This window comes from Equus przewalskii, chromosome 20 (assembly GCF_037783145.1).
Source record: "Equus przewalskii isolate Varuska chromosome 20, EquPr2, whole genome shotgun sequence".
Classification (NCBI taxonomy): Eukaryota; Metazoa; Chordata; class Mammalia; order Perissodactyla; family Equidae; genus Equus; species Equus przewalskii.
Window position 1 is genome coordinate 15,314,512 of NC_091850.1, and position 72,089 is coordinate 15,386,600.

Here is a 72,089-nt window from a genome sequence, read left to right on the forward strand (position 1 = left end):
ATTTGATTCTCAGGTGATTAGCAGTTTTGAATTGGATGCTGTTATTCCCTGTTTCCCCCATTTTACAAGGGAGTGGCTAGAGAAGAGGCAAGATGGGTAGGCAGCGTTCAGATCACAGTGAACCTCATAGCACAGATCAGGCAAAAAGACTGAAGGCTGTGCTAACACTTTGTGTCTGCCTCTTGCAGTTCACTCTCCACCCTGCTCTACCCTGCTCAAGGCCCAGTGTCAAGGGCTGTGTGCCTGTCTTCCACGGGGCTTCAGCAGATGGGTATCTGCAGAGCACAGAGGGATGAGCCTCAGTCAGGGTATCGATTCCCCTGGCTCCCTCCCTGTGAGCTGGCCTTGAGCTGGCTGTGCTCCTCACTGAAGGCCCCTGCTCCTCTAAAGGAGGCCAACTCCGTGAGACTGTCCCCTCTCAGCTCCAGTTTATGCTCCATCTCCTCAGATCTCTACACCTGAGGGAGCTAACATCCAGAGTAGCCCTTGTGGGTTTCGCCACATCCACAACTCTGTCAATAAACTCATATACTTTTTAATCCATCTCCATTGCCACTTCCCCAGTCCAGGCTGCCCCTTCATTAGATGATGGGAATAGCATTCTTTTTTTTTAAAGATTGGCACCTGAGCTAACAACTGTTGCCAAGCTTTTTTTTTTTTCTGCTTTTTCTCCCCAAATTCCCCCAGTACATAGTTGTCTATTTTCAGTTGTGGTCCTTATAGTTGTGGCATGTGGGACATCGCCTCAGCGTGGACTGATGAGCGGTGCCAGGTCCGCGCCCAGGATCTGAATCAGTGAAACCCTGGGCCGCCGAAGTGGAACGTGTGAACTTAACCACTCAGCCGGCTCCAGGCCAGCCCCTGTGGGAATAGCATTCTAATTCATTTTACTGCATCCACTCTTTTTGGCGGGGGTTGGGGGAGGAGAGAAGGGTATAAAAATGAAACACTTTTATTCTTCTCCAATCATAGTTTGGTGGTGGTGGTGGTGCTGAGTCTTACCTTTCTCTCCCTCAATGATATTTTGGGTAGATTTCACAGCTTTATAGTTACTTTCAGTTATTAAAATTTAGTCAGTTTTAATCTCAAATTTTATTAATCTAGTTTTGGTTTTAAGAATTTATCTTTAAGAAATCTTTTTTATTATGGCCATTTTCAAATAGACAAAAGTAGAAAGAAAATAACATCATAAAACCTCCCATTACTCCAGATTCAATAATTGCTAACATTTTGCCAGCTATTCTAATTTCCGTTTTTCTTTTCTCTGGATTATTTTAAAGCAAATCACAGGTATCGTATCAATTCATTTGTAACTTTTCAGTATGTATCTCTAACATATAAAGTTAGTTTTTTAAAAGCAAATTCCTGTGCCATTACCACACCTAACAAAACGACTATTTCTTAATAGCCTATAACACTCAACACATACTCAAATTTATCCAGTTGTCCCCAGATGTCTTTTGCAGTTGTTTTGTTTCAATCAAGATCCAAACAATACCCAATCGTTTCCTTTCTTCTCCTCCTTCAGCATCGTCATGGTTATCTCATTTATTTGTTAAAGAAACCAGGTCATTCACCCTATACAGTGTGTCACCATCTGGATTTGGCTGATTATACCCTTATGGCATTATTTAACATGTTCCTCTAGCTCCTATATTTCCCGTAAACTAGATCTAGAGGCTTGTGATAGATTCAAGATACATTTCTTGGCATTTATGGGACTGTGAACTTCATCTTTTATATGCACTCTTGATACCCTTCAATCTATTCTCTATAGAACAAGCAAGTGATTATTTAAACATATATACATCTGATAATATCACCAGCACCCTACCCTCATCATGCTAAAAAAACTCTCGGTTTTATTCTGTGGCTCTAAACCCAAAAATCAAAATCCTTGACGTGGTCTACAGGAAACTGCTTTTCCATTTTTGTCTCATACTACATTCATCGTATTCCACCCACAGTGGACTCCTCTCCATTTCTTTCAATCTTTGTGCTCCTGCTTATTCAAGGATCTAGAACTTGATGTTTCCTCTGATGAGGACATTCTTCCCTCTTCTCATTGCTTAATTAACTCCTATTTCTTTAGATCTCAGATCACCTTCATTCTTCAGGGAAGCCAGCCCTGATTGCCCAGATAGGATTCTTTTTTTGTTCAGTTCCAAGCGACCAAAAACAAAAACAAAAATCAATCCACCAGTCAAACTGCCTTAAGCAGAAAGAGGGGAATTAACTCCTCACATAACTATGGACTCCGTTAGCTTAGATCCCTATTAGAGACACATAGCATGAGGGACTTTTGCCCTCATAAGTACTATTCACAGCCACAGTTTTACATTGATTTGTGTGGTGATGTGATTAATGTTTATTTTTTCCCCTAGGCTGTAAGCTCCATGAGGACAGCCATGATTTTGTGTTACCTTATTAGATTATATCCCCAATGAGTGCCTGCCTCCAGTGGGCACACAATAAATACCTGTTCAATAAACAAAGGAACGTGTTTTGGATATCCTGGGGGTGTTATGTCATGGTGGTTTTGGAGTTAAACAAATTTGGATTTCGGTATTGGCTCTGTCACTAATTTGCTGTTAGACTAATTAATAAATTGGCCTAAGATTTACTTTCCACTTCTGCGAAATAAAAATAATACGTGGTTTGTTGGACTATCTTGAGGATTCAATCAGATAACGAATGCAAAAGGTTGGCATATTGTAAGAATTGATTATTCTTTTATTCCAACTGTTGCCAGAAAGCCTAGCTATCCATATTACCATGAAAGAATTGCCCTATAGTTTACTTCCCCACCCAGACACTCCTTTAACTGAAACTATGACAGATATCCCAGTATTTTCCATTCCACAGAGCTCCACCCTTTAACCTATTCCTGGAGAAAACTCAAGCTTCAAATAAGACTCATGAACCACTTTACAAGCAACTGAGAGAGAGAGAGAGAGACAGAGAGAAGGCTAATCTAATGAGCAACATGCAACAGGTGGGGGCCAGGTGTGCTTCTTGTCTCTACTAGTCACTCATTGTTCTGTACATTCTCAGCAATCAAACTGAATAACACAGTGGCCTTTTACTCCCAGTCTCCCTTCTATTGGCATCCCTACCCTTGTTTATAGCTTCATCTAAGAGAGGGACTCCATCCCACACCCAAAGCATACAATCTGCTATAATAAGCAGGGAAATGGATATGTGTTTCAGACCAACCTGGGTGCTAAGAACCACAGACACCTACAGTACAATAGCCAGTGAACTGAAAGAACCATCAGGCTGAGTGAAGCAGAAGGAAAGTGCATCACTCCAAGGATGCTCCAGGTTACATGCCAGCATTCTACCTGGGGTTATGGAGTTACTCTTACTCCTCCCTCAGTCTAAGTGTATGGAGATCACTAGCTAGTAAAGCACAAGATCTGGATGGGAAGGCAGCAAATTCCATGAAAAGGGTTGGTGTGGGTGTTGGGAGTGGGCAGGCCAAAACACTGGGAAGCTTGTATTGTATAAGGACGAAGCTATGAGGGGTTAAAGGTATCTATAGGAGAGGAATTGAAATGATGGACCACAGGGAAGTGAAACAATGGATATGGCCCAGTTTTGGCCTTGAAGGAGTTATCGAGGAGACAGACATGAAAACCAACAATAATGTAAAATAAAAAATAAAAATTATAATAAAAATCTGTATAAAGTCCTACATGAGGGAGCCACCCTCCACTTAGAGGAATTAGAAAAGATTTCAGTGCAGATTTTTGAGAGCAGAACACATTGGGGATAAACTTGAAGCAACATCAGGTTTCCTGCGTGCCTGGTGACTGAGGGTGATCTGAGTAGAAAAAAACACATGAGCAAAGCTATGGAGGTGTAAAAGGGAATTGGGGGTTAAGGGTTGGGCAGGTAATTTAGATATAGCTGAAAATTAAGCTATATTTGCAGCAATAGCAGGCATAAAGGTTGGATGTGGGACAGAGGTGTAGGACCAGGTTTTTCAGGGCTTGGATTTGGCAGCAGAACATTTAGGCTGAGAACCTGGGTTTTGAAGAAATACCACCCTGGCTTTGAAACTTGGATGCAGTATAAGGGAAATCTATTGTCATTTCCACCTCACACCTTGGGAGGTGACTCCCTGTGCAGGAAGCTGTTGGGGGCCCCCAATTCACAAAACAGGTGCTTTTCTCATGGGCTGAGCCCATTGCCCATTACCTAGTTTCCAGTCACTGGTTCAATGACTCAGGGGTGGTATCATCAACAAGGTCCGGTCTGATCTGGTTTCTTTAAGACATAAAGCCAGTTGAACTCACACTATAGATTTTTGCCTTTCAAGACTTCACTTCTAAATGTCAGAGATGCAAAAAATTCAGAAAGTGAAGGGCCGGATTGCAATAGACAATGGTTGCAACAGGAAGCGGAAGGCTGGTTGCAACAGACAACATCCGGCACTTCTGTCTTTATTAGTATCCCTCCAAGCTTTACTTTAGTAAGCACTTGCTTGGTAAATCCCTTTGTTCTTCCGCAGAACTTTGGCTCTAACCTCCTCATTTAGGCCAAGAAGGGCTTTCTGGAATGCCTTTGACTTTACAACTTATGTTGACCTGACATTAGACCTCAGATCTTCATTGCACTTGCTGTGAATGGGGCCTTTGGACACACTGCCTGATATGGGACATTTGGTCACTAAGTAGTCAGTGATTAATGTTTTACCAATGCTGCCAAGTACACACCTAAGATACATTTTTTGTTTTATTCCTTTCTTACTCTTATTTTTTATTTAAAAAAATTTTGCTGAAAATACAAAAGTTGCTGAGATCATGGCCTATCACCCCTACAGCACGTAAATCTTAAGAACTAAGTCATTAAGATACGTAACTACCGAGTGATGATCTAACTGAAGAAGTTTAATATTAGGGCCAGCCCCGTGGCCAAGACGTTAAGTTTGCCTTCTCTGCTTCAGTAGCCCAGGGTTTCGCTGGTTCGAATCCCGGGTGCGGACATGGCATCGCTAGTCAGGCCACGCTGAGGCGGCCTCCCATGTGCCACAACTAAAAAAGGACCCACAACTAAAAATACACAACTATGTACTGGGGGGCATTGGGGAGTAAAAGGAAAAATAAAATCTTTAAAAAAAAGTTTAATATTGATAAAATATTTTTATCTAATATGCAGTCTATATTCAGTTTTCACTGATTGCCCTAATATCATCCTTTACAGCAACTCTCCCCTCCTCAATATGGGATTCTATCATGTCCTATTACGCTGGAACACTTCCTCAGCCTTTTGTTGAAACTAGGAGATATTAATAATTTTTGTTAACGGATAAATACAAATACAGAGCACAAATAATACAAGTCATAAGACATATGCTAGGGGTGAATATTTTAAATATCACTTCTTTTTATGACAGGAGGCCTTTGCAGTAGTCCAAGCAAGAGATGATGAAGAAGTTAAACCAACTAAAGAGACATAGTTTTCAAAAGGGGCATCCAGAGGACTCAGTTAATTTGGTGTGGGAGGTAAATGAGAAAGAAAGATCTGTAATGACTCTAAGGTTTCTAACATGTAGTCAGCGTGGACAGAGGTGTTGTCCATTGCTACAGCAAATGCTGGGAGGAACCATGTGGAAGGGGAAGACAGTGAATGAATTTTGGATATGTTGAGTATAAGATCCCTCAGGAGTGACCAGGTAGAGTTATTTAGAAGGAAGGTAAACAACTGTCCCAGTTTGCTTGGATCTTGCTCACTTTTAGCACTGAAAGTCTGTGTCCTGGAAATCCTTTCATTCCTGGGCAAAATGGGACCATTGGTCCCCTATAATCAGTAGGCAATTAGTACATGAATCTGGAGCTTAGAGAGAGGATGAAGTTAGTGATAGAAGGGCACACAGGTGATAATTTGAAACCATGGGAGGGATTGAGACAACTTGAAGAGAAAAGCCAGGTGAGAAGGCTTCAAATCCCAGACTGGAAGCTGAGACACATGGTGTCTCTCTTTCTGGGCAAGCAATTTCCCTAGCCCGGCAGTCATAAAGCAAGCATTGATTTACTTACTGTGTACTCCAAATTACATTTCTTTTTTTTTTTTTTTTTTTTTGAAGATTTTTTATTTTTTCCTTTTTCTCCCCAAAGCCCCCCGGTACATAGTTGTGCATTCTTCGTTGTGGGTCCCTCTAGTTGTGGCATGTGGGACGCTGCCTCAGCGTGGTCTGACGAGCAGTGCCATGTCCGCACCCAGGATTCGAACCGACGAAACACTGGGCCGCCTGCAGCGGAGCGCGCGAACTTAACCACTCGGCCACAGGGCCAGCCCCTCCAAATTACATTTCATACCACTGTGAGCTATTCATAAACTTGCTGTCTTAGGAACAGAAATGAAATCAAATTTATTATCCAACAAGGTAGTTATCACCCCTTCCATCTGTGACTTCTTTACTAGACTCATTATTAATTGGGGAGATTTAACTCCTTTTTTAGTGTTACTCATTTTTCATTCAATTCTTTACAACCACTTCCCACAGCAGCTTGTGATCATTACTTTTCAATTTTGAGTTTCCCAGTATAGCCTTTTCTACAATATGGTCCATTTTCTGCATCATGAAGTTCAGCAGAGTGGAACTTGAGTTAAATAAAATGAGAATAAATTTAGAAGTTTGTCAAGCTCTGGATCTCATAAAAATCATAGGAACTATGCTGCTTCTCTGCTATTTCCCAAAAGGAATGAGTATACTTGGACCTCAGTTATCTCCAAAGTCATTGTATTAATACATTAAACACAGTTTTGTCATCTAATTGTTAATTGGTCCTAATTTTGTCAAAAATGTTGTAATTCAGTAAGTCAGGCATAAGTAATTAGTTTGGCTCAAGGTCTTAACTATAGATCTGACAGGGCCTCAAAGGTCATCTGTACTGCGTTCCCATCCAAGGCTGTGCCTGCCTTTGCTTCTATACTTAGCCTTCCTAAAGACAGCAGATGCTAAATTTGACACTTTCATATACTATTGTGAAGTCTTATGTTTCCACAGCAGTTTCTCATACTTATCATGTTTGATTCCTACAGCTGTCAAGTGAATAGGTAAAGAACTGCTATCACTCTCTTTTAAAAAGTGAGGCGCCTGAGACACAAAAGTGACTTGACCAATGTCACAAGATGAGTTAATGGAGATGCCAGCAGGAGACAGGATTTTTGACTCCTAAGCTGATAGTCTTCTTATCACATCAGGTGGCCAGTCCTCACTCTGCAGTCATATAACGTCACCTGAAGTTATAAAGTACACCTGAAGTGTGAATAGATGACCTTGCCAGCCACATTGCCCTCACTTTTTGCCATCTTTTTTTTTTTTTTTGAGGAAGATTAGCCCTGAGCTAACTACTGCCAATCCTCCTCTTTTTCCTGAGGAAGACTGGCCCTGAGCTAACATCCATGCCCATTTTCCTCTACTTTATATGTGGGACGCCTGTCACAGCATGGCTTTTGCTAAGTGGTGCCATGTCTGCACCCGGGATTCGAACCGGCAAACCCCGAGCCGCTGAGAAGTGGAACATGCGCACTTAACCTCTGCGCCACTGGGCCGGCCCCTTTTGCCATCATTTTATGGAATTCCAGCCCATATTTAAAAACCTGGAACCCACAGGACAGAAATTGACTTAGTAGACGTGGGAGATAGTGAGAGGATCTGAAAGCATGACTTTCTCTTGCTCCCCTACTACTGCCCATCAACCACCTGTATGCTCAAGTCCTTGGGATATCTCAGTGGGCTCTGTATGCAACTATGGTGGATTGTGTTTTTCCAAAGATGGCCACAACACTGCCTCCCATCCTACCTGCTCTTCTTACAATGTGCTTTGCACTTCTCCCATGGAGAGGTGGTATCTACGTTTCCTCCCCTTGAATCTGGGTGACTGGGTGATACAAGGTGGCTTTTGAGGCCATACGGTAAAAGGTGACACAACTTTGCCTTGTTCTCTTGGGACACTTGTTCTTAGAACCCAGCTGTCATGCTGTGAGGATGCCCCAGTCACCACATGGCGATTTCATGTAAGGGTTCCAGTTGATACCTCCAGCTAAGTTCCCAGCAAACCATCAGACATGTAATAAGTCAGTGTCAACCATCAGACACGTAAGAAGTAAGATTTCCGATGATTCCAGTCCCCAGTCTGGAGGGAATATCCTGACACCTCCTCTGTCCCAGGCAAGCCGAGACAGTTGGTCACCCTACCCTAGCGGATGAGTCACATCCCCTCCCTCCTTAGAACAACTTCTGAGGATTTAGGATCCTCCACTGTTACACAGGCCAAAGCTCCAGGTGAAATATTTCATTCAAAGTGAAACAACTCAGGCACAGCCTAAACCCAGAGGTAAGACTTCAGGGGACTAAAATTTCCTCCCCAGCCTAGCAATCTGACTCTTAACTTCCATGGTAGGAGATTGACTCCATGGTCCAGTTGAAAGGCCTAGGAATGCTGGTAGTTAAACTGTTGTCAGTCTTTTCATGCACTGGTTGAGGAATTGGAACACATGACCCCTAATGGTACATCCAACCCTAGAATGATAGCATTTACATGTTAATGTAAATGAGTTGATCATATCATCTACGGGGGATAGTTTCTTATATAGGAGCTGGGAGGGAGAAAATGAGCACAATGTGTTCCTGAAGAGAAGTGATTATCTTGCCCACTCATCACTCTTTCTCTCCCGTATCTTCACTCTGTGTCTGCAGTTTCCTTTTCAGCAGCACTTATGAGACTGAGGTACTGCCCATCGCACAGAGAGGGCTGCCTCCTGCAGCTTTTCCACATGCTCAAGTCTCTCCTACCACCCTTAGCTCTCTATGCCTTTTCAAAACCACACTACCTTATTTTTTTATTATTTTTAACTTTTAAAAACTAAAATATATCTAGGAGAAATCAAAATATATGTGCACACAAAGATTTGCATAAAAATGTTCATAGAATCTTTATTTATAATAGTCCTAAAACTGGAAATAACTCAAATGTCTGTCAATAAGTCAAAAGATCAACAGATTGTGGTACATCCATACAATGGAACACTACCCAGCAACAAAAACAACAAACTACTGAAAAATGCTATCATATAGGATTATCTCAAAAAACATTATACTAAATGAAAGAAACCAGACAAAAAATATATGACATATTGTTGGAATTCCAGAAAATTAAAAACTAATCTATAATGATCGGAAGCATATAGGTTGTTGCCTGGAGCTGGGAGGAGGCGCAGGTAATTGCAAGAGGCATGTGGAAGCTTTTGAGAGTGGCGGAAACGTTTTACATCTTGATTTTGTGATGGTAGTTATACAGTGTAAATTGCATACCAATTATACTTCAATAAAAAGTAATAAAATGAAATGCAAAAAAAGACAAAACTGAGTCTTAGAATGAGTATATTCTATTGTATGCAAATTATCCTTAATAAAGTAGATTTAAAAAATTAAAAAATAAAGTGAAATGAGTCAAACAAAGAAGGACAAATACTATGTTATCTCTCTTATTTTTAAGAAAGAAAAAGAAAATAAAACAACAAGCTTATAGATTCAGAGAACAGATTGGCAGTTTCCAGAGGCAGAGGTTAAGGGTTGAGAGAAATGAATGAAGGAAGTCAAAAGGTACAAACTTCCAGTTATAAAAGAAATAAGTCATGGGTCTGTATGTAATGTACAGCATGGCAACTATAGTTTAAATAATACCGTATTGCCTATTTGAAAGTTACTAAGAGAGTCAATCTTAAAAGCTCTCATCAAAGGAAAGAAAATTTTGTAACTATGTATGGTGATGGATGTTAACTAGACATATTGTCGTGATCATTTCCCGGTATACACAAATATCAAATAATTATGTTGTACACCTTAAACCAATATAATGTTGTATGTCAATTATGCCTCAATTAGAGAATTTAAAAATTAAAATATAACACAAATACAGAAAAAGGTACAAGCCATAAAAGTACAGCTTACTGAATTATCACAAAATAAACTCCTTGACCACCTCCCAAGTCAAGAAATCAATGAATATCGCTTACACCCTAGAAGACCCTCTCGTACAACATCCCAATCAGTACTGCCCCCTTAGCCCAAAGGTAACCCCTTGACTTTAACACCATAGTTTAGCTATGTCCGTTCAAACTTTATGTAAACAGAATCATACAGTATATAATCAACATCTGGCTTTTCTTCATCATCATTATGTTTGTCGGATTCATCAATATTGTTTCATGTAGCTCTTTCTTTCTGTATAGTATTCCACTGTATGTACATACCACAATTTATTTATATATTCCATTGTTGATGGACATTTTGTTATTTCCAGTTTGAGGATATCATAAATATCTTGCCATAAGCATTCTATTACATGTCTCTTGGTTAATTTCTTTAGATATATATCTAGGAGTGGAATTCCTGGGTCATAGGATATGTGCATGCTCAGCTTCATCAGGGAATGCCAAATAGTTTCCAAATTTATGCACACCAGCAGCAGATGAGAGTTTTCTTTGTTCCACATCCTTGTCAACACTTAGTACTGTCAATTATGTTAAGTCAAGCTATATTTAAATGTGGAGTAGTATTTCATTAAGGCTTTAATTTGGATTTCTTTGATTATTGAGTTTGAGCTTATTTTCATATGTCACTGGCCATTTGTATATCCTTTTTTGTGAAGTTACTGTTTAAGTGCCTTGTTTGTTTTTTCATGAAGATGTATTTTTTTAAAAAATTGATCCTTGGGAGTTTTTTTTTTAACATATCCTGGATATGACTCCTTTGTCCATTGCAAGTGTAGCAGCATCCTCTTCCACCCTGTAGATTGCATTTTCACTCTCTTAATGGTATCTTTCGATAAATAAAAGTTAATTTTAGTCCAATTTATCAATCTGTTCCTTAATGGATAGTGCTTATAAATGTTCTGTTTAAGAAATCTCTCCCTACTCCAAGTTATAAAGCTAATCTCCTAAATTACTATTTACAATTAGGTGTCAAGTTTTGTTTTTTCCCATAAGGATACCAAACATCGAAAATACTATCTTTTCTCCACTTCTCTGCAGTGCCACCATTAACATAAATCAAGTGTCCAAATGCATATAGGTCTGTTTCTGGACTCTGTAAATTACATTCTCTATTCTTGTACTGATACCTTACTGTCTTAGCTACTTGATATCATTAAAGTAAGTTCTCTTATTATTATTCTTCTTCAATGGATTTTGACTTATTGTAGCCATTTGCATTTTCTTTTTTTTTTCAAAGATTGGCACCTTAGCTAACATCTGTTGCCAACCTTTTTTTTTTCCTTCTTCTTCTTCACTTCAAAGCCCCCCAGTACATAGTTGTATATTCTAGTTGTAGGTCCTTCTGGTTGTGGTATGTGGGATGCCGCCTCAGCATGGCCTTATGAGCAGTGCTAGGTCGGTGCCCAGGAACCGAACCTGCAAAACCCCAGGCTGCCAAAGCGGAGCGTGCAAATTTAACCACTCAGCCCCAGGGCTGGCCCTGTGTATTTTCATGTAAATTTTAGTATCACCTTCTCAAGTCACAAAATTCCTGTTCATATTTTCATTGAGATTACATTGAACAGGACATCAATTTAGAAAGAATCAACATCCTTTCAACATTGAGTCCTCCAATCTAACAACACATTATTTCTCTCTCTTTCAGTTTTTAAAAATTTAACTCAATAACATTTTATTTGCTGGATTTATTACCACATATTTGATATTCGTGAAACTATTGAGAATTGTGTCTTCTAAAAAACTTATTTTCTATTTGTTGCTGGGGTATAGAAACAGAATTGAGTTTTGTATATTGACTTTGCATCCATCAATTTTAATGAACTCTTCTTAAATCTATTTATAAGCTAGTACAATATTGAATGAAAGCAGACATCCCTTTCTTATTTTTATCTTCGAGGGAAATCTTTCAACATTTTACTATTAAGTATGTGATTGCTGTGGATTTTTTATAGATACTATTTGTCCTATTATGTAAGTTCTCATCATCTCTAGTTTTCTATGAGTTTTATCATAGATAGATAATGTATGGATCCGAAATCAGAAGCTCTATCCACTATCAATTATTTAGATTATCTTTTAAAAAGTATTATTTATTTTTTATTGAAATTTTACACAGAACTTCAATATGTAGAGGATAAAAATTGAGCTTCTCTGCTTCGAGCTGAGGTGACAGTCTGGAGCTCACTCACACAGCTTCTATTTTTTTTTTTTTTTTTTTTGGTCACCAAGCAGTAGCCTCAGCAGCAGCCCTTCGGAACACAGTTTGAAAACCACTGCCCCAAGCCAACTTGTTTACTTCAAACCATTTCCTTACTCCCTAAAGCTCTTAGGTACATGATTCAATAAAAATGGAATAAATAGCTAATATCTTTTGAACATTTATCCAGCACCAGGTATGTTTGTTGTTAAGGGTTTACATGGATTATCTCGTTTAATCATCACAACCATCCTAGGAAGTAGATTCTATTCATACAGATAATTTCTCATTTTATAGATGAGAAGACTGAGGCTTGGAAAGTTTAAGTAACTTAGCTCAAGATCACGTAGCTGGCAGGTGGTGGATTTTATTCCGTTATCTATTACCTATTATCACCAAATGTCTTAATGGGTAAACATCTGTTTTTCAGTGCAGACACCTTTCATCCCTAACCAAAGTAGCTAGCCGTGTTTGAAAACACCTCGTGCTTTAAGTTCCAGGAACATCTGTTCCATTATTTGCTTTTGCCTACATAACAGTACAGCTGGCTAAATAGATGATGAAAGACACATAATGGAAGGTGACAACAAGAAGCGCTGTTTGCTATCTGAAAATTTGTATCCAGGGTAACACATTCCTTTTGAAAATGTACTATCAAGCCTAAGTATATTAATTATTCAGATATCGTCTCAGATGTGGTACTTGTCAAAAACAGGGAGCTGTTTTCCCAAAACACATCATGCTCAATGCACCTAATATCAGAAACTGTTTACAAAATCACTTCAGTGCTTCAGTTTGGGCCTTTTCTATTAAATATGCATTGCCTTAGGTGAGGTATTCATTGTGTTAAAATATCTGGGGACGAGATACTGACTTATTTTACGTTCCAGTATGTTGCAGTATTGATGACGTTTAACCTGGTCTTTCTTTTCATTAATTTTTTTTTCTGGTGGAATTTCTGAAGGGTTACTCTTTGTCTCTATCACTCTCTCTCTCCTTTCCTCTCCCTCTCCCTCTCACAAGCACCACCTATTGTATTTCCTTTTCAGAAATTTATTCTTTGGTTTAACACATCAGAGGTTGGAGCTGTATGACTGTATAGTTAGATGTTACACATTGACGACATTTTTCTATTTATTTACATTCATGACCAAGATTCCTCACAAGATGAAGCAGACAGCTCTTGCTTCTGAGGTATGTGTATGCTGATGGAAGCCCCCCAAAGGAAGTCCCATATGACCCCATCCAGGGCTCAATCTCTCTGCACTTGTCTGTCATTCTGTTCATTCCATCCCCTCTTGGGCAGACATAGGCATTCCTGGTCTTACTCACCCCTCTTTTCCTGCTCCTTCCTTTTCCCTTTACTCTGGCAAGATTCTCTTAGTTCCTCCTACTCTCTTCATCTCCAGCGCAGGTCAGGCCAAAAGAAATACAGTCTAGAGAAAATATATCCATTTATTCTTCGGTAGGGATAAGCAGGTGAGGAGTATAGATAGAAACATTGCTTTGGGTGCAGATATTTTTAATCTAGGCCTATATCAGTCTTTAAAATTAGCTTCCTCATAGACCATTGGCCATTCAGACCTTCACCCTAACTTTAGAGTTGACTGTATCTTTACTTCTTAGATTCCTAAATGGTGGGGAATCTAATCTTTTCAATGTCTTCTAAGAAAGGAAATTAAATTATTATTTTCATCAACAACGGATGTCAGAGTTTAATGGTTTGTAATGGTTCTTTTGCTTTCATCAGAGATAATTCTTTCCATGAAATACTGGGATCTGCATTCCAACTTCTATGCATTAGAGTAAGAGTCAGTCTCTTTCATAGGTCGTCTGCCCCGGTTACACCTGGGGAGTTTGTAAAAAGTATTGCACAAACTCCTGGGACGCTACCAAATAAGAATTACGGGAAAAACAAGGTAGATAACAAATGTAAAAAGGTTGAGGGAAGTGTTGTTTTAAGTACCACGTGAAAATCAAACATGAAGCGAAGATTCTGGGAATGGGAGGTGGGTTACATATGAAGATAATGAACTACTCAACAAGAGGAAAAAATTGGAAAACAACAGGGCCAGAGAGAGGGGAAGAAAAATTTTTCCTTGTTCTTTTAGAGTCTCCAGCTGGGCCTAAGAATTAAACTGACATAAAGCAGATTAGCAGGAGAAAAGCATACAAGGTTTATTAGAATTTTACATGTATATGGGAGTCTTAAGAAAATAAAGAGCCAAAGAAGTGACCAGAGCAAAAAGCTTATACATGTTTTAGACACAGATACAATAAATTTAGGAAACAATGTTAGGACAAAGGGGTTTGGTCTAGGGGCAGTAAATTATGGGAAATGACTAGGAGATATATGGGGGAACTAATGGAAGATAAGGGTTATTTTAGTAAGTTATTTGTACAGATCCATTTCAGCATCAATTCCTGGTGATGAGGATGTTCTTCTCTTCCTGGTACAGGAAGTGCACCTTTCTCACAGGAGATTGTATGGCCTGTTTTTAGATAGAAAAGGGGAGGTCAGAGAGCCCTTCTTGCATCGGCTGTTTCTCAAGTGCCTTCAGCTCCAAATAACCAATATGCCAAAGCGGCGTACTTTGGCTTAGTATGCCCTGAATTCCTTCACGAGATGCCTGTGTGGAAGTCAGGGAATGTTCTGAATATCTGTTGCTATGTACCAAATCACCCCAAACTTAGTGGCTTTATACAATAGTAGTCATTTGTTATTTCTCACTGTTTCTGTGAGTCAGAAATTTGAAGTGACTTGACTGAAGGGTTCTGGCTTGGGTTTCTCATAAGGTCACAGGCAAATGATGGCTGGCATTTGTGTCGCCTGGAAGATGCTTCACTCACATGCCTGGCACTGGGTTGGGAAGACTCTGAACCTGGAACAGCTGAACCTCTTTGGGTATCTCTCTCTATCTCCATGTGGTCTCTGCCCATTGTCTCTCCAGGCAGCTTCAGGGTATCAGAATTCTTCTGTGGTGGTTCAGGGCTGTAAAGCATGCGTCCTGAGAAAGAACCAGGAGGAAGCTGTATCCTCTCTTCTAACTCAGCCTCAGAAGTCACGCAGCATCACTGCCAGCATATTCTATCCCATGCATTCTACTTGTTATAAGAGAGTCATAAGGCCAGGCCATATTTAAGCCAAGGGAAATTAGACTCCATCTTTGACGGAAGAATTGTCAAAGAATTGACAGACGTGTTTTAAAACTACCAGAGAGGTCTGGGCTAGAAATATAAATTTGGGAGTGATCCACATATAAATCACTGAAGAAGTGTGAATAATGGAAAATAGGGGTATGATGAGATGGGAGGGAGAGAGAGAGAGAGCGAGAAGAATGAAAAGGAAGGGAAACCAAGGCAGAGTCTTAAAAAATTTCCAGCATGTAAAGGTGATTCGGCAAAGGAGAATGAGAAGCCCCGATCAGAGAGACTGGAAAACAACTGGGAAAGTGTGGTATCATAGTAGCAGTGGAAGAGTATGGCTTCAAAGAGGATCTACAACAGATCCTACTGAGAAGTCAATTAAGATGAAGACTGACACACATCCGGTTTAGTAATATGGAACTCAGTGGGAACTATTTTGTTTAAGTGATGGGGAGTAGATTGAAGCAGGAGTGGGAAATAAGGAAATGGAGACAATGCCTGTAGACAACTCTTGAGTAGTTTGACTCTGAAGAGAATGAGGGAAATAAGGCAGTAGGTGGAGTGAGATCTGGGCCTGCTCTTCGCAAAGTTTGGTTCAAGGATTTGCAACATCAGTATCTCCTGTGTCTCCTTGTTAGGAATGCAGGATCTTGGGCCTGTCCCAAACATATTAAATTTGAATTTACTGTTTAACAAGATCCCCAGATGATTCTTATGTATATGGAAGTTTAAGAAGAACTGGTCCAGGGAGGGTTGTTTTTAAGTTGTTAACACATTTAAATGCTGATAAGAAGGATCCAGTAGAGGAAGAGGAATGGAAGACGAGGAGAGAGAATTCTGTCTGGAATTTCAAAGAAAGACAAATTGTCTACATAATTCAATTGTTCTGTCTAGATCTCTGGGCTACTGGTGGAACAAGTAATCCTAAAACCTAAAGTCGGGCAGAGGGTGTTGATGTGAGGTGCCAACTTCAAGGAAAGTGGAGAACGGAAGTCCATCATGGTTCTTGGATGTATTAAAAGAAAACTATAATTTGGGCTCACACTTGGCAAAACAATTCCAAATTATGGAGAATGGGCACATAATCTTTTGATTTGTTTTTTATTATGGAAATTTCCAAAATTATGCAGAAACAGAAAGAATGTTACAATATACACTTTACTCCGTTTCAACCACCTTTTTTCAATACATACTTTATATTTTGGGCTAGAATATTTTAAAGCAAATCTCAGGCATCGTATCATTTCACCCCTAAATAATTCAATATCCACCTTAAAAAATAAGAATTTTTCTTAAACGGCCACCTAATAAAATAAAAACTAATTCCTTAATGTGATGTAATACCCATTCTTTATTCAAGTTTCTCTGAATGTCTACAAAATATCTTTTTACAATTGGTTTGTTCGCAAAGAATGACCACACACTGCATTTGGATGTTACATCTCTCAAGTATTTTTAATCCAGGACAATGCTCCTCCCCGCTCCCCTTCTCTCATTTATGCCATTGATTTATTGAAGAAATTGGTTAGTTGTGCTGTGGGATGTTTGACATTTTGGATTTGGATGGTTGCTTCCTCATGATGTGGTTTAATTTGTTTGTTTGTTTCTTTCATTTTGTTTTTTGCTGAGGAAGATTTGCCCTGAGCTAACATCTGTGCCAATTGTCCTTTATTTTATATGTGGGTTGCCACCACAGCATGACCACCAATGAGTGGTGTAAGTCTGTGCCCAAGAAGCAAACCTTGGCTGCCAAAGCTCAGCGTGCCAAACTTAACCACTAGGCCACGGGGCAGACCACTAATTTGTTTCTTTAGCTTCTAAATTTTCTGTATGCTGGAAATTAGATCTAACCACTTGATGAGGTTTTTTGGCAAGAATCTTTCTTAGGTGGTGCTATGTACTTCGTAATCCATCATACCAGGATGTGCATAATGTTCAATCATCCCTCTCTGATTGACAGCATTGATCAGTGGGTTCCAGCAGTGAAAGCCTGATCCCTTCGTTATAAAGTTCCCCATCAACTATTTACCCAATTCTTTTAACAGCTACTGACCTTCACCTTAATTGTCGAGGTTGAACAATAATGACTTTCTTTTTAAAAAATCTTTTACTTGGAAATTTTCAAGTATTTACAAAATTAGAAAGAATAATATAATGAACTCCCACATACTCATCACCTAGCTTCAATATTTCTCAACTCAAGGCCAATATCTATACGTCCCACTCCCACCACTTCAGATTTCTTTATTATTTTAAAGCAAATCCCAGACGTCATAGAATCTCTTCTGTAAATATTTAACTACTCATCACTAAGGGTGCAGGACTCTTTTAAAAAACGTAACAATATCATTCTACCACCTAAAATGTTTTAAAAAGAATTCATTAACATCATCAAATAACCAGAGTTCACATTTTCCTTGTGCAGTTGTTTTGTTTGTATTAGGATCCAAATAAGATCTATTCAGTGCTATTGGCTAATATGGCTCTTAATTCAAACTTACCCCATCGTGATAGTTAATATTAAATACCAACTTGACTGAGCCACAGGTTCCCAGATACTGGGACAAATAATATTCTGGGTATTTCTGTGAGAGTTTAACATTTAAATCAATCAACTGAGTAAACCAGACTGCCCTCCCTTGTGGAGGTGGACCTCATTCAATCAGTTGAAGGTCTGAACAGAACAAAAGGTTGATTTTCTCTTAAATAAGAGAGAATTCCTCCTGCCTACCTTCAAGCTGGAACATCTTTTCCCCCCCTGCCTTTGGATTCAGACTGAAGCATCAGCTTTTCCTGGGTCTAGAGCCTGCTGGCCTTTGGACTAGAACCACGCTATCAGCTCTCCTGGGTCCCCAGCTTGCTGACTGCCAATCTTAGGACTTGTCAACCACCATAGTCTTGTAAGTCAATTCTTATGATAATTATCTTTCTCGCGCGCGCGTGCGCGCGCGCTCTCTCTCTCTATCCTATGTTCTGTTTCTTTGGAGTACTCTGATTAATACACCCATGAATCTCTTTTTTTTTTCGCCCTTGTAGTCTTTTTGTTGAAGAAACTGGGTTGTATTTCCTACAGTTTCCACTGTTCACTGGATTTTGCATCCCAGTGTTGTCATTTAATATGTTCCTCTGTCCTTTAAATTTTCTGTAAACTGGATCTAGTTACTAACCAGATTTACATTGGATTTCTTTTGCCAAAGCAATTTCATGAGTGGTGGTGTACATACTTCTGTCAGGTAGTACAGAGAGTCTGGTTGTTGTTCTTTGTGACGTTAGCAACCATTGCTGATCATTGACTAGATCTATTAATTCATTAGGGATTGCAAGATGGTGATATTCTAATTCTGTTGTTCCTTCTTTCCATCAGTAATTCTTCTACAAAGAGAAACTTTGCTCATCAAATATTTGCTTACTCTGAGGTACGGTGTGTATAGGAAATACAAGAGTAATGATTAACACTTTGCTCTATTTGCTAGTTTTTAAATTTAACGAATTACTTCACCAACATCCTTCAAGGGTGACCAATTAGTTGGATTTCTTAAAAGTATCATTTCAAACACAGTCTGTTGCAGGCACTATCCTTAGGGATGCTCAAATTGACTCATCCTTGGCCAGTGAGAGCTTATCCTAGCAGGCTCCCGAGTCCTTTTGATATGAACCTGGTGGTCTCTGCAATCAGCCACTCCTCCAAGGAGCCCAAGTTCCTTTCAATGAGGAATGGTCTGTAGAAAACACATGCTAGCCATCAGGGTTCTCCTCGCTCCGCATTGCTTTAAAACAAATTGAGTAAGGGTAGACCTTCCTCCCTGACTCTTGGACTGAAGAGTTCCTATAGAAAGTCACTTTAGCCTACAGACAAAAACAGTTGTCCAATTTTTAAGAGGTTATATGCAAAAAAGATAAGAAGTGGAGAGAGGTGACATAGATTCTGGACAGATAGCTCCAGTTTATGATTGCTGCCAGAAAAAAATCAAGTCTTTCTAGTCTGAAAACAGCTTAGGGACAGAACTTAACTGTGGCATCTCTGGGTAGTGGAAACCAAGTACAGAGAACATCCCATGGTCTACCCAGGCCACTCATGGGGTCTGCATGGCTCCAAATTCTGTCAGGCGATGTCCAATTGGTATGAAAGAAAAAAGCCCACAAACTCAAAATTTAAAAATAAATCTTTGTTATTTCCAACAACTTCTTTGCAGTAAGGGAGAAGGGAAATGCTCACCAGCCAGCAGACAGACGACCACCACACCCTGGTTCCTTAACACGCCAAGGTTCTGTGGTTTCTTTTACACTCAAGAGGACAACCTGAGAGCCTCTGGTCAGCAGGGGAGTCACAGCCTCTGGACTCGCAGGTAAGGGGATTTCCTGATATTTAGGAAGGAGAAATAAACCTTTATGATACTCATTCAGGGAAGGAGAAGGTGGACCTTATTTATAATCATAAGTTAGTAAAGGTAAAAAAATGCTACTTCAAAAGAGGCTAGAACATGCATTTGAATGGGATCACAGCATCAGTCCTGTAAAATATTAAGGATTTATCATTGTGTTCAGACCTCAGCTCTCTTTCTATCACTATCACCATTTGCTCTCTCCAACTGTGGAAGGGCTGGATTTATCTTCAGTGCTCATCAGGCCTCGCATTCAGGAATTTCCCCTTCACTCCTGCTCTCATACATTGATACATTGCTCCCTCCCAAGACTTCTTGATTGGATAGCTTCCCACTCCCTTTAGTTCTTCTCATTCAGCAAGAAAACCAGTTTAGACCCCCTTACAACAGAAAAGGATCCCATTGTCCAGGAGGCAATAGGAAGATTTTTAGTAATCGTGGTCACCTCACTTTCTTAGGTTTGACCCATTCTCAGACTCCCCGAATTTCAGATGCTCCTCCTTATGTGCAGAGCTATCTCATTAGAGGAGAATGTGATCCTCTCAGACCTCCTCCAAGAACCCAGCTTCTGGAATAAGTGAGTGACACCCAGGCACCTGAGCCATTAGGAGGACGAGCTCTGGTGTTACATTGCCTAGGTTCAAATCCTAGCTTTATGACTTGCCAGTTGTGTAACCTCAGTCAAGTATTTATCTCATTTTTTTGTGTTTTAGTGTCCTCACGTGTAAAATGGAGATTATATTAATCCCCTACCTTGTAAACTGCTGCAAGGAATAAACCAATGTACAAAAAATTCTTAGCATGGCATTTTAAGTTCTGATATATAAAAGGATCAATAAATGATACCTATTATTATTATCTTTTGCAGGGCAAAGAAGTCTTCTGAAGCACAAACAGTTCAACCTCTCTGCATTGAGAGAAGTCAAGCCTTAATCATTGTCGCTCGTAAGTATTGTTTCAATACTGTATTGCATCTTTTTGTTTGAAATAATAAACTTCTTTGTTTCTAGAAAAGGAGACTTGGTTGTTGTTTTACTTTTCAGAAATCCTTAAGGGGCCAAACCATCTCGTCCTTTCTAGAGGGGGAATCCATGAGTCAGACACGTGGCTTGGCAGTGTCCTCATGCCTCTTCCTATGATCTTCCCTGTGCACAGCCAGTTCAACAAGACGCTCCCCCAACATCTCCCCACACACCCAAGCCTACTCTTGCTAATGTCAGGAAGTGGCAGCATCACCCCACTAAGTCACCTGTGACTTCTCTCACACTCAGAACTGGAATCCTGCCTTTCCTCTCGGCCCTCATGACATCACCTTGCTTCCAGATGCCATTTTCTCTCACCTGGGCTTGGGGTACTAGCTTCCTAAGTTGCTCACCTGCCAGTAGTCTTGCCTCCTTCAAGTCCACTGGCTTTGGTCCAAGAAGCTCGTTTCAGTGGATGGTGAGGGCCTAGGTCAGGCCAGAGGTTGAAGAGAAGAAAGGAAGTGGGGACAGGGAACGCAGGGAATGCCTACGGAGCTTAGCTGGGGAAAAGAGGCAAGATCAGAGATGAGACAGGTTTTCCAGAGTGATCGGCAGTAAATTTCCTCAAAACAAACGTGATTATGGCCCGGGAGCAGGGGTGAAGGATGAAAAAGAAAGCGGCCTGTGTCCCGGGAGCTGGTACAAGAACAAAGGAAAGAATAGGGTCAGTTAGGGCTTCCATCGTGAAAAATTGGGATGGATTTTTAGACATCATGATAAAAATACTTAAGATCATTTTATGCATTATGGTCTCAGTGTATAAATCAGCAATTTAGATAACATTTAATACAGTACAAGGAAAAATTAGAGAACAGCACGTTATCTTTTTATTCCTTATTGAGGTACAAAATGAGGATTTAAAAAATCAGTGTAACAGATAATTTTAATTTGTTTTCAATTTCTATGCCCTAAATGAATGAGGTTTTTTTCTCAATACAAGGGCACTTTTCTTTCCGTCATTGAGCACCCTGGAGGCAGTGGAATTCACATGTACCCCATCTCTCACAGAGGATGACAAAATGACACTTAGATCCAAGATAATTCTCACTCAGCCCTCCTTTCCTTGGCTTGTCAGGTTCCTGTTTTGTTTTAAGATAGTGGATTGAGGTATTTTTTTTCTCTAACTCTTTCTAGGCACTCCTGAATCCTAATTCTAGATTGAAACGTCTCCCCAGGCAACACCAACACACCTTTAATTTTTGTGTTCTACGTCAAAGACCTCCTTTACTGAACTTTATCTTCATCCTAGCTGATTTTTCTGGTTTATCAAATTTATCTTTAGTCAATGAACTGAAAAGTTTCATCTGCATGATAAACCTCCCCAATGGTTTAATACCCCAGAGTTTACAAAATCGTTCCAGTGGATTGTTCCTCAAAGCTGTGAGGCAGCCTGCAAAGTTCTTTGTGGCTTCATCTTACAGAAGAACCAGCAACAACCGCAGAGACGCTATGAGGCTTGACCAAATTTAAACATCTTAAAAAAAAAGCCAATAAATATTTACAGATAGGCATCTGTTATCTTCTATAACTTTAAATAAATGTTATTTATATTTAATAATTGGATAGAAGATGCAAGGATAAATTATGAGAACATACTATCTCTTAGGAAACATTTTTATTCTAGAATTTATGCAGGATAAACATGACCACTTATTCATTTTAGTTTATGTTTGATGTATTTTATTTCATATCTTTATCCTATGCTCATAGAACAACTGGAATAAAAGAACGTACATAAAAATACATAGAATTTTTAGCATTTTTCATGAATTCTTCATATAATTTTGAACTAAATAGGAGAACTGAAAGTATTAAATATTTTTCTTTCTAGTTTATAAAAGAGCAGAAGCTAAAGCATCTTTTAAGATGACAATGTTGGGGCCAGCCTCATGGTATAGTGGTTGGGTTCATGCAATCTGCTTCGGCACCCCAGAGTCTGTGGGTTCGGATCCTGGGTGCAGACCCATGCACTGTTCATTGAGTGATGCTGTGGCAGCATCCCACATACAAAATGGAGGAGGATGGGCACAGATGATGGCTCAGGGACAATCTTCCTCATCAAAAAAAAAAAAAAAGTGAAGACATACCAAAACATAGCTACAAAAATTGTGAGATATTTAAAAAAATGACATTGTTAATTAAAAAAATAGGAACTCAAATTTTATTTTTGGTATAATTAAAACTGAAAACAGTTTGATTTGTGGTAATATTGGGATTGTGGGTAAAATTTTCTCCCTTTTATGTCAATTTATGTTAAGGTTGTTACAGCTGTCATGTATGATAAATAAATAAAGTTAAACTATTGAAAAAATCACATTATAATACATGTAAGTGAAATTATTTTTAAATTAATTCCATGTTTAAAAACATTGAAAACTACCATAATGTCTCAACATGTTTGTAATTGCATCTGAGGCTAATAATTTTCAAAGGATAGGATTATTATCGTGGATCGGATTAAAGCTGGTAAAGAGTTTGATTGGTGGTCGATAACTGACCAATAGAAAGATATAGCTTTTATCTAAAGGTAAGTAATAAAGTATTTTAATTTAGCTGTGTAACACAAAATACAGTGAATTCTCGATTAGAACAAAATAAATCCACAAATTACCAGAGTTTCCTTTGGTCCATCTTTTAAGGGGAAACAGGAAAAATCAACAACATAGGTATGCTCTGTGTCTAGATCCCCAAACTTTCTGTGTGTGTTTCGCTCTGCTAGAGATTGAGGTCAGTTGCTTTGCCTAGAAAATTTTTTATGAGGTTTGAAATTAAAGGTCAATACTGAGTTAAGCAAACAAACAAAAATCAATTGAAAACACTTGATGTCCCCAAAGGAAATCATAATTTTTCACTCAGTATAAATTAATGAGATGATGCATAGTAAGACAAACAGAATCATAGAACCGCAACAGCATCCTGTCTTGTACATGGAGTAAAGATGAGAATTTTAGATATAGCCTGTGGGCTCTGCATGATATTTATTCTCTCAAACCATGTCACGTTGCCTAGGCAGTTTAGTTCAGCTAACACTTACAGATCTCCTGCTGGGGCTACACATTTTGCCAGGAGCTAGACTGCAAGATCGTCAAAATTGGTCCCTTTCCCTCTTGTCCCTTCTCCTCTCAAATAGAGCAACGGTATTTTCTTTGCTTAGCCATTTAAACAACTGTGAAATAATGTAGTAAAGGATGTAAAACACAGCTGTATGTTTAATGAATAATTCGAAAGCAAATATAGGTCTAATCACCCCACTAGGAAATGAAATAATACAAACAGTAGCGTAACCATCCTCCAAGCGTGGAATAAGACCACGCCAGCACCCCAGAAGCACCGACCAGTCCCTGTGCCCCTTCCCAGGAACATCCCTTTTCGTCTCCCCTAGAGGCAACTTCTCTCCTGATTTTATTTTATCTCTTTTTTGTTTTTCTTTCTAGTTTTTTTTAACCTTCTGTGCATGCAATCCCTAAATAATACAGTTTAGTTTTGCTTGTTTTTTGAACTTATGTAAATGCTCCCATAATCTCCATATTCTTTTTTTTCTTGTTTCTGTCATTCAACGTTATAAGATTCATCCATGTTGCTGCATCAAGCTGAAGTTTATCCATTTTGATTGCTGTATACCACAGTTTATTTATCCACCCTACTGTTGATGGAAATTGAAATTGTTTCCATTTTGAGGCTCTTATGAACTATGCTTTACATGCTCCCTAGATCTCATGTGTATGAGTTTCAGTCTTGGTGAGTTTCACCTGGGGTGGAACTGGGTGGGCCTATCTCCCACTTTAAGTGTCAGACTGTTTTCCAAAGGTGTTGTATTATTTCACATTCCCATTGCGACATACAAGATTGCCCACTAAAGAAGAGTGGTGTGTATGCTACGCTCCACAGAATCCTTCAGCGACTGCAGGATAGGGCAGAGTAGGAGTCGGTCAAGTTCTGTGTCCCCACCCCAATTCACACAGTGCAGCTTTCATGTTTTCCATACGGAGCATCAGCAATCTTTTACTGGAAAAAAGTTTGCAAAGCTTAAGAAAAAGGAATTGAAAATCATTGATCTGGAAGACAAATTATACACCTAGAATATTATAGCCTCGGTAAATGTTTGTTGAATGATGAATGACGAATAAACAGGTGAATGGGGAAAAAAAGCCAAGGAATGAATAGATTTTCAGAAATGAGGGTTATAAGAGAACATCTAGTTCTTTCCAGCTATGGCCTTTGTTCACAGGGCGATAGGCTGTAGGGGGAGGTCACGTGAAGAGCAGGGATTTGTCTTGCTTTTATTTCTGCTTTCCAATAATCCAGAGAGGGACAGAGGGAGTCAGCACATGAGAGACGAGGTGGGAGAAAGAGAGCATAGAGACAGAGATACATAGAGAGATGAGAGGAGGGAGGGAAGCAGCGAAGAAGAGGGGTAGTCTTTTTCTCTACAGGTCATCCTCTTCTATTTTCCTGAGTGAGTTCCCAGAGCACAGTCTGAAGACCAAGTTGCCAGAGAAACTCCACTTCTCAGTCTCGTCATAGCTCAGTCCCTCTAGCTTTGACTTATTTTGTCCTTGATGCTCCTTGGGAGCCCGGGTTTGCGTTAGTCTGGAGAACCTCGCCATACTCCACTGGTCTCCCCAGCTGCCTTTGGCGGGTCCTTACAACTCCCTTAAACACAGGGCATAAGGACTTCCCCATGACTGGGCCACAGGGTTCCTCAGGAGGCCAAGGGCCTCCAGGAACTGTTCTCACCATTGATGTCCTTCTTGTTGATGTCCTCCACCCATATTAGCTTGTAGACTCTTTTATTCCAGGCAACCCAGCTAGCCTACTCATACTTAAATAATCCTTGATGTTATGTTGACCAAAAAGGAAAACATTCAAGAATCCTGGGAGCCTTTTATTTAAAAAAGGATTAACTAAAAGGAATGTGATCTTCCTAATAACATTGCCCTGTCCTCATTTTATTCAAGGTGCCTGTATTATTTAAATTATGTTGGTGATGAGAGTGGTGAGTTATCTGAAGATGATCAATACTATCCACTTTAACTTTTCTCTTTTCTTTAAGGCCCTATTTCTAGTTCTTTCACTTGTGGGGATACACATTTTCCAATTTCAAGAAAGGCTTTTTTCCTCTTCAGAAAAAAAATGACATAATTTTATTTAAAGTTAATATTAATATGGAATTCAAACCCATTCATATGGTAATTCCATCATTCAAATTTATGTCTCTAATTGAGAATATTACATTATCTGATCTAAGGATAATCAAAATGAATAGGGCTCTGGTCAGATCAAAGTGGATTTTCAACACATGCAACACCAAAACTAAATGGGGTAATTTAGTACTGCCTAATATAATATTCAATATTCATGGAATGCGTCCCTCAATTTCCTCAGACGAGGTATGATTCTCTCTAAAGGACAAACTGAATTAAAAAACACCACAAATGCTATTGCAAATAAATTTTCCTGCCTGGAAATTCTTACCATATGTGAACTACTTTTCAAAGACATTCAGTCATTCATTCTATAACCATTTGTAGAGTGCCTATTAGGCACTATGTTAGGCACTGAGAATGCAAAAGCAAATAAAACAAAACAAGAAATGATTGATCCATTACTGATTATTTGGGTGGCAAAGAATTGGGGAAAGGGACTTAGAGAAGAAGTGAGGTGGCAATTAAAATTACTAAATAGTGAGATACTGGCTATGATCAAGGTAAACCTGGGGTGCACTGGGGATCTGGGCTGAGGGCAGCACATGGCAATGACAGGTGGGATTTGGGCAAACTTCCTAGAGTCGCTGAATCTGAAAAATAGTAAGAGCCAGGCAAAGAGAGACTGCAAGCACATTCCAAACAGAGGTGGGCAGGAAAGGCAAACATCGGGAAGTGAGAGAGAACATTTTGTGGTCCCAGAATTGCAAAGGACTTAGTATGACTAGAGATTAGAATGAGAGGTGGAGAGTGGTAAGAGATGAGGCTGGAGAGGTGAGTAGATACCATCTCGTAAAAGGCCTGTAGGCATTGTAGTGGGTTGAGTAATGTCGCCCCAAAATTCGCGTCTACCTGGAACCTCAGAATGTGACCTTATTGGGAAATAGGGTCTTTGCAATGTAATTAGTTAAGGGTCTGAAGATGAAGCCATCCTGGATTTAGGATGGACCCTAAATCCAATGACTGGTGTCCTTGTAAGAAAAAGAGGGGAGGCCGGCCCCATGGCTGAGTGGTTAAGTTCGTGTGCTCCAATTTGGCAGCCCAGGGTTTGCCAGTCTGGATTCTTGGTGCAGACCTACACACTGCTCATCAAGCCATGCTGTGGCAGCATCCCACATAGAGGAACTAGAATGACCTACAACTATGTGTTGGGGCTTTAGGGGGAAAGAAATAAAAAAGGAAGATTGGCAACAGATGTTAGCTCAGGGCCAATCTTCCTCACCAAAAAAAAAAAAAAAAGCAAACATACTTTAAACCAAAAAAAAAAACAAAAAGAGAGAGAGAGAGAAAGAGAAGACTCAGAGAGACACACAGAAAAGAAAGCCATGTGAAGATGGAGGAAGAGTCTGGAGTGATGCAGCTCAAACCAAGGAATGTCAAGGATTTCCAGGAGTCACTAGAACCTAGGAGAAGGTAAGGAAGGATTCTTCTCTAGAGCCTTCAGAGGGAGCATGGCCCTGCCAATGCCTTGATTTTAGACTTCCAGCCTCCAGAACTGTGAAAGAATAAATTTCTGTCATTTTAAGCCACCAAGTTTGTAGTAATTTGTTACAGCAGCCCTGGGAAATGAACACCGTCATATTAAGGAGTTTGAACTGATGTAGAGATACCTACATGACAAGTGTCAGTCTTGACAGGTCCTATGAAAAGATTTAAGCAAAGAAGAGATATTATCAAATTGGTACTTTGAAAAGGTCACTCTGGCTGCAGTGTAGAGGACGGACGGGGAGAAAGATGGAATGTAGGGACACACCAGAAGGATCCAGGAAGGGCAGCTTTAGCTAGAAAAGTGAGCGAGAGGAAGGAAGAGAAGAGGTTCGATTTGTGAGATATTAGATAGGTAGAATTCATAGGACTTGATCATCATTTTTTAGATGTGAGGATTTGTGCAGAGTGAAAAATCAAGGACTGACTCCTGACATACGGTCTACTTTCCCACAACCCCCTTCAAAGAGAATCTATTCTCCTCTACAGGTCCACCTAAGGTAGAGGACATGGGCGGACGTGTCTGCACCACTTGACCCAGCTAAATTGGGGCAATCGGATTCTCTTTTGGTGTGAACTGGGATATTCAGGGAGCTCAGGGAAATGCTCTTGCGGGATTGGCTGAAAGGTCACACTGAGTCAGAGTTATAGTAACCTTAGTGAGGTATATATGAGCAGAAAAATCTAGTGCACAGAGGAAGGAAATAGATAAAATCCAAGGAAAACAATTTGGGAAAAAGAGTTTGAGAAGAGAGATTCCGTTGAGGCCTTGTTATCCTTCTTCAAATTGCCTTCCATGAGATTATCCTTAAGCATATGATAAATCTTTTTACTTGCAAAATTGAGTGGCTTTTCTGTTTTGTAATCACATTATCTCAAACTGTCACACCAGGTCTCTGGTTTGGATAACTGGATGGATAGCAGCACCATTCATCACGAGGGAAGTATGGAAGGAAAAGTAAGTTCTGAGGAAAAATTACAAGTGCAGATTTGGACATTTTGCCTTTGTGATGCCGATAGGACATCTAGGCAAGTCCGTATGGACACAGAAGACCTTAGGAGAATGTTTTGGACCAGAGTTCAGCTCTGGAAGCCAACACCCTATAAAGATGAATTGGTTCCATTTTCTTTCAGGATAAGTGGGCAAAGAGAGCTAAGGATGGTGAGCAGTCTGACATTTGAAGATCTTTTCTATTCCAGAAAGGAAAAGGACACTGCAGAGGAGGATAAGAAGGAATAGTCAGACAAGTAGAAGAAGAATCAGGAGGAGGGTGGGTCAAGAAAGTCAAGAAAGGAAAGCATTTCAGGGAGAGCAAGAGGTGTGGTGAGTCCACTGGGTTTTAACAAGGAAGAAGCCACTGCTGACTTCGGCAAGAGGAGATTTGGAGAAGTTGTGGGAGTAGAGGAGAGACTGTGGGTGGAAACCATAGGTCATGTTTTCAGTGGGCTGGCTGCAATGGGAAGAAAAGAGAGATGGAGGTAACTAGAAGGGAGCCTAGGATAAAGAGAGGCGTCTGTTTGTTTGCCTAAGATGGGAGAGACTCAAGCGTGTTTACAGGCGGAGGGAAGAAAATGAATTGATAGAATTTAAAGATACTTGATAAGGATTCATTGATGAATTGAGGTCTCTAGGAATGTGGGAGAGAGAGATACAGTGCCTAGTTGAATAATTACCCTCTTTCACTGTGGAGAGAGGGATGGGGTAAAAAAAAAAAATAAAGAAAAAAGGCAAGATTGCAAATAAATTTGTAGGTTGAGAAGAGAATTATAAAACAGAGGAATTTTTTCCTGATGACTTCTAATTTGTCTCTGTGTAGTAAAGTGAGGTACCAGAAATTAAATTTGTGTTAAGTGAAGAAATGTACCCCAAGGGTAATTTGGAATTATAAATTACTTAAGACACCCCCCACCCCCCTTCCAGACTAGCTCCAAATGTGAAACAGGTGTGAGCACTTGGAAGCACTTAGGAAGTGACCCAGAGAAGGAAAATCACCTCCGGGGGCACGAAAGGATATATAAAACCTAAACGGGTTCTTTGTAAGATAAATAAAATGCAAACACCTTAGGTAACACACAGACACAGATGTGCACGTGCACTCACACATATATATATATACTGTTTTAAGTGTGGAAAAGGAGATGTGGTAGAGGTCAAAAGAATTATACAAGAGTACTTTGTGCATGCCTTGGTAGTAAATTAAAAATCTAGAGAAGAGGAATTTTTTCTAGCAAAATATAAATGAGTAAAAGTTTTTTAAAACCCCGAATACCAATATCATAGAAAATACTGACTAAGCTAAATCTACTATTTGAAAAAAAGTGCCAACCGGTCTTTCCTTTATGAACTGTCTTTTAGGGTAACTGAAGAGTTGATAAAGGAAGATTCTTCTCTGTTGAAGAATTTCAGCTAATAAAAGCAGAAGGAATGGTGGAATAAGAAAATCACCATTTTTGGAAACTAACGAAACAACGGCTCTAAGGAATGCTCTATTAATGGCTGCTAAAACTACTAGGTGAAAGGTTGATGGGGAACTTTATAATGAGTGGATCAGCTGACAATACCTGAATGCACCCATCAATGTCAATATTGTTATAACTGGGACACCAGACATTAAGGACAATCATGATATGACACCTTATGAAGTATACTACACCACCTATGAAGAATCTTCGACAAAAAAAATAATTGAACTGACAGAAAATCAAGCGTTCATCTAAATTTCAGTCTACAAAAAATAAGAAAAGAGGAACAAGTTGTGCAACACTACAAAAAAGCAATCAACCAATTCCAGAATCTAGAATATTCTATAGGACAGACAACCTGATTTTTCAACAAATAAATGTCATGGGGGGGAGATAAGAGGGAACTTTTATAAATTAAGAGAGAATCAAGAGACAGAGTAAGCAAAATACAACACTGCAGACCTTGTTTGGATTCTGATTCAAACAAACCAACTGTAAAAGGATGTTTTTTAAACAACTGAGAAATTTTTGTTATGGATGATAAGGAAACCACGTTTTAAAAAATAGACTTCATTTGTTAGCAATACATAGTGAACTATTTAAAGATGAAATGATATGAAATCTCAGATTTGCTTTATAATATTCCAGCAAAATAAAAGTGGAAGGATAGATGAAACACGAATGGGAAATTGTGATAATTGTCAAAACTAGGTGGTAGGTACATAGGGTTCACTATACTATTTTCTCTACTTGAACTTATTTGAAATTTGTCATAATAAAATTGTTTTTAAATAATGAAAAAAGCAACGTCTTGACAATGTTACTGAATTCCCTCTAATCCTCAAAGCACAGATAATTCCTATGTTTTCCAAATTATTCCAAAATATAGCAAAATATGAGAATCTTCACAATAGTTTTACAAATCCAGCATAGTCAATATCAAATCTTGAGAAAGAAGACAAAAAAAGAAAGCTATATTTTATATATTTTTTTAAAATACAGGATGTAATGAAACAAATAAAAAATATTACCTCAATGGATATTGTCTCATTAAATGTGATTATTCCTAAAATTAATTTGTAAACTTAATGCAACACCAAAAAAATGTTTTTCTCCTTTTAATTGGATCCTAAAATTTATATGGAAGAATAAATATGTGGAAAATAGCTAAGAAGCATTAAAAAAGAGAGAGAGAGAACAAAATTGTGGGAGAAGTGGCACATTCAATATTGGAATACAATATAAAGCTAATGTAAAATTAAATCCATATGGTACCGGTGAAGGAACAAAATAGAATTTAGAAACAGATATAGTATAAATGAAAACTCAATACTTGGCAAAGGTGATAATTCAATTCAATGAGAAAAGGCTGAATTATTTAATGAACAGTGTTGGTGCAACTGGGGAGAAACTAAAATTAATTCTACATTTTATAATATCAGAAAAATTAATTCTGGGGCCGATCCAGTGGCATAGTGATTAAGTTCACAAGCTCCACTTTGGCTGCCTAGTGTTTGTGGGTTCAGATCCTGGGCACGGACCTACACCCCACTCAACAAACCATGCTATGGTGACATCCCAATACACAGTAAAGGAAGATTGGCACAGTTGTTAGCTCAGGGCCAATCTTCCTCACCAATAAATAAATAAACAAACAAATAAATAAATTCTGGTTGGATCAAAGGCATAACTGCAAACAATAAAATAAGAACAATCTTGCAAGAAAGTGTAAGAGTCTACATGAGCCGTCTAAGGGCATGGGTGATATTAACCAAGCCTGAGAACCCAAAATCAATAACAGGAAAGGTAAATATATAAAAACAAAAAACTTTTTATAGCAAAAGATAGCATAGGTAAATAAATGAAGAAAATAATAAGTATGGAAGCATATTTGTGGAATAATATAAATCCAAATAACCAAGTAATTTTTTTTTTTTGAGGAAGACTGGCCCTGAGCTAACATCCGTGCCCATCTTCCTCTCCTTTATATGTGGGACACCTACCACAGCATGGTTTGTCAAGTGGTGCCATGTCCGCACCCGGAATCCAAACCAGCAAATCCCAGGCTGCCGAAGCGGAACGTCTGAACTTAACCGCTGTGCCACCGGGCTGGCCCCAAGTAAATGTATTTTAAAGTGCTCTGACTTATAGATAGTCAGTGAAATGCAAATTAAAGTACAATGAGATACCACTTTTCACTCATGTGATTGGCAAAACATTAAAAACATCAATATGTCTATTACTTATGGAGATTAATGGAAAATGTTTCACAGACAGTTGGGGAAACATGAATTAATACACTTTGGAAAACAATCTGGTAATTTCCATTTTATCAAGTTGAGTCAGAAAATATTTTTTTTTAAGAGTGGGATTAGGTGAGTAGGAAGCTATTTAACTTATTTTCTGAGAGAATATATAACATTAACACCTAAACTAAATAAGAGCAGTGTATTTGTTTTCCATTGCTGTTGTAACAAATCACCACAAACAGGTTAAAACAACACAGATCTATTATGTTACAGCTCTGGAGGTCACAATTCTGAAACGGGTATCATTGGGTTAAATCGAGGTGCTGGCAGGCGGTGTTCCTTTGGAGGATTAGGGAAGAGTCTATTTTCTTGACTTTCCCAGCTTCAGGAGGCCACCTGAGCTCCTTGGTTCATGATCCCCTCCACCTTCAAAGCCAGCAGTGGCTGCTGGAGTCTTTCTCATGTCACATCATTCTGACGTTGACTCTTCTGCCTCCCTCTTCCACATTTAAGATCCTGTGATTACACTGGGCTCACTCAGATAATCCAGGAAAAATCTCCCTATTTTGAGGACAGCTGACTAGCAAGCTTAATTGCATCCACAGCCTTGATTCTCCCCTGCCGTGTAACATAACAGATGCATCGGTTCCAGGGATGCGGTCGTGGACATGGTTAGGAGACCACTATTCTGCCTGTTACAAACAGTACAAGAAAAAATAATTACAGCTAGGCTCACTAACTGTCCTGGTTTGCCTTGGACTGAAGCGTTTTCTAGGACTTGGAATTTGTGGTTTAAAACAGAACTAGACAGTTCTGGGCAAACCAGGACAACTGGTTACCCCCAAGTGGGTCAGTGTGACTTGTGAACATAGATCCAAAAATCTCAAATAAAATTTTAGCTCACGGACGCAAGGGTGTTTTCACATCACATAATTTTTCCATTTAATTCACCTCATTTATAGATTAAGGAGGAAAATTCCACAAATATCTCAGTAGATCAGAAAACGCTTTCGATAAAATTGATCACTTACATACGATTAAAAACAAACTATTTTTTAAAAATGAATAGAAGAAAACTTAACTGGAAAAAGAGTACTTATCAAATACCTATGGCAAACACAATTGTTAATAAAACATTTCAAAACACACTCCCTGTAAAATTGAGAATCAATAAGCATATCTTCTGTATCACCACTATTGTTGACCATAGTACCTGACCAATAAAATAAGATTGAAAAAAGAAATAACATATGTCTAAGGATTGGGAGGGATGAAATTGTCATTACTTGTAGATGATATTATTGTTTACAGAGAAAACCCAAGAGAATCAACAAGATTGCCAGATACAAGACCAACAGGAAATATAGTAGAAAATAAGATACAATTTGCAGTAGCAACAACAATACAAAGTACCTAGGGGAATTAAACTATCAAAAAATTCAAAGAGTTATATGGGAAAATTCGAAAGAAATTACTATTTAGAATATATAAAGGACTTTGCAAGTCAGTGAGAAAAATAAATCAACAATCAGGAAATCCAGTAGGAAATGGGCAAAGGAGAGAAAATGTGAATTAACAGGTATGAGAAGAGCTGCTTAATTTCACTTCTGAGCCTGTCACATTGGCAAGTAAGAATGTAACATAATCGCCTGTGTAGGAGAGGATTTAGGGAAATGAGAAATCTCAAATATTGCTGTGTGAGGTGGTATAGTCCTTAATTAAGTATGTATACTCTTTATGTAGAGACAGCAATCCTACTTCTGGGAACTTAACTCTGAAACTTTTTCACACACGTCCTCAAGGAAACAGATAAAAGAATGCTCATACGGAAAAAGCACTGAGAAGACATATATACACTAGGATGAGGGCTTCTAGAAAAGAGAAAAGGAAATGGGAATAGCAGTAATTGGGGAAAATATAAAACAAAAGGAGGGCCTTGAATGAACTAATAATAATAGTGTGTCATCAACTGAGGAGTATGACCAATTCACTTCAGTACATGTGATGTCACAAAAACACAAATACCTCATTCTTTGACACAGTAATCCCACTTTCAGTAATTTTTTTCTTTGAGGAAGATTAGCCCTGAGCTAACTACTGCCAATCCTCCTCTTTTTGCTGAGGAAGACTGGCCCTGAGCTCACATCCGTGCCCATCTTCCTCTACTTTATATGTGGGACGCCTACCACAGCATGGCTTTCGCCAAGCGGTGCCATGTCCACACCCGGGATCTGAACCAGCAAACCCCGGGCCACCGAGAAGCAGAATGTGCGCACTTAACCACTGTGCCACTGGGCCAGCCCAGTAATTTTTTAATAGAAACAAATGTATTAGTATAGAAAGATATATGAACAAGGATGTTTATTGTAGCATTTTTTTGTAATAGCAAAAATTAGGACTTGACTTGTGCATCCATCAACAGGAGAATGGTTGAATAAATTACAGTCTGTCCACTTAATGGAATATTATGCAGCTATTGAGAAGAATTAGTTAGAGCTATATATATTGATCTGGAAAGATGTTTATGAAACTTTAAGTGAAAAATGCAAGTTGCAAAGTAATAGGCATGCTATTATCCCATTTATTGTAAATAAATAAATACAGAGAAAAAAATTCCAACATATGTATATTTCTGTGCTGGTCAGTGTCTAATCAGAAAAGAGAAATCATACCAGTTTTATGAAATGGAGAAAATTAAATATAAAATAAGGATAAACTATCGATTTGCTGACTAGATAACCAAAGGAGAACTGGGAGATCTCTAAGTTAGTGGGTGTGATGAATCTGGTTCTGCAATTGTTGGTAAAACTGCAAACCGGATTCAGCTACTGCCTGGGGCCATGGCTGCAGCTGCAGGAGTGAAGAAACATTGCTCAGATGATACTCATGGGATCTGTTAGCAAACCGGAAGTAAACAAGGATCCTGACAGGAAGCCAGAGAGCAAAGGAGAAATGTAGTTTGCAGAGTCACAATCCTAGCATCATAAAACAGGGGGGAGGTTGGAGCTGAGAGACAAGGGTTTAATAACTGACACCATATGTTTGCACGCAACCGTGTGGATATGAAGAAAAGCATTGAATGATACTGATCAAACTGTTCATAGGAACAGCAATTACCTCAGAGGTAAAAGGAGACTGAGAACTTTAAAAAGAGAAAAAAATAACAACTCCCACGTAGTGTTTGATGGATTACAATGTGTATGTACTATTTACGTAACAATCATTTTAAAACCCCCACATAGCCAACGAAGCAGAAAAATAAAGAAAGATTTAAATTAGAAGCAGAAATAGTCACCCTGAGGTGTGCCCTGGGAAGAGAACTGTGTGGTGGGAGACGCCTGAGATGTCAGCGCCCTGGGACCTGAGAGCGAGCTGCTCAGGGGACGGGATTGCACCAAGTATACAGCCAAATTTATGCACTGGATTTTTAAACTGTTTCTACAACTGTGGCAACTCCTTGATGATTGTTGAATCTGAATAATGGGTACATGGGGATTCATTGTATTGTTCACTCTACTTTTGTGTAGGTTGATATTTTTTCATGATAAATACTGAAAAAAGAAGATTCTGATATAATCCACGAATTATTTTATGATCACAGACCATGAAAGGAACAAAATAGATGCATTTTTCCTATCTTGAAGAGAATCTGGCAATTCCTTTATACTTGTTGAATTAATTACAATAGGATGAGTTACAATGTTGATGAGTAAATTCAAATTGAACTTTCTGTAACAAACAATGAGGAAATAAAATTTCTCAAAGCAAACAAGTAAAACAAGCATCATTGCCTCAAAATTAAGGGTAATATAACAATAAAGCACTGTAGTTAAAAATCAAGATGGAACTTGTAAACATCTTACATGCTAGCCAAGAATCAAATTTCATCATGATCAGAAACATAAATCTGTCAAGAAGGGACCTTCAACCCAAGCTGGCTAATGTTTACATTTTTAGTGTCCTCAAAATATCTGATTGGTTAATAGAGTCTATTTTTGATCTTCATCTGTATAACAAGACGCAATTGCCAGTTCAGTGTTTTGTAATCTTAATGTCTGTTTCAACATCTCATCTACCCAAGGTTCCTGTTATTGAAACATATGGCACCTCTGGTACAATCTGGAATTCAATTTAATCAATGCTGAATCAAAAATATTTAGGTTTATATATGTATATTTTATTTCCTTCGCTCTGGGATTAGAACTTTGAGAACTTAAGAGTATGGCAGGCTGGGAAGAGATTAATACTATTTGAGGGAGATTGCCATCTCTTGAAGATCCCAGGCAGCCCCTGCAGGATCATCAAGGGAGTTGGCAGCAGTGGGTCACAATTCAACAAGTTGGATCATGTAGGGTTAAGTATCAATAATACACACACACACTTCTTGTGTGCCCACAAGAAGTCATGGAAGTGGGTCCTAATCAGACTCCAGAGCCATCTTTACTTGGGTGTGGAAAGTAGACTGACCCTCTTTTGGGTGTGAAAACCCCTAGGGCATTTAGACAATTCAGAGAGAATGTGGAGACTTCAAGAAGGAGATAACTGAAGTTCCTGCTAGAAAGGCTTGTTGACTATGGGCTCTGCAGTGTCCTGATACACAGAGGGTGTGGAGCACCTCCAACTGAATACACTGATGAGGCGCAGTCAGTGTCTTCTTCTGAGGTTAAGGAGAGGTCTGTAGAATAGAGGCGTTAAGGAAAAGTGGTAGAAGTTTGAAATAGCTGCCATGAGGAATGGGAGAAAAATCTGATAAAGCATTCACTGAAGGACTCTTGGGCTGTGAGGAAGGATAAGTTGAGGCTGGAGAACCTTATTGAATGATTTTCTCAGCAGCCCTAAGGCAACTTGAGTTTGGGGCTAAGAGGATGGATGGATAAAGACTACAGTATGATGGGACACAAAGCGGCAAAGGTGGTGAGATCATTGATGAGACAATGATTGAACTGATACAATCTGGGGTATCAGCTGTGTAAAGAAAAGAGAGAAGACAGAAGGGTATGAAAGTTAGAGGGAAACACAGGAGGCAGTCCCTGGGGGGCTTGACTTGATCAAAGGCCAAGTGGAGGAGTAAGATGTGGAGAGCTAGAAGGTTGTGCTCAGTGAGCAATTTACTGGAATTCAATATATCAGAGGTGGAGCAAATATATGTGCAAAGGTCCCCAGGTGTGCCTATGGGAGGAGGTAGTTGTTATGGAATAAAGGTCATTACACATACGGATGTTAAAACTGATGGCAAATAGAAAGAGAATGACTCTGGCATGAATTTCAGAGAATACCAGAAGATTGATAGATGACAGACTTTGGGCACATCATGAGAAGGCAGGATCCTTTAGAAAATACAACAATGCTGGGAAAAGTAGCAGGCAGCAGGAACAGAGGAAGACCAAATATGATATGGATTGACTCCATAAAGGAAGCCACAGGCACGAGTCTACAGGAGCTGAAGATGGCTGTTGAGGACAGGACATTGTGGACATCACTCACTCACAGGGTCTCCAGGAGTGAGAGCCAGCTTGACGGCATGTGACAACATCAGTCCCAGCCTCTGATCTCCATTCATTGCATTCTGGAAGCCTGGAGAGGAATTCCAGGACTCTGGTCCCCTATTCTTGAATATTCCCCACCACCTCTACACTCACCCCTTCACACACACACACACAAGCCCACACACCCCAGTGGCCTCTCTCATTCTAAATTAGGAAAGAGCAGTTGAGAGATCCTAAACATAAATCTCTCATTAATTCAAAAAAGAAAAAAGTGAAATTTATAAGGAAGATGAATGGTTTATCATAATATTATGAGTCAAGAAATTAGCACCTTTCTTGCAGGTTTACTTTGTGCTTAGCTTAGAGTTTAAGTGTATAGACTTTGGAGTCCAGCAGTCCAAAGACCAGATCTGTCACTTAACAGCTGCGTGAGCACGGCAAATTACTTTACTCCCAAAACTTCAGATTGGTGTCTTAAAATCATGATAATACTGTCTACTGCATGGAGTTGCCATGAGGATTAAATGAGACGCTCCTTGTGAAGTATAAAGTACTTAGACTAGTAAGCGCTCAATTTCTGTTAGCTGTTATTATCGTTCTTCTCCTTCCTCCATCCTGAGGCATTTTCCTCGCAGTCTCCTCTTTACTCATTCAAGAATGAAGAGAAATTCATCCACATCTAGTGTTTGCCGGAGAATGTGATGAGTCCAGCTCATACCAACTCGGGTTGTGTGCTTCTCTTCCCAGCTTGGGCTTCAGTGGTGTTGATAGCTGAGATCCACGGAGTGGGAGTATTTGCATCATGGACATCGGCAAATAATGACAAAACAGGACTTTTGGGGGGAGTTTGCTGTTTTCCTCAGTGGCATAGGAAGGAAGAGCATTTGATTGAACTTTTCTAGATGATTCCACTTGACTTATACTTAGTGGAATTTTCCCCTTGATTCTGCCCATAGGTTAACTGACAGTTTTTAATTTTGATTTTGGTATTCACCTTCTTTCTTCTTCTTAAGTATTTCAATTGGAAGTTGAAAAAGCTTATATCAGGATATGCTAGCTGAATGCCATTTTATATTAGAAATTGTGCTAAGAGACACTCAGTTTTACTTACAAACTTTATTTTTGTTCCACCCCTTTTCATGCCCTCCCCCAAAAGTTGTTATTAAATAGAATTATTTTGCGTTATATTTCCTTACAGAAAGTACAGATAGAAAGGACAGGATCCAACTCAACCTAGAGTTTCTAGGAATTTACTGGAATGTACAATAGTGCCCCTAATAAAAAGAGTCCTCCAATATGCACAAATTAATAAATAAAATTATGAACTCCGCCTATGAGAGCTGAGAGCCAGGAAATACTCAGATGTGATAAAGTATGTTTTCAAAAATTACCTTTTAACCTGAATAGATAAAGCCTATATTCAAATTGATGTTTTAAAATCTCCCCCAAAACTAATGGATTTAGGTCAAGCAAGAAACAAAGCCCAAAATCAAGTATGTACTGGATACCATCTACCAAATAATTTCTGGCAGAGAAAAAAATCTTATCAAAAGCTATAACAGAAAGACCTGTATTTTAGGAACGTCCTTAGGAATGGATATTATACAATGGATAGTGGATATTTTCTGAGTAAGTTCTGGCGATTAGAAAGTGAACAGAAAAAGTAACGAGGAGGGTATTGGTGGGTTATTTAAAGGCTGGTCTTGTGCTCTGGAGCTCTGTGGACTGTGTGTGGGTGCTGGGAGACAACACGTGAGGCTGTAGCCCTCCTCTGAATTTCTCATCAACAGGCAGCCTAGGAGGATGAATAATGTCAGTTTGATTTACTTTACCTGCTTGCTGCCAGGTAGTGATTAGCTGCCATGAGGAGTAACCTGTCTCGGGTGAGTGAGTCACCAAGTTGTTTTATTTTTGTAGGAGTAACGCCTTCCCTTCAATGTGGAGGGAGCCAGATGAGTGTGAGCTAGGCTTTTTTAAACAAATCGGAATCCTTTAATACGGCAGTAGGCGCCAGCTGGGGTTCATCAGGAGCAAGGCGTGCCAAAGTAACCTCATTTCCTTCCTTACAAGAGATTAGTAGAAGGGAGGAAAGCTATTGGTCGTTATTTCTTGGTTTAGTTAGACACCTGACAAAGAAAATCACGATATCCTTATGGAGGAGTCCAGAAAATGTGATGTGGAAGACAATACAACGGATTATGTGGACTAGATTCTTAGCTAATTTAATAACAGTGCCAAACATCTCTGATTAATAACCCGTGTTGGCTTGCAGGGTTTTTTTTTTTTAATAGTTTTATGCAGGATTCACTAATTATTCTTATTTTTATTAGGTACCTCCGTGAAGACCTGGAAGAGATCCTTACCAAATAGGAGGATGAATAAAAGCTGGAGCAATGGATTACAGGTTGGGTGATAAAACCAAGACCTCCGCAGACCACTTGAGAAACTCTCAAAAGGTCAAATGTGGTGTGGATCAATAAGTCTATACTTAAATTGTAAAGATCAGCCTCACAAATAGAACTTGAGGGTGACCTAGAACAGAAAAAACTTAAAAAAAAATAAAGTGAAGGGTTTTGTTGATTTTAAGTTTATGTTACCTAGTAGTTTACCACTAAGAAAAGGCAAGGGCACCCTTAGGTTGTGTTAATAAAAGTATAGCCAAAGAGGAAGGGAGGCCAGTGTCTGCTGTGATGATCAGACCACAGTCATTCGGGATCACTTACTACCGTGATTCAGGCCATCGTTCTAGAAGTTATGGGACTCCAAAGATGGATCAATCTGAGTTACTTCAGGAAGCTTCCAGTTTACTCAGAGGATGAGTCTGTACTTTAATAACCACAGCAGAAGGTAAGAACTGAGATAGCGTAAGAGAGGTACGAGTAAAGTTGTATGTAAATTCGGAGAAGCCACAGATCATTTCTAGGAGTAGGGGGGTCAGGTGGGGGTAATGAGCAAGAAATGCTCATTGAGCAGAAGGCATAGCTGGAAGAGAACATGGTCAAATCTCTTGTGTCATGTATGAATCTTGCAGGGGGCTTGGTGTCGGCGGCCAGCGGACATTTGTTGCATGACTACAAGAGAATCAACTTAAAGTGTCAGAGGCAAAATGAACCTAATTGGAAATTCTGAGTGCAGAAATAGTACAGAAAGTAGTTAAGTTTGGCTGAGTTTGTCAAGGGTAGTAGTGTGAAAGGAGACTGAAAAGGTAAATCGGAGCCAGATAATTGTGCTTTATTAATATCAATGGGAAGGGACCTCAGATTTTCAAAGAGGTCCTTTCCCCTCAAACAAGGATTGAATTCCCCAGCTTTGCCTCTGATCTCCAACCATCACAGTCTTAACTCTGGATTATTATTCTCCAACTCATACCACTGTGGATTTGATGCCTCTTGCTATACAGAACTATACATAACTCTGATTTCCCATATCTCTGCTTTGCATTCTACCTATTCTCTCTCCAAACCCAATCCCCGTCCATTCGTGTCTTCTTGATACCTCTAACAACTACATATCGTGCAGAAGACCCTGCATGACAAGCAAAGATGTTTGCATTTTACAGAGTATACACAGGAGTGGCATAATCACAGAAGTGATTTGAGCAACGAATCAACCATAAAGGGTAGATAGAATGGAAGGTGGAAGATTAAGGCAGAGAAAGAGATAATGAAGGTCAGATTTAGGGTTATGCTTATAGGAATATAAAAGAGGAAGCAGTTTTAAAAGATGCCCATAGTCACCTCTAAAACAAGATCTTACTTGCTGGAAATACTGTACACATTCCTGCTGGAGTTAGGAACCAGGCAAAAATGATCGCCATCTCCACCGCAAATTAACTCTATTAGACTTCAGCCTACATAAGCACTCAGTGGAAAACAATTAGAAGGTTAAAAATTGAATGGGCCGGCCCTGTGGCCTGGTAGTTAAGTTTAGTGCACTCCACTTTTGCAGCCCGGTTTGGTTGCCTGGTGTGAACCTACACCACTCGCTGCTGGCCATGCTGTGGTGGCAACCCATATACAAAATAGGGGAAGACTGGCGCAGATGTTAGCTCAGGGCAAATCTTCCTTAGGCAAAAAAAAGGAATATTAGCAGTGGATGTTAGCTCAGGCAAAATCTTCCTCAGGAAAAAAAAAATGAAAACTAAGGCACAAAACTGTCTTTATTTCCAGATAATATTATAATTTACCTGAAAAACATAAAACTCTAAAGTTGAAAGCAGAATGAAACAAATCAATTTAACTGTATATCAAGTTGGTGATACAATCATAAAGAGGAAAGAATTATTTCTACAGTCTTCAGAACATAGGACTCTGACTATATGTCCTTGGTGAGATATACCATAAGAATAAAGAAGAATGGCAAAGAAATCTTATGCTTTGCTTGTAGCAACTTTGGTATTGCTATTGATATTATAATTTTGACACTACTTCACGTACATCATGAGATAAAACAAAAAATAAATAATTATGTTGACATTATCAGGAACCAGTATTTTCAGTGTGAGAAAAGAGATATAAATATGAAATCAAAGAAGTTAAGAAAAGCTTATGTCACTCTTGGCAACCTAGGAAGGGAACAGCATCAATTTGGTAAGGCACACGTACAAGACAACAATAAAATAGCTGTTGTCACTTTAATGTGAACCATTGAATGTTTCCCCGCTAAACTGGGAACAAGACAATAATATCTATTCTCACCACTTCTATTCACATTGTGCTAGAGATCCTAGCCAGTGCAACAAAACAATAAAAAGAAATAAAAGGCATACAATTGTATAGGAAGAAGTAAGATTCTCTTTGTTCTCAGATGATTTGATTGTATATGTAGAAAATTTGACTGAGTCTGCTGCCAAACCAGTATGGGTTTGCTTCCTGGCAGTTAAAATCAGACTCTCCACCAGGAGTAGTTGTCACACGAAGTAGAGCTTCCTTGCAGCAAATAGGAGACCACTTGGAATAATTTCCAAAGTCGTGGCTCCCCAGGCAAAGGACAGCAGGGGCCTTTTATTTCAGATGGGGAATGAATATTCAAAAGGGAGTGGTGGGTATTCGCTTGTGCAGGCTCAGCTGGAAAACATGCTTCCACATACATGTGTGTTAAGTAAAGGGTGACTTCAGGTCATCTCTTGGCTCATCTGGCCAGGCCCTGCTCTCGCATTGGGGCTCAGTCTGGTTCAGGGTGGTGGGTGGTTGCAGCTCTTAACATAACAAAAAAGAAAAACAACAATTTGGAGAAACAGTTAAATGCTTCTGAAACCTCCCTTGAGTTCCTCTGCGCAATTAGTCAGGGACAAGGGTAGAGATAAATTTTGAGAATAGTAAGCTGAATTTAGCAAAGGTATCTGGATACAAGGTCAATAGGAAAAATATTATATTTTTACAAATTAGCAACAATCAACTAGAAACTCTTTACTAGTCACCCTTCACTTAACACTCCATGTATGTGGAAGCATGTTTTCCAACTGAGCCTGCGCAAGCGAATACCCACCTCTCCCTTTTGAATATTCATTTCCCATCTGAAATCAACTAGAAAATAAAAACATTAAAACTACCATTTACAATAGCACAGAATAACATCAGATACCCAGGAATGAAGTAAATCAAAGATATGCAATACTTCTGTGATGAATACTACAAAACATTACTAAGAGAAATTTCAAAAGACCTAATTAAATAGAGAGAGAGACTATTTCAGGAACTAGAAGACTCAACTGTTAAAATGTCAGTTCTCTTCTTTTTTTTTTTTTTGAGGAAGATTAGCCCTGAGCTAACACCTGCCACCAATCCTCCTCTTTTTGCTGAGGAAGACTGGCCCTGAGCTAACATCCATGCCCATCTTCCTCTACTTTTTATGTGGGATGCCTACCACAGCATGGCTTGCCAGGCGGTGCCATGTCCGCACCCAGGATCCGAACCAGCCAACCCCAGGCCATCGAAGCGGAACGTCTGAACTTAACCGCTGCACCACTAGGCCAGCCCCTGTCAGTTGTCTTCTAATTGATCTGTAGATTTAATACAATTCCATAAAAATCTCAGCAGGTTTTTATTTTTTTAAAAATATTGGCACCTGAGCTAACATCTGTTGCCAATCTTTTTTTTTCTTTTTCTTCTTCTCCCCAAAGCCCCCAGTACATAGTTGTATATTGTAGTTGTAGGTCCTTCTGGTTGTGCTATGTGGGACGCCACTTCAGCACGGCCTGATGAACGGTACCATGTCTACACTCAGGATCCAAACCAGCAAAACCCAGGGCTGCCAAAGCAGAGCATGCAAACTCGACCACTCGGCCACGGGGCCAGCCCCTCAGCAGGTTTTTAATAGGAATTCACAAGCTGATTTAAAAATTTCTATGAAAAAAGCAAAGATGTGTAACAGTTGCTCTTGAAGAGGAATGGATTTGAAAGACTAACCTACCAGATGTCAAGAATTAGTCTCAAACTTAATCTAAAAGACTAATTAAGACAGTGTGCTATTGGCATAAGGACAGACAAAGAGCTCAACGGAGTAGACACTGCAGAAATAGACCCAGGCATATACAGTGGCTTGATTTACAACAATGTCACCAATGCAATTCAGTGGGGAAAAGATGACTCTTTTTCAGTGAGTGGCCTTGGAACAATTTAATATTTACGTGGATTAAAAAGATCCTAGTAGCATGCTCTACCTTATAACATGCTCAGAAATTAATTTGAGAATACATCATAGATCTAAATGTGCATGGTAAAACTATATTTCTTGAAAAACACATAAGATAATATATTCATGGAATTGGGATAGGCAAAAAATTTATAACTAAGACACAAATGAATTAACCATAAAAAAAGAAAAGCTGACATATTGGACTTCATCAAAACTAGAAACTTCTGTTCATCAAAAGCACCATTAAAAGAGAGAAATAGAATCATAAGTCTACAAAGAGAATTGTACTAGAATATTTATAGGTCTTACTCATAATAGCCAAAAGCTGGAAATGGCCCAAGTGTCCATCAACAGGAGAATGGATAAATAGACTGTGTTCATATGGGTGATCACTGGACAATCCTTTCAACTTTTCTATATTTTTGAAATTTTTTGTAATAAGATTTTGGACAAAAAAGTACAGGAAAGCAACAAACACAATGGGTGCTAAATATGCTTTTTATTTATCCCCGGGTATTTAGATCTGGAATGAATTTATGAACTGGCAAAGACACACATCACATTATGTAAAATCATTTATGTTTTATATAGCATATCTGGGTATTTTTAAATTTAGTATATATATTTTAATAAATCATGAATTTTACTTTCTCATATGGTATAAAAGAAAAAGAAGCCTATGTACATCCTGTTACTGCAGCTGCATCTGTAATAGATCCAATGCCAATAAGATATTTTCAATAAGATCTTTAAAGGTATATGGAATTGTCTGACTTTTCTATAATTACTCTTTGAGGGCATATTACCACATAAGATAGTTATTTGAGGGTTTTTTGGGTTTTTTTTTTTTGGAAGATTAGCCCTGAGCTAACACGTGCCACCAACTCTCTTCCTTTTTGCTAAGAAAGACTGGCCCTGAGCTAACATCCATGCCCATCTTCCTCTACTTTATATGCAGGACGCCTGCCACAGCATGGCTTGACAAGCAGTGTGTAGGTCCGCACCCAGGATCCGAACCCCCGAACCCCAGGCCGCAGAAGCAGAATGTGCAAACTTAACCACTGTGCTGATAGTTATTTTAAAAGCATGGAAAATACAGAAATAGCTGTAGTCAGCCGTAATTTGGATGTACTTCTCGCTACTTAAGTTGGAAATTTCTTATATTACTGAAACTATTTCTAGAATTTTTTTAATCCAAAAATGCAGGAAGTATTTTCACAGAAATAAATGTACAATGATTTAAAATACAAGAAAATGAAGGTGATTCATGGCTTTCCAATACAAATATGTGAAGACAAAATTTTTTAAGAAGTACATAGGATAAGAATTGGCTCTAAGAGATGAGGCACTGATACGAGTCGGAGACAGCACAGAGTGCCAGGCCTGGGTGGACACAGGTCTACTGACTGAACAGACCATTGCCCAGAATGCCAGCTCTGCCCACAAGCCCCTCTCAGGGGTCCCTTTCCTGACCCGCCAGCCCGGGGGCACTCCCGCCCCAGCTGACTGTAGTCGGTTGTCTCAGAGGGGTTGCAGCGATTTTCTGGACCAATTGATTCTCTCTCTCGAGCAGTTTGGAAACTTTCAAGACATCGCTGAGCAGTTGGCAAATCAGAGTGGAAGCTGAACTCACACAGAGGGCAAACAATATGCAGATGCCACGAGGGAGCCGTGACATCTTCAAAGCCGTCAATCAGCAAAAGCCATCAACACAAGAAAGAACAGTGGGTAGTTGGTTGACAGGAGAGGGAAGAAGCAGAAATGGATTTGAACGGTTGATAGTGCTTATATAGGGTCTGCTGCTTGCCAGGGAATGTCCTAAGTGTTTTATATGCGCTAACTCATTTAATCCTTAATTGAAGGCAGATGCTTTTATTCTTCTCATTTCTACAGATGAGGAAACTGAGGCAGAAAAGCATTAAGTGTCTTGACAGTCTGGGTGCAGGGGCCCTGCTGTTAGCCACTACACTGTGCAGCCCAACCCAAGGCCCACTAGGAGGGGGGAGCTTCCCTGCAGGGGCAGCTCAGTGCTGCGCCACAGAGGATTCAGGCCCGGCTCTGGAGCTGTTCCCATTTTTCCCCATGAGGCCTACTGTGGGACCTGTCCTGGGTTATTTTTCCTAAAGTCTGGCTCTGTGCCTGAGGGTCTTATAACACCCACGGATGGAGGAGAAAGAATGGCCACCAGGAGGGAAAGAGTTGTAGTGCTTTGAGACCCTTATCAGAAAGGGCCTTATAAGCCACGTTAAGGTGTTTGAACTTTATCCCCAAAGTAAGTGGTGTCATTGAGGTGTTGTAAGCGGGGAGGTGGGGGGAGGATCATGAAGAGATTTGCTTCTTCTTGTTTTCTGCTTTTTTTCCCTGAATCCCCCCAGCACATAGTTGCATATTTTAGTTGTGGGTCCTTCTAGTTGTGGCATGTGGGATGCCACTTCAGCATGACCTGACAAGAGGCACCATGTCTGCGCCCAGGATCCGAACCAGCGAAACCCTGGGCTGCCCAAGCGGAGTGTGTGAACTTAACCACTCAGCCATGGGGCCAGCCCTTGCTTTTTTGGTTTTTGTTTTTTGAGGAAGATTAGCCCCGAGCTCATATCCGCTGCCAATCCTCCTCTTTTTGCTGAGGAATATTGGCCCTGAGCTGACACCCATATCCATCTTCCTCTGCTTTATATTTGGGACGCCTACCACAGCATGGCTTGACTGTGGTGTTGTAGGTTTGAGCCTGGGCTCGGAACCAGCGAACTCTGGGCCAACGAAGCGGAATGTGCGCACACACTTAACCACTATGCCGCCAGGCGGCCCCCAGATTTGCATTTGTAGAAAGATTATCCTGGCTGCCTTGAGGAGGAGTGAGATAGGAGGCGGCGTGAGTGGTGGAAGGCTGAAGCAGTCCTCTAGGTGAGGGGTGATGACAGCCTGAATTAGGGAGCTTGGCAGTGGAGATAAAGAGGTGTGGACAAGATGGAGAGATATTTAAGTGGGAGAATTCCAGACTTGGTGATTTATTGAATGTGAGGAAGTGAAGGAGAGGAAAAGTCAAGAATAATAATCAGGGAAGCTGGGCAGATGATGATGCCACTCATTAAGACAGGAAACACAGTAGGAGAAAGTCTCTCAGGTAGGACCGGCTTCGTGGGCATGTGAACTGTGCAGTCACACAGGGCTTTGTGCTCAGGAGGGCCCCATGATTGGCTTGACGCTCTGCTGCTGCTGCTGTTAATAATTTTCGAACAAGGAACTCCACATTTTGGTTTTGCACCAGGTCCCACAAATTGTGTAGCTGGTCCTGCCATCAAGCATTTGGGAGTACAGCACTGGAGCTCAGAGAAATAAGGGTTTGGGTGGTGTTCCCCAAAGTGTGTTTCCCAGGGCACTAATAGGTGTTGTGTCGGGGAAGAGGCCATGAAATGGGGCTTCACCGTCAGGTGACCGGAGTGTCTTTCTTATGCTAAAGACATAATATGGAGGTGGGGGGTGTGACTAGATAGTCTCGGGAAAGGGGCTGATCATCAGAAAGATCAAACAGGTAATTTGAGGGTTGGAAATTTCAGCCACCCAGCCTCCTAGGAAGAGAGGAGGCTGGAGATTGAGTTCAATCACATGACCAGTGATTTAAGCCATCACGGTTATGCAATGAAGCCCCGGGAAAACACTCTGGACTCAGGCTCAGTGGAGCTTCCCGGCTGGTGAGCACATTGATGTGCTGAAAGGGTGACATGCCCACATTCCACAGGGAGAGGACATGGAAGCTCTGTGTCATCCCCCAACCCTGCCCTTGCCTTATGTCTCTTCCATTTGGCTGTTCCTGAGTTGTACCCTTTAAAATAAAATGGTAATTGTTATAGTGCTTTTAGTGAGTTCTGTGAGTCGTTCTAGCGAATTAGTGAAATTTAGGGGATCGTGGGAACTCCCAAATTTATGACTGGTCAGTCAGAAGTGCAGGTGCTCCCCGAGACTTGCAGCTGGTGTCTGAAGTGAGGGCAGTCTTGAAAAAGACTTTACCTTTAACCTGTGAGGTCTGTGCTAACTCTGGGTAGTTAGCATCAGAACTGAATCGTAGGACCCCCAGCTTGTGTCAGAGAATGGATATCAGAACAGTTGAGCTGTAGTGGGTGTTTTGGTGTGCCACCCAGCCCAGGATTGCCCTTCAGAACTACTCATTCTCCCAGCTGCGGGGACAGAGTGCTGGTTGTGGACTGCTCGCAGCTCCCTCCCTCTCTGAGAGACGCCCTGGCAGAAGAGAGCTGAACTGCCCAAGGTTACGCTCCCTTATCCCTGGCACAGTCTGCATCCAATGACTCCGCTGACGAGACAAGCCTGACCCTTCTTGCCTCAATGCATAACAACCCTGAATGGCTGCCCAGCTCCAGGGTTCCCTCCCTGTGGGGTCCGCTGAGGGCTCCATGGCCAGTGTATTGCTCTGCCCAGCCTTGCTTCCCTCACTCCCTTACAGGTGGTGTTTCCAAAAGCGCTCCCCAGGAAACCACATGCACACAATTCTCCAGTTAGTCTGTTTCCTAGGGAGTTGGACCTAGGATAGAGGCACTAGGAACCTCTAAGAGGGAAATAAAGTATGTAGCCTTTCCCAAACTTCTTTGACCGTGGAGGCCATTTTCCATAGCATCATGTGGAGTGAGAGTGGCTGCTTTCAGTGAGGCGCTGGTACTGACCGGCTTGCAGAAGTGGCTTCTCTGAGGCAAGTTGTCCTTGACTGACTAAATGGGTTGAAATCTGATAATGGCAGCTACTTGTTTCCATTGCTACAGGACAATCAGTTTTTTCCCTAGGAGTGTGGGAACTTATTTTTATATTCTCAAAGAGGTACTCTTTTTACATCATTGGACAGAATAAGAAAACTGAAGGCAAGATTGAGTAACTTGCCTAAGATCATAAGTGACAGGGAAAGGATTCACATTCCCAGATTTTAAAACTTGCTACAAAGCAGCAAGTAATCAGGACAGCATGGTACTGGCCTAAGGATAGACGTATAGATCAATAAAACAGAATTGACAGTCCAAAAATACACTCTTTACATTTATGGTCAATTGATTTTTTTTTTTTTTAAGATTGGCCCTGAGCTAATATCTTTTGCCAATCTCCCTCTTTTTTTTTTTTTCCTCCCCGAAGCCCCAGTACATAGTGGTATATCCTAGTTGTAAGTCATTCTAATTCTTCTATGTGGGATGCTGCCACAGCATGGCTTGTTGAGTAGCGTGTAGGTCCATGCCCAGGATCCGAAGTGGCAAACCCTGGGCCACTGAAGGGGAGTGTGGGAACTTAACCACTCACCATGGGGCCAGCCTCAGTCAATTGATTTTTGTCAGGGTGCAAAACAATTCAATGGGGGAAAGAATAGTCTTTTCAACAAATGATGAAACCACTGGATAGCCACATGCAAAAGAACGAAGCTGCTATCACATCATACAAAAAAATTAATTCAAAATGAATCATAGACTCAAATGTAAGAGCTAAAACTATAAAACTCTTAGAAGAAAACATAGGGATAAATCTTTATGTATTTAGATTAAGCATAGCCTTCTGAGATGTAACACCAAACACGCACAAAGGAAAAACATATTTCATTGGACTAAATTGGATTTCATCCAAATTAAAAACTTTTCTTCAGCAAACCATACCATCAAGAAAGTGAAAAGATGTGGGGCCAGCCTGGTGGCATAGTGGTTAAGTTCACACACTCTGCTTTGGCAGCCCAGGGTTGACGGGTTCAAACCCCGGGCACAGACCTAGCACCACTCATCAGGCCATGTTGTGGTGGCATCCCACATAAAATACAGGAAGATTGGCACAGATTTTAGCTCAGTGAGAATCTTCCTCAAGCAAAAGGAGAAGGATTGGCAACAGATGTTAGCTCAGGGTCAATCTTCCTCAACAACAACAACAACAAAAAAGTGAAAAACAACTCACAGAAAGTGAGAAAATATTTACAAATCATATATTTGATAAAGGACTTGTATCCAGAATATATAACTAAAATGTTAGAAGACAAATAACCCAATTAAAAAACAGCCAAAGGACTTAAATAGGCATTTCTCTAAAGAAGATATACACATGGCCAGTGAGCACATGAAAAGATGCTCAGCATCACTAGCCTTCAAAAAAGGAACCAGTGCAAGAAGAGGCAAATGCACAAGAAAGAGGACATATGGATGGGGCAAAGTTTCTGGAGAAAGGAGGAAGTCAAACTGAGAACACCAGTGGAAGACTTCCTTTTGGAAAAGAGGCAGGACGTTTCTCTAAGTTAATAGGAAGAAACATTCCAACGCACGAAGACATTTGGAGATGCAGAAAGAAAACTTGATGGAGTTCTCTTCCGATGATTTCTGCCTCCAGTAAATCATGAAGCAAGGTGACCCAAAGAAAGTGAAAAGCTGAATATTTCATTTAGCTCTGAATAATAAAGATTTTTAATGAGTTCAACAGTTTTAGTGGAATACATAGAATTATTTTTTTTAAACTTTTCTTTCCAGTGAAAAAGTTATATAACCCCTTTATAGAAAAAATTCAAGGCAACTAAAGAAGAGAAAAAAAAACACTTGTGACTTGTGACCCTAATATAATTACCGTTAGTATTTTGATGAATTTCCTTCTAGTCTTTTTAATGCATGTTGAAAAAATCTTAACGTTCTCAAAGTGCACAAGTAATTAGTACCTTGAGGGTTTCTTTGTTTTGGTTTTTGTGTTTTTTTAACCTAAGAGTCTCCTGCCCTGCCACCTTATGAGGGCACACAGCCTTAATATAGCAGCCATTTTTAGGGGCTGCATAAACTTGATAAATAAATTTGTTATAATTAAACAGTAAGTCCCCACTGATTAAATATTGGTTCCAATTTTCCAATATTATAATAACTCAAGAAAAAATATTTTCATACCTAGTACGGATTATTTCTTTAGAATAAATTAACAAGTAGTATTGCTTAGTCAGGAACTATAAATAATTTTATGCCTTATAATATACAGTGTTAGTTCAAGTACCCACTTGAAAAACTGTTTCACCTCACCAGTAATTAAAATGAAAACAAGGTATCATTTTTGGCCTACCATCAATTTGGCCTACCAAATTAACTTAAAAAATAAATGAAAATATTTACATTCATTTGTTATGAAGTTTTTATAAAGCAATTTGACAGAAAATATCAATGACCATAAACGTTTTTATACCCTGGTTGCGACGTATTTCAGGGACATTGCCAAATTAGAGCATGGTTAGCAAAGGTATTCAAGATTTTCCATTTCAGAAAGGAGTGGTTTGCTTAAATTTCCAAATCCTGGAAACAAGGAAAATAAGCAGCTTTCAGTTGGGTACGACCATCAGAAAATCAGCAAGCAGGACGTTACCCTACCAATTCTAAGTTTAAGAAAGATTTAATTACTCATCAAAAACAATGAAAATGAGGGGCTGGCCTGGTGGCATAGCGGTTAAGTTCAAGCGTTTCTCTTCTCGGCAGCCCGGGGTTAGCCAGTTGGGATCCCGAGTGCGGACATGGCACGCTTGGCAAAAGCCATGCTGTGGTAGGCGTCCCACGTATAAAGTGGAGGAAGATGGGCACAGATGTTAGCTCAGGGCCAGTCTTCCTCAGCAAAAAGAGGAGGATTGGCAGTGGATGTCAGCTCAGGGCTACTCTTCCTCAAAAAAAAAAAAAAAAAAATGAACAAGACAATTATTCTCAACAAATACACATCTTGAACAAAAAAATAAAATTTCAGCAACTTCAAATTTTGTAACAAAGGGAGATTTTCATTATTGATTAAAAAATGAAAACAGGGGAAGGCTCCATTTGTACTCTTGCCTCAAGCCCTGCAGATGTTGGGGGTGGGCCTGTGGGGGCGTTGGGGGTATTGAAGGGGAAGGCGTTAAAAGCAGGTCAACCTTTTGGTGAGGGAGGGTCTTTTTTTATCTTTCTGAGCTCTACTTTTTGTATTTTTCATTTCAAAATCAAATATAACAGTATTCAAGGTACACAAACTTTAAATATATTTACAAAAATGTAAATTCCTGTAAAAATTTTAAAACAAAAACATATATTTATGTATTTTATACATATTTTATATAAAATTATTTTATATATTTTATACATAAAAATGACGGTTAGTTTTCTGCGTCAGCTTGGCTGGGCTGCGCTACCCGGTTTTTCAGTCGCACTCATCTAGGTGTTGCTGTGGAGGTGTTTTGTAGCTGTGGTTGACACCTACCATCCATTGGCTTAAGTAAAGATTACCTTCAGTAACGTGAGTGGGTCTCATCCAATTAGTGGTCAAAAGGCCTTAAGAGCAAAAACTGAGGTTTCCCAAACAAGAAGAAATTCTGCCTCCAGACGGCAGCATCAACGCCCGCCCTGTCGATTCCAGACTTGCCAGCCCCACTATCGCATGAGCCCATTCCTTGAAATAAATAAATCTCTTTCTCTCTCTCATCCTGACTAATCTGTTTTAAAAATAAGATATTTTTGGGAAAATATTCAAAATTATTTAAATAGGCCCAATACAAAGCATAATTCATTAATACAAAAAGTTAGATTCCAAGTATTTAAGTAAAATCGTACTATAATCTTTCAAAAGTTCAATTAAATCTTATTAAGTTTATAAAAATAAAGCCATTCATAATTCCAGCACTCCGTGTGTCCATCTAATTCCATTGTAAAGAATTGTTCTCATGCTTCACGCTTACTGCATTCAGACCTATTGCATCAGTTGGGGCCAGTTAGGAAAACAGAAATACCACCAGTGGTCTGAACAGCAAAAACTTAAGGAACTGGTTAAACAGGTATGAGAGGACTAAAAAACTGAAGAGGGGTCATGAAGGTAACGTGAAGATAGTATCTGTGGAAGCTACTGTGCCCAGGACTGGGAGAACAAAGAAACTGGAAGCTTGGAGGAGGGCGCCGTGGAACTGGGGCAGAGAGTTGTGAATAGGGAAAGTTACCTGGCCGGTGGATGCCATGATGCTGGTTCTGGGAACGCCACAAAAAACTGGACACGAATCAGCTCTCACTGCCAGGCCGGAGGGCCTTGTGGAGGTGATGCTGACGGGAACATCCAGCCATCAGAAAAGAGGAGCAAGTCCCTTCCACCTGGGGCCTCGCAGCCCCCTCATGCGCTTCCCTATTGGCAAAAAGTAGAAAGGAAGTTTTCAGAGACCCAGGAACTGCCTCACAAAGCAAAATCTAGCAGGTGGTTTAGGATCTGAGGGACAACACAAATTTAAGAGTAAAACAACTTGTTTAATGTTACAAAATGTTCCTCTGCCACCATACGCAACTGTTGTGAACACAACATTAATTTGTCAGTTCCTCTGGAACCAGGAATCGGAACACGAAGAAAAACAAGAATACTCGGCACTGTCGGGAAATACCTCACTGTGGAAGAATCTACGGCCTTCCTGCTCTCTGAGAAGGATTCTAACCTCAGCACTTGTGCTGCTCAAATCTGCCCTGAAACCCAAAAAGGGGTTGGCCTTGCTGGCCGTGGAACAGCCCACAAATCCCAGCGGCATTTTGACACCATTGCCTTTTGTTTCGAGGATATAGGGCAAGCCATGTGAAGAAGTATTCCCCGGGGGCCAGAACAGGAGAAGGTGTTTAGGGTTAGAGGTTGTGCTGTGCCAGTAATGATGGTAGGATCCCAAGTGGCAGACATGTTGTCTAGTATTTGTGTGTGTGTGTGTGTGTGTGTGTGTGTGTGTGTGTATGATGTGCAGGGTTTGTGGCATGCAGGGCAAGTCTAAGCATGAAGCCCAGGGCAGAGGTGCCTCTTGTCTTGTCCGGCTCTAATAGTACTGCTTAAGTGTGCCCTAGCAGCCTGGGGGAATTAATGCCTCATAGGGAGAAATTTTGACCAACGAAAGATGGGAACCTGTGGATAAATTCTTCCCTTTTTCCCCCTTCCCTTCCCCAAGATGACGCTGAGATGCTGTTTGTGTGGTTTCTCAGGGGCACAATCTCACGCTTTTGAGTTATCAGTTGTACTTATTGGCGGCCAGCTTGATAAGGCCTCTTCGCATCGGTTCTTTCTCATTCCCTGCCTCACTGCCCTAGAGCATCACTCCCACTTCCTGGGACTGCATTCCCTGGAAAAGTACCTACACATGAGCCCTAGGCTTCAGGCTCTTTTTTCTGGGAACTGAGGCTGAGACACTGTCAGTCTCCCTGGCATGAGACCCGTAATCAGAGAGTATTTCTGTTCTGGTAAGGAAGAGCGAGACTCATTCTCTAAGGCGGGGCCAGCACTAGGATGAGGCAAGACAGATGCCCGGGGCAACATTCAAGGAGGGATGCACTCCCAGGGTGGCGCTGGTGCAGGCTGTCCTGGACAAGGAGAGTCTCCTTCAGTTTTGTGCCTTAGGAGCCTCTCTTCCTCACACCTGTCTGGCCTTGCTGTTGGAGGTGAGAGGGTATCAACCAATCACTCGGGCCTTTGGAGTCCCAATCAATTGGACACAGATATAAGAAATCAAAAGAGCAGAAGCTTTAATAGTAGCCAGGCGGTGTCCATCAACTCCACACTATAGAGCTTTTACTAAATTGTGTTGAAGGCTGTGGAACTGGCACTATAATTTTCCCCAAATCCGCATGACTGACATTTTGCTGAATGCTTTTGTCTAAGTAGACAAACAAGTTCATCATTGTTTTTCAGAAAAATGATTTTCCTATCATTCGATTTGAGGTGCAGAGCACTGAGTCAATCATTTGCAGTGTGGGGCACACTCCTACTCTTTCTTCCCGGATGTCTTTTAGACATTAATGCTTAGCCTTCTTTTAAATGTCATTTTTTTTTTAATTTTTTATTTTTTTTGAGGAAGATTAGCCCTGAGCTAACATCTGCTGCCAATCCTCCTCTTTTTGCTGAGGAAGACTGGCCCTGAGCTAACATCCATGTCCATCTTCCTCTATTTTATGTGGGTCGCCTGCCACAGCATGGTTTGACAAGTGGTGCATAGGTCCGCACCCAGGATCCAAACCAGTGAACCCTGGACTGCCAAGGTGGAACATGCAAACTTAACTGCTGTGCCACTGGGCCGGCCCCTTAAATGCCATTTTTAAAGCTTTTTTTCAGTTTTCATGCTCTCTTTTATAATTAATAAAGCATTTTCTTTTAATTATAGAAGATATAGAAAGTCTTAAAAATATAAGAATACTCATAACCCCATACCCAAATGGTACTGTTGTTAACATTTTGATAATTCCTTCTAGACCTTTCTCTATGCATTTTGTTTTAGGATAAACTGTGTATATACTTCATAATTTTCTATCATGTTTTTTCACTCAAGGTTATATCACGATCATTTTGCAATGCCATTAAAAACTTTCGGTAAAATTTTAAGATGGAAATAGCAACTTGATTTTGGTAACAAAAGTAATACATGCTTATTATAAAAAATGTTGCTAATATAGAAAAATATAAAGAAAAAGGTGAAAATCACCTGTAATTCCATGTCCTGAATATGCACTGCTAACCTATCTGTATATCCTTGTGGTGGATTGTATGCTAAAATTGCCACAATTATTCCCTTCCACTCCCCTTTGCAATGTGACTTGGCAGCTCCTTATGTCAAGAGGTTGAGTCCATTTTCCCTCCCCTTGAATCCGAGCTGGCCTTGTGATTTACTTCGGCCAATAGAATGTGGGAGAAGTAATGTGCGAGTTCTCAACTCAGGATTCACTCTCACCCTCAGAACCCTGGGGGCCACTATGTGATTGAACCCAGGCTGCTTTCCTTGGGAATGAGAGACCGGGAAGAGCAGAGATGAGCTGTCCCAGCTGAGGCCAACCTATACCAGCCAGCGTCCAGCCAGCTAGCTGCTGACCACAGAGGCACGAGGGAGCCCAAGACCAGAAGAACCCAGCCCAAATCGTCACCCTGCAAAATCATGAACTAAAGAAAGGGTTGTTGTTTTAAGCCACTAAGTTTTAGAGTGATTTGTTGTGCAGCAAAAGTTAACAATGCGATCTTTCCAGACTTCTTTTCTATGCTTCACACACAAACTTTTTTTGAAAAACAAAGATTTTACTCTATGTGTTATTTTGTAAACTGCTTTATTTTTTTCATTTATAGTATAGCATGTGTGAAATAAAATCTTTGTTTCTGTGCTAAGTAAATATTAATATCATTATGTTTAATAGTTGCCTAATATTATTAATGCTATGTTCATTTCAATATTGTAATTCATTCAGGTGATTCCTTATTAGTGGAAACTTGTTTTTCTACTATAAAAAGTCCTCATTAGGGGTCTGCCCAGTGGCATAGCGGTTAAGTTCCCACACTCCGCTTTGACAGCCAGGGTTTGGGGGTTCGGATCCCGAGCCCAGATAACCCGCTTATCAGGCCATGCTGTGGCAGGCGTTTCGCATATAAAGTGGAGGAAGATGGGCACGGCCCTCAAGAAAGGTGATGCCACATTGCCAATTGTGTTGTTTATTGTCTCCATTATGGGTTTTAGCTCTGCTATTTCAGAGTTCATCTCACCAGCCTCCCTTTTCCTTTCCTTTCATTGTCTTGGCATCTCAACCCACCCTGCGCTTTTCTGAACCTGTTACAAAGAGGTCAGTTACTTTGCCTTCTTCTGAGGAAGTAAACCTGTCCAAACTGTTTTTTTCTGATTCCTGTAGGAAATATTTTCAGGGACCTATGAATTATCTGAATCTGAGAATGATGCCCCTTCTCTTGTTTTTGGTATTTTTCCACAGGCTTCATTTTATTACTTATTGTTTATTCTATGTATCCTCTGGAGAAGCGAGATCTATCCAGACATTTCGCTTGGGTGTGCCTTTTGCCCTCAGCACTTCCCTCTCTTCACTTGGGTGCTGGTGGGATCCACGAGTCAGACCCATGGGTAGTGGCTGGCAGGTGCACGCTGCTCCAGGCCCACTTCAATAGGCTTTCAGCAAATGCCTCTGCTGGAACGTGATGGGATTTTTGATACTATTTGCTGGCGCTCTCACACTCTGAACAGATGCAGTTCGTAAGAGATCTCCAGTCTCCAGCACACACTGCTCAAGGGCTCTTGCTCTCTCTCTGCCCCGCCTCTAGGACTCTACTTGAGGGGCAGCCACATCACAACTTAGTTGAATGCTTCGTATCAAATGGCTCTCTAGTTAATAATTAGATCATCATGTAAAGATGTTTGTTCTTTTTTTTTTTTTTTTTGAGGAAGATTAGCCCTGAGCTACCAATCCTCCTCTTTTTGCTGAGGAAGCCTGGCCGTGAGCTAACATCTGTGCCCATCTTCCTCTACTTTCTATGTGGGATGCCTACCACAGCGCGGCGTGCCAAGCGGTGCCATGTCCGCACCCGGGAAAGGACCGGCGAACCTCAGGCTGCTGAAGCAGAATGTGCGCACTTAACCGCTGCGCCACCGGCAGGCCCAGATGTTTGCTCTTAAAAACAATGTAAACGATACCCTGCTCTCTCTTCAGGAAAGGGCCTAGGGTTCCCAGTGTTCAATGGGATTGGTATTCCGTCTGTGTTTGTCTCTAGCACCTTTCAGAGTTCTAAGCATCTGGTCAGCATTACCTGCAGCCCTCAAAACAACCTCACAAGGCAAGGAGGAGGCAGGTGTTGTCTCTGAACTTCACCGGGAACAGAGGCACACAGTGATTCATCTGCCCAGTAGGGGGGCATCTGTGGTTCCCTGGCTTCCCCTCTAGTCCTTTTTCCCATGGCATTGTGCTGCCAGTCTGCCCATCCCCTGAGGTTAGTTGGGCTTCAGTGGAGGATCAGTTCAGGTGAGTCATTCAAACACTTGAATTACTTCACTGCTGCTTAAAAAGTGCCTTTAACACAGGCTGCCCTGCTGAGCATTTGAGGTGTGGTGCTGAAAAAAACCGCACACCACCCAGCCTGCCCCCAAAGCCCTGTGTCATGTGTTTGCCGCTCAGACTCCCTAAGTCTTAATCCACTTCATCCTCAGTAACAGCTTAGTCAGTATGAAGTGCTTCCAATAATAGCAGCAGCAGATGAGCGTACAAAATACCTGTCATCCTGAAGGTGCTTTAGGAAAGTATGCACAGGTGTTTCTGTGTCTGGTCATCACTTTAACCATGCATCCGGGACAGGATGCTCATGGCAAGGTAGATGGAAATATTTGGTAACCGGGAAGTCTTGGGGCTATACCTAAGAGGTTCAGTAGAGAATATAACTAGATCCAACTGCCCACATTAGATGCATCACCTGCCATGAACTTGCATTCCTAGGAGAATGGAAACCAGCATCTACTAAGCAGGTTTTAAGAATCTTTTGGTTTCCACGGTATGTGGAACTATAATGGGTCCAGCAGGTGCAGAGGGGAGCCAGCTGTGAAAGGGTTAATAGGTCAGGTAGCCTATTAGAGGCTAATATTAGAAACTCAGGAAGTAGTCATTTGTTGGACTTACAGAAATGGAAGCTAGTAGAAAAGAGGGAGAGGGAGAGAGAGAGAGAGAGAGAGAATAATATCAATTGTTCCTGTTTCAGAGAAGGGGCATTTAAATTATTGATTGGAGAGATCCGGAGGCTGGCAGATTCCCAGGATGTGGGGAGAGTAAACAAGACAATTCACTGGCAAATGAAAATGAGGCTGAACTGATACGGGATCCAGGAGGATTGTGAGGTACGTTAGCCCCCCTCTTCATTCTTCAGAGGAGATGTGGTCCTTTGCCCGGAGCCACACCTCAAGTGTGAGAGGCTGAGATTGAAGTAATGGGGACTGGAGAGGACAGATGATGACAGGGAGAGAGGAGAAGAGAATCTGAGATGAACCAGTTGCTTCAAGTTCTTGAAATGGAAATATACATAACATATAAAAAATATAAACTTCTGTGACTGTTCCAGGAGAAAATCCTGATTCCATTATTTCACTCCATGAGTAAATCTACCTTGTCATTTATTTTCATAAATGAAATTTTACTCATGGACTCAAGTCTATGTAGAAACCTTTTCCTATTTTACAATCTCATTGGTTTGAATACCTGTGTAAAATCTGTTCTCTGCTCAAGCTCCTCATTTTGATCTCCGCACTAATTTCTGGACAATTCAGTTCCTAGTCAACCCTAGAAAGAGGAATAATCTCACAAGAATAGGCCTAAAGGTAGAAACCACCATAATGTTTAACATACAAGTCATACAATGGGTAGGGCAGTTTCAGGTTTCACTTCCTTCTTCTTCAGCCTTAATTTTAGAGTGCCACTCTAAGCCATAAAACCAGAATTACACAATAAATTGTGCTTACAGGCTTGGGTATGATTTCAGGGGTTTCTGGAGTGACTAAATATTTTCATTGATGTTAAGTGGTGAAATCATGTATTTCTTTTTTTCCCCCCCTCAAAATTTATATTATGGACATTTTCAAACATTCAGAAAAGTTGGAAGAATAGTTTAGTGAGCCTCCATATACCTTCTTCTTAGAGTCAACAGCTGTTAATATTTTGCCATATTTGCTTTTTCTTTCTCTGGAAATCATATATATCTAAACTCTTTGAAAGGAAGTTGTAGATATCACATTTTACTCCTAAATACTTCGCCAAACTTGATACTTGTCATACCATCAGAAAGCGAGAATTCTTGAACAAGTAAGGTCAAGTCTTGTTTAGAAAAGGCTGGGCAGGATGAATTATCAGCACAACTTCTGGGAATGGTGGTTTCTGGTATTTAGCTAATTCTCACGTTGATTATCTGTTGCGTGGTGCCATTTTACGAGGCACACACAATAAACTTCATCTTGGTAGTTCTTGTTTCAATAATTTCAGAAGAGACAAAGCAAATCCACCTTAGTTCTACACTTTCATGCCCATTTTCTTCATTGTTTACTTCAAAAATACATCTTTATTACAGTGTCCTCTTGCACACACTAGAAGATAGAACTTCCTTTTTTCTTCCCAGCATGCTAAGTACTAGAGTTACTTTGTAAAACATATTTGGGACTACTAAGGAGAGAGTTAAGATCTTTCGTTATTTTACCTGTGACTTGAATCATAATAAAATAATCACCTTCCAAAGTGGAAGATGTTAAACATCACATTAACACTTGCTGATAATTATAAGGCATTACTGTATGGTACATCATAGTAATGGTTATCTTCTCCAGAAAAATAAGGCTATTCCTTTAAGGCACTCATAACATCTCTGCAACTTTTAACTGCTGTTTTGCTCCCAACCCATCTTGTACACAAATACAGAACTTTGTGCCAGGTTAATCAGTGGCTAGATAATAGAAGAAAGAAATTACTCATTGGGAAGCTAAAATGTCCTGTCTGTTTCAGAACACATCAGAAAATTTAATTCAAAGTTCTAAAAAAAATTTTGACAGCTGGATGGGATATGAACTTAATGAACCAGCTACAAAATAACACTATCTGATATGTCAAACCCTTCTCTGGCACTTTCCTTTCTTTCCATCAACCCGTATTCCTCACAACAGGTCGACGTGTGGCACCCACAACAAATCCTCAACAATAATGGTCCAAAATCAGATAAAAGCCATTGTAATTGGACAATAATGATATGTAAAACAGAGTAAGGGCCAGCTGTTTTAAGTGAAAAGTAGTTTGGCCCTTTATCAAGTACCTGGGAACCCGGCTCTGCCTTGTATGTCTTGCTGCAATTCAGGTAGACATTCTAGTCCAGTGGTTCTCAAAAAGTTCAGGATGCCTGAGGATGACTGACTGTCAAAGTACTGATTCCTTGGTCCTAATTCTGGAGGTTCTGATTTGGCAGATCCGGAGTGGGGCCTGGGAACCTTCTTGGTCCACAACTGATTCTGATGCAGGCCGTGATGGAACATGCTTTGACCTCTACTGTTTCCAGCACCTAAATGCCCAGAGAGTGGGTCATTGTTAAGCTTGATCCGTTATGTATGAACTGATTTAATGCTTATCCTAACCGGCTGACCAGTGCTAATGGTCTCCATCTCATCCAAGATCAGTCACTGGTCAGAAGGAACCGGGGACTCATGTTCTGCAGCTAAGAGCCATTGTGTAGGCTGACTCTGAAAAGGAGACTATTTTTCCTGTCAGCCCTAAAACAAACTTATATGACAGGACACCAGCCTAGTATTATTTAAACAAGGCTCTGTGTGAGTGATTGAGTGTGTGTGTGAATGCATGCACAGCTATTGGACCCAAGAGTAATCTTTCAAGCGTCTATCCCACAATCCTGGTATAGTTCTGCTATAATGTGACATATATCATCATAAAAATTACCATGCTATGCACAATAGTGTAATAAAAACCGCAGGGCTTTTGTGAAAAGAAGAGCTTAGAGAGACAACACTCAAAAACTTCATCAGTGACACATTGAAAAAAAGAGATAGGGGCCAGCCCAGTGGTGTAGTGGTTAAGTTCATGCACCCGCTCATCAAGCCATGCTGTGGTGGCATCCCATACACAAAGTAGAAGAAGATTGGTATGGATGTTGGCTCAGCGACCGTCTTGCTCAAGCAAAAAGAGAAAGATTGGCAACCGATGTTAGCTCAGGGCCAATCTTCCTCACACACTCACACAAAGATATAGGAACCTAATAAAAATGGTAGCACAGTTTTACACATTAAACGATTAAGAAATTCAAAAGAAGCCTCTTTTCTGGCAGGAAACATGGAGAGTGTAGAGGAAAAGAAAAAAGAAGGTTCCTGCTGTGCCAGAAACCTTTAAGAAAAAGCAAAAGAATTTCACAGAGCTGAAGATCAAGTGCCTGAGAAAGAAGTTTTCCCAAAAGATGCTTTAAAAGGAAAGGTGGAAACACATCTATCAAACAGCTAAGCACTGTCATAAGGAAAATAGGCAGATGCACAGAAGTGAGATCCAAACGGCAAGGATGGCAAGAAAAGCAGGCAACTTCTATGTAACTGCAGAACCCAAATGGGCATTTGTCTTCAGAGTCAGAGTTATTAATGGTGTGAGCCCAAAGATCCGAAAGGGGTTGCAGCTTCTTCACTTTCGCCAGCTCTTCAAAGGCACCTCTGTTAAGCTCAACAAGGCTTCAGTTAAAATGTTGAGGATTGTGGAGCCATATATCTCATGGGGGTACCCAAACCTGAAGTCAATAAATGAGTTATCTACAAGTGTGGTTATGGCAAAATCAACAAGTGAATTGTTCTGACAGGTAACACTTTGATTGCTTCATCTCTTGGCAAATGGCATCATCTGCATGCACGGAGGATCTGATTCATGAGATCTATGGATACTGTTAGAAAACGCTTCAGAGACGCAACTTCCTGTGGCCATTCAAATTATCTTCTCCAGGAGGCGGAAAGAAGAGAAGGACCACACTTTTCTAGAAGGTGGAGATGCTGGCCACAGGGAAGACCAGATCAACAGGCCTATTAGAAGGATGAACTAAGGTTCTTCCCACGATTATTGTTATAATTGTGACAATTGTTATCAGTTAATAAACAGGGAATGCTTTCAAGTTGGAAAAAAAGGAAATTTATAATAATACGATAAATATGACGCTTTACCTGAAAAAGACTTGGCATTTATTTGAGAAAGTGGGTATTAGAAAGGTTGTAGTGTGCGATTCATTGTACAGTGGTGGGAAGGTAAGTTATCTAAAATCGGAGGAAATATTGTAACACCCAGTGTGGATGGTCAAACTTCTAACACACAGTAGACTGAAGTAGCTCGTAGATATTTGAGGGGAGTGTGTGCATTCCGTGTATTCCCAGGCAGCTCAGTTCAACCAGGTGGTCCCCCTTAATTTTGCTCAGCAATGTTTTGTACTTTTCAGTGTACCTATATTACACAACTTTTATCAGATTTATCCCTAAGTATTTCACATTTTTGATGCTTTTTAAATGTTATTTTAATTTCCACTTGTTCCTTGCTAATATATAGGAATACAATTGCTTTTTGTATATTGACCTTGAATCTTGCAACTTTGCCAAACTCATTTATTAATTCTAGTAACTTTTTAATATCTTCCACCTGATCTTCTACATAGACAATCATGTCTTCTGTAAATAAAGACACTTTTACTTCTTTCTTTCTAATCTGGTTGTTCTTTATTTATTTATTTTAGCCTTATTGCACTGGGTAGACCCTCCAATATAATGTTGAATAGAAATGGCAAAAGTGCGTATTCTTGTCTTGTTCCTAAATTTATCGGGGTGAACATCCAATATTCACTGTTGTATGTGATGTTAGCCATAGGTTTTTCGTAAATGCACTTCATCAGATTGAGGAAGTTCCCTTCTATTCCCAGTTTGCAAGAATTTTTTCTTTTGTTTATTAAGAAATTGATGTGGATTTTGTCAAATCCTTTTTCTGCATCTATTGAAATGATCATAGAGGGTTGTTGTGGTTGTTTTCGGTTTTTGGCTAAAAGAAAAATACAACCTTGTGTGGTGAATTAAGTTGATTGATATTTGAGTGTTAAACCAATCTAGTACTGTCTTTCTGCTTTCTATTTCATTGATTTTTGCTCTGATTTTTATCATTTCCTTTCTTCTGCTACTTTGGATTTAATTTGTTTCTTTTTTCCCAGCTTCCTCAGGCAAAAGCTGAGGCATTAGGTGCCATAAATTTCCTTCTAAATACTGTTTTAAAAGCTGTATTAGATTTTTGTTCCCTTGGTTAAAAATTACCACAAACTTACTGGCTTAAAACAACACAAAGTTGTTCTTATAAAATTTTGGAGGTTTAAAGTCCAAATTCAGATTTACTTCAGATTTACCAAAGTCAGGGTGTTGGCAGGGCTGGTTCCTTCTGGACTCTCTGAGGAGAGAATCTGTTTCCTTGCCTTTTCCATCTTCTTGTGCGGCCTGTATTCTTTGGCTTGTGGCCCCTTCCTCCATCTTCAAAATGCGTCACTCCAATCTCTGCTTCTGTCATCACGTCACCCTCTCCTCTGATCTGACTCCTCTTCGGTTCCTCTTCTAAGGATTACTGTGATTACATTGCCCACTCTAATAATTGAGGATAATGTCCCCATCTCAAGATTCTTAACTTAATCACATCTGTAAAGTCTCTTCTGCGATATAAGGTAAGATGGACAGATCCTGGACGTGAGTATGCGGACATATGTGGGGGCTGTTTCTCACCCTGCCACTGAGGCATCCCGTACAATTTGATATGCTGTGTTTTCATTTGCACTTAGTTCAAAATACTTTAAAATTTCCATTTTGATTATTTGCCTTTGTTCCATTAGTTATTTAAAAGTGTGTTATTTAGTTTCCAATTATATGGGGATTTCCCAAAGATCTTTCTCTTATTGATTTTTTGTTTAATTCCCCAATGGTCAGAAAATATACTCTTTATGACTTGAATCATTTAAAATTTATCAAGACTTGTTTTATGCTCCAGAATATGATGTATCTTGATAAACATTGTGTATGCATTTGAAAAGAGCATGTCTTCTGGCATTTGGGGTGGAGTGTTCTGTAAACATCAATTAGGTCATGTTGGTTGACAAAGTTGTTCAAGCCTTCTATAGCCTGACTGACTTTTTCTTTATTCTGTTAATTACTGAGACAGGCTACTGAAATCTCTGACTATGATTATGGATTTATCTACTGTTCCATGCCGTTGTATCAGTTTTTGCTTCACGTTTATTTGAAGTTCTGCTATTAGGCCTATAAATGTTTAAGCTTGTTATGTCCTTGTAGTAGGTTAACCTTTTATCATTATGAATTAACTTTCTATGTCCCTGGCAAGATTCTTTGCTTTGAAACCTTCTTTGTCTGATATTCATCTAGTTCTCCAGCTTATTTCTATTTATTTATTTATTTTTTGGTGAGGAAGACTCGCCCTGAGCTGACATCTGTTGCCAACCTTCCTCTTTCTTTTTTTTCACTTGAGAAAGATTAGCCCTGAGCTAACATCTGTGCCAGTCTTCCTCTATTTTGTATGTGGGAGGCCTCCACAGCATGGCTGATGAGTGGAGTAGGTCCACACCTGGGATCTGAACCAGCAAACTTGGGCTGCAGAAGTGCAGCCCACGTAACTTTAACCACTCAGCCACCGGCCAACCCCTCTCCAGCTTCGTTTTGATTAGCGTTAGCCTGGTATATCGTTTTCTGTCCTTTTACTTTTAACCTTTTTGTGTCTTTATCATTAACATGCAGTTCTTGTAGGCACTATATAGTGAGTCTTGCTTTTATAACTAGTTGGACAATTTCTACCTTAAAAAAAAATCAAATAGACTTTCTTTTTTGAGCAGTTTTGAGTTTACAAAAAATTGAATGAAAAGTACAGAGGGTTCCCACCTATCCCCTTACTCCCCTGACCCTCTTTCTCTATTATTTACGTCTTGCATTAGTGTAGTACATTTGCTACAATTCGTCTTACTCTGCTGTGGCTGTGATAACAAAACACCATAGACCAGGTGATTTAAACATAGAAATTTATTTCTTACTGTTCTGGAAGCTGAGAAGTCCAAGATCGAAATGCCAGCCTATTCAGCCTCTAGTGAGGTCTTTCTTCCTGGCTTGCAGACAGCTGCCTTCTCACTGTGTCCTCACATGGCCTTTCCTGGGGGAAAACACACACACACACACACACACACACTGAAAGAGAGATTTCCTTCTCTTCCTCCTCTTATAAGGCCGCAGTTCTAGTGGATTAGAGCCCCACCCTTACGACCTCATTTAACCTTACCTGCCTGCTAAAGACCCTCTCTCCAGACACAGTCACACTGGGGGTCAGGGTTTCAACATATAAATTTGAGGGGGACGAATTTCAGTCTGTAACACAACTGATGAGCCAATATTGATACACTACCATCTCTGTCTTTTAATTAGGGTGTTTAAACCACGTACAGTTAGATTTAAATTTAGCTTGCTATTTTTCTAATTTTCCCCTATGCTCTTTGCTTCCTTTCTGCTCTTTTATCTGAATGAGTCTTCTTTAAACCTAAAAGAATTTACTAGGTTTTGTCCTGTTTTCAGTGACTAGCCTTAGGGCAGGGTTATTGTCCTCCAGTCCCGGTCTATGCCCCATCCAATGACCTGCTCTCTCCCGCCAGCTCATGCAGCTGGCCATCCAATATGCCTTATCTCTAAAACTGACAGAGATCAGACAAGAATCATGTTGAAATGCTTTGGAATGTCAGTTTAAGGTTTCGTAGAATTTGGTTCCACTTACTTATCCACCATGATTTCCCATATTCTTCTTCAGACATTCTTCACATTTTCTCCCCAACCTTATATCTAATTGTGCACGTACTCTAAATTACTTTATCCTCAGGCTCAGCTCCCTCCTGCTATACATTTAATCATGCTTTTCCCCTTAAATACAAATCTTTTTCCTCACCTCTCTGTATGATGAAATCTTCTAGACACTTAAAGACTGAGTTCATATTACTCCCTTGTGAAGCCTGACCTGGACCCTATCCCCACTCCACCCAGGAAGAAAAAGGTTCTCTCCACTGGGTTCTCAGAATGATTTGTAGCTGTCTCTGTCTCAGCACTTTTCACATTTTATATATGTGTATATTTAGGTCTCTGTGTATCTGTTCCACCACCAGCTACCAAAATCTTGAGGCTACAGAGCTCACATATTATTTTAAAGTCTCTTTCAGATTGTTCTTAAATAGGTCAAGATTCTTGGTCGTAAACAACAGAAATGGATTTCAGTTTTGTTTGCTTGTTTTTGCTTCCCCCCCCAGCTTTATTGAGGCATAATTTACAAACATATTTCAAGCATTCAACATGATGTTTTGATAAATGTATACCTTGTGAAATGATTCCAACAGTTGTTATTTAACATGTCCATCACATCACAAGTTACCTTTTGGGTGTGTGTGGTGAGAATGCTTAAGGTCTTTTTGTGGTTCCACACCACAGGCTTAGATTTCAAGAGTGGTTCCACCATTTTCAGAACAATTAGAGTGGCTCACTCTGCTTAAATTGTACAAACAATTTGGTTTATGATGAACATGTCCTTCCTTTCTGGGAGTCTGGGATTTGGGTAGGAGCTAGGCAGAGGATGCCTACATGACCAAGCCCCTAATTAACATCCTAGGCACTGAGTCTCTAACGAGCTTCCCTGGCAGACTACATTTCCCATGTGTTGTAACAAATCCTCTCTGGGGGAATTAAGTGTGTCCTGTGTAACTCTACCAGGAGGGGACTCTTGAAAAATTTTAACTAGATGTCTCCGAACTTCGCCCAAGTGCTTTTTTTCTTTGCTGATTATGCTTTGTATCCTTTCAGTGTAATAAATCCTAGCCATGAGTACGACTATATGCTAAGTCCCGTGAGTCCTCCTAGTAAATCATCGAACCTCAGCATGGTCTTGGGGACCCTCAACATGGGAGACATCTCTTTAAGATAATATTGTGATGCCTCTTCTAGAACCCCAAAGGCTTCATTGGATCTGGAAAAGTTTCTAGGTTAATCTTTTGGTTTGATGATCCCTCTTCCACAGGGTAGAATGAATCTGTAGCCTCTCATACTTGTGGCACAGATTTGGGGCTCTGGTGGATGCCGCTTTCCCTTGGTAGATAATAGTTTTGTTGACACTTCCCTGGACAGCGGTTCGTGTCCTTCCATTTCATTATCATGGGCAGAACAGCCTTGTGAGGCCTGGCTTTTGTGGGAAGCCCAAATCCTTACCTCTCAGCTGCATGAAACCACTAATACCCCAGTCCTTGGCCTCTGAGGCTTATATTGATTTATCAATGTTCCCTAGAGAGACTTGGCTCCAAATTCTGTTTTGTGTTTCTGGCACCTGGGGATTTCCTTTACTTGTTTTCAAGCTTAGCTATGTATTAAATTTTTTCTTAGACTTTTTTTACTAGCAATATTATTGTTTGAGGATGATCTTTTTATATCAGCTCTGTTCATCCTATTGTCTAGAAACTGGAACTATATCTTTCTCATCTTGAGTCCTCTTTAGCATGGGACCCAAACAAGGTATGTAGAAGGGATGAACAAAGGTTGACTGTATGAATAAATGGGTCGTACACAACTTTGTTGATTCTCTCACCCCCAGTTTTGTTCCTCCATAAATTGATGTCTACAATCATAAAATATTTGCTCATAGCAGGTCTCTTTGTTCATAACCTAAAATGAAATAAGAAAACCTAATGTCAAAATCAAGAACTTTGCCAGTTTGTGGGCATTGCCCTACCTAGTCAGGATTCTAGATACTGACCTGAGTATATACGCCTGAGCAGGGATAATGCTCCCAACCCCTGAGAGTTCAGCAGAAACAAAGTCTGGCTATTAGCATTTCGCTTGAAGTATCATCTCAAAGGGGCTATGGCGTCACTCCCATTGTCGCTGAAGGGAACAGAGAGGGCTCTCGGAGGGGGTGGGCCATGGATTATTGTCATTTAATGGAGGTGTCTCACACTACATTGTGTGGACAATGCAGATTCACTTTTGGAATGATGCAAATCTAAAGAATCTTGTCTAGGATTATCCACAATCATAATTCTTCTAATTAGCTCTGTCCAGGGTAGGATACTATGCAGAAAAGGACTATTGGCTTTTCCAAATTTTGAATGCATGAAGTGACACAGGTCTAATGATTTGCCAGAACTCTTGAGAAGACGGTGGACTGGAACAGACAAGACTGACATAATGAGTAGAGAGAAGAGCTAAACAAATTGGGGACAAACAGTAAAGGTAATTACTAAAAGTCTGGAGGCCAAGAGGTGAGTTAGGATCAGGACCCCTGTTACACAATCTTAGACTACACTGTATATATCTCCGTTGTATTAATTGTCACCACAGCAGAATAATCACATGTAAAATCATTTGTTAATTGTCTCTTTCACTTAATAATAAAGCCCATGAGGAGACAGACTATGTCTGTCTTATTCACCCCAAGACCTGCAGTGCAGACATGTAGTAAATATTTGTTGAAGAAATGGAGTCACGAAATCATCCTACGTTGACCCTTTTTCACAATCCTTTCCTGAGTCTGAATTGAATTCTATGTGGAACCTCCAAACTCGCTGATCACCCCACAGTTTCATTAATAAAGCCCCTCCCCACACTTCCTTCACCTCTCTATTTATGCAGCTCTGATCAGCTGCCAGGTCTAAGCAGAGAAGCTAAGCTTTTTGTTTTGTTTTGTTTTTCTATTTTCATCTTGGTTTGGCTTGGTTTTGTAACTTCCAAACAAAAGGTAGAAGAAACATCCAAGATACAGAGAAAAATGAAAGCAAACACCACTGTGTTTATAATTTTATGTCAGTAACTCTCTGACACAACGTATCCAAAGAAAGACATCCAAAACTCGGTCCTTCTTCCTTAGTAACCACACACCATTGTGCCAATCTACCACTTCAGGGCTTTACACTTTGACCTAAGTGGTAAATGGGCACCCTTTTCTTTGTGGTTAACTTCTTAAAAAAATAAGTACCTAGATATCTGGGGTTTGGAATTTTCTATCTAAAACTCACTGCAACATATTTACAGTGAAGTATTTATCTCCTGCCACCATCGACAGAAATGATTTGTGTAAGTCGTGTTTGCTCTAAGTTAATAGACATTCTTAATTTTAACTTTTGAAGGCAAAGGTGTGATCTAACAATGCAAAACATAGTTTTATTGGTATTCGTTTCAGCGATAGGGTGACATTTGTGGTTGAGGGGGCTTAGTGTGAGCATCCCTACCTTTTAAAGAATCATGATCTACAAACTTGCAAAACAGACTATTGTTTAGGATACCAGAATTTGTGGCCAGTTCTGCCTCTAACTGGGAACATTTATCAGGGTTAATGTACTTTATAAATCTCACAGGGAAAATTCCCAAGATGGCTTTTGTTTATGTATTTATTGAATATCTATGATGAGTCAGGTACTATTCTCCATACAATAGGTGATGCAAAGGTTCTTATCTATTTCTATAAATAACACATGCACAAAATCTATGCCAAAAAGTCACAATATGACATGTCAAAAGAGAGGTGAAGTGCTAAAGAGAGTTCAGAGAAAGCTGAGAAGTAGTTAAGCAAAGCATGTGGTAGAGGTGACTTGAAAAATGAAGAGTATTTCAACAGATGAAGATGGAGAGTCAGAACAGCCATGGAAAGATCAAGGTAGCTCGGGGGACTGGTGTAGTGGGTACACAGAGGAGAGGGGGACATACGTCTGGAAAAACGGGATAGGGTCACATATTGTAGGGTATTGAACGCCAGTTTAAAGAATCCGAACTTAATTTTCCCTGGGTAATAATGAGCCATTGAATGATGTTGAACAGGAAACAAACAAGGCTTTGAGCAGGAAGATAACATGATTAATAGTCTTTAACAGTCCACATTTAAGTCATTGCTTCTCAAGTCAGGTAGATCTTTAAAATTACCTTAGGGAGTTTATTTTAAAATACAAGTTTATAGGCCACACTTCTGGAGGTCCTGATTCATTAGGCTCTCCCAGAGATCCTGATTTGTCATCCTGATTAGGCTTGTTCCGAGGGGAGGCAGCTCTCCTAGTGTGATGACAACAGTTGTGACCCCCAGGGTCCAGCGGTAGCAGAGCCATTGGCAACGTTCGGTTTATAGCAGTGGTGGCAACAGCAGCAATGACCCCCAACAAGGCTGGCATGACCTTGGCAGTGAGCTCCCTGCATGGCCCGCTTTGGTTCATACTCCTTTTCTGAGCTAAGTTCTTCTGGTTTCCTGATGATAAATTCCTGTTCTGCTCAATGACTCCCAAATCTTTGTCTGTTGTTTGCAACCAAGTCCTCCGGCTAGTAAAAAAAACCAAGTGGAGTTTTCAGGAATATCCAGTCCCTGCTCATGCCCCTAATCTGCCTCTAATAGAGACAAGAAAATATACAGGTTATCCCTTTGTCCTCCAGGAGAAAGCCTAAATGTTTGGTAGCAGAGCCCACCTCTGGCCACGAAATATGCTGGAGAAGGTCTTCAAGAGCTTGGTAGTAAAAGTGAGATTTACACGAAACATATTCATCCCCCTTCCCGGCCCCATTGCATTGCTCCCCTACCTGAGCATAGATTTATTTGGTGTGGATTACTTGCCTAGTCAATCAAAATTCCTCTCCACCTTCTAATGCTTTGCTATTCTCAAGTCTTGATTCTTTAGCCCCCAACTTCCTCTCTTGAATTTAACTCCTCGGATTTCAGAACAGTTGCAGCTGTAAGGCTGCCAAAACATTTCGGGAAGCAAGCAGCTGTCTACTACAGGTTTTAATTCTTCCTATTTGGTATCAGAGGTAACTTGCGCGTCTCTTTTAAATCTCTGTTTGCCTTAAATAGATTTTGGGAAGAAATGGTATTCCTCAGTTTGGCTGTGGATCTTCCCGCCAAGACAAGAAGTGTGATTACATGGAGTCCAGAGCTTTTGTTTTGACAGGAGACTTTCTTCTCATTCTTTACCGTTTGCAGGATCATGATCTGCAAAGGTATGAGTTTTATTTTAAAATCAGCTTCATTGTACTTTTCAAAAGATCCTCATTTTAACCCTAAGGCTCTGAATGCCACATTTATCCCTCCAGGTGAAACTGAATGGGTCACCAGGCACAGCCTGGAGAGGTCAGCAAAGATGAAGGTGTCACACACACAGGAATGAGGAGACTATGGTGTGTTCCAGTAGGAAGCAGGTCCTAGGACAGAGCAGGAGCCAGACTTCCGCGGGAGATGTTTGTGTAGTAAAACTCAAGGACCTCTCCATCCTACCACCGATGCCACATGGTCACTTACAGGTGACCTTGGAACATTAATTTAGAATGATGGGGAACAATGCCAAATTTCACCTCAAGCAGTAGTTTAGTGTGTTATAGGAATTATCTGATTGCTAGAAATAGAGATTTCTAGGCACCACACCAGACCTGCAGACTAGGAGCATCCAATATCTAGGTAAACGTGTGTACAGGTGTGTGCATGCAAGCGCATGTGTATTGAGGGTAGGGGACTC

At 40.2% G+C, this 72,089-nt stretch overlaps 1 long non-coding RNA gene and 1 pseudogene across 1 annotated transcript; both read left to right on the plus strand.

The window, feature by feature from the left end:
- The first annotated feature begins 18,008 nt into the window (after positions 1–18,008).
- LOC103548215 (uncharacterized) lies at positions 18,009–20,748 on the plus strand. The gene is made up of 3 exons (XR_544197.2): positions 18,009–18,252; positions 19,546–19,698; positions 20,603–20,748. It is a non-coding gene; the product is annotated as an uncharacterized lncRNA (long non-coding RNA).
- Positions 20,749–61,861: 41,113 nt separating this feature from the next.
- LOC103548214 (large ribosomal subunit protein uL30 pseudogene) lies at positions 61,862–62,606 on the plus strand (annotated as a pseudogene).
- Positions 62,607–72,089: the final 9,483 nt, after the last annotated feature.